The sequence below is a fragment of the Amphibalanus amphitrite genome, unplaced genomic scaffold, assembly GCF_019059575.1.
Source record: "Amphibalanus amphitrite isolate SeventyFive unplaced genomic scaffold, NRLGWU_Aamphi_draft 001803F_arrow, whole genome shotgun sequence".
NCBI classification, from domain to species: domain Eukaryota; kingdom Metazoa; phylum Arthropoda; class Thecostraca; order Balanomorpha; family Balanidae; genus Amphibalanus; species Amphibalanus amphitrite.
Genome location: NW_024883296.1, coordinates 1 through 72,089, shown reverse-complemented (window position 1 = coordinate 72,089; position 72,089 = coordinate 1). Strand labels below are relative to the sequence as shown.

The 72,089-nt window shown below is 49.1% G+C and overlaps 1 protein-coding gene across 1 annotated transcript; it reads right to left on the bottom strand.

Annotated features, from left to right (window-relative positions):
* Positions 1 to 20,391: 20,391 nt before the first annotated feature.
* On the bottom strand, positions 20,392 to 72,023 carry LOC122375249 (lachesin-like). Its single transcript, XM_043354526.1, has 5 exons — positions 71,735 to 72,023; positions 55,693 to 55,827; positions 47,932 to 48,169; positions 43,054 to 43,193; positions 20,392 to 21,576 (listed from the first exon to the last, which is right to left on the bottom strand). Exons 1-4 carry the CDS (start codon positions 71,783 to 71,785, stop codon positions 43,084 to 43,086), a joined length of 534 nt encoding a protein of 177 aa, XP_043210461.1. The 5' UTR covers positions 71,786 to 72,023; the 3' UTR covers positions 20,392 to 21,576; positions 43,054 to 43,083.
* Positions 72,024 to 72,089: the final 66 nt, after the last annotated feature.

Genomic DNA, 72,089 nt, shown 5'->3' with positions numbered 1-72,089 from the left:
TATATCGGGCAGGCGGAACCTGAGAGGGTTATCGCGCGGCAGTGTCAGACGCAATAGAACCGGCGAGTTAAGCTCACTGGCGAGACGGCAACGCGGGCAGCGTGTTCAACTGGTCACCATATAGCGGGCTCCTGGACTCATGAGCTTACAAGCGGTGTCCAAAAAAGCTATTCGGATAAAGGCCGCCGTCCACTGCGACGGAATTCCGTCCGGAGTCCGTCCGGAATGTCGCCGTACGCTGGCCGCATCCGGTCCGGATGCGGTCCGGATGCGGTCCGGATGCGGAGAGCTAATAAATGTTTCCTATCACTTATTACCAAATATAATATTGCAAGTAACCAGCAGCGAATACTCTTGCCATTCTAAGGAAATAATTTTTACTTACTTCATGATGATCGAGTTCCAATTCTTCGTACAATTCACAATATTTGACTCCGATACGGCCCCAAACCACGTCTGTTCCGGACGTTCCGGATGCGTTTTCCGCAGAAAAGTTCAACGCGTCGGACATCACTCTTCCGTCTCCGTAGCAACCGCATCCGAAACGCATGCGGAGAGCTGACGGAAAATCAACAGCTGATTGCCGTTCGGATGCGGTCCGGACGGAGCGCACACGATTTCCGTACGGACCGGATGCGCCCATAGGGTTCTGTGTTAAATTCCGTACGGACCGCACGCGTTCCGCACAGTGGACGGCGGCCTTAAGAGATTTTACATGAAGCGCATTTAAGTTGGTTGTTGTAGCTTTCACAGCTCAGTGTCCTACGACATGGTTGTGTGAAGCGAGCTCGCTGCTCTTCGAGTGCATCCTAGTCATCCCCCGTGGGAACTATACTACGATAAAGTACAGACGATGAGCTATATAACCAGGGATAAGCCGCATTTACGAGCTGTTGACTGGGATAAGCAATTTGTAAGCTGCATTGCTGCAAGGAAAATGTTTGAAATATCAAAATCATACTGATGCCACCGACTCAGCATTTCGGCTCAAAACATACCACATCTATTATCTGCAAGTGCAGCTCTGATACCAATAGAACAGTCTGTCTGAGTCTGATATTTTCCTAGCTATGCTTCCAACCACGGGGCTCCTGGCCAATGACTCCGCAATAGCTGCCGTGCATGCAGAATTCCGAACAACGACTCACTGCGACGGTCAGTGTAATACAATTTACTTCCGTGCTCGGCGATTGATGACTGCGATTCTTTAGAAATTGTCCAATCGAATGACGATGAGGTAGCATAGCGCGATACGGCCAAAAGTTGCCAGGATATCGCAGACCGATAGGGGGAGCGATGGAGAAATGAATAAATGAAATGAATACGGGAGGCATTCCGTCCGTAAAAATAATAGCGGGCATACATTCCTAGAGGATCGTTCTTATTGTATAATTTCTTGAATGTGCGTGACATTGTCAAAGATTAAGCTTCAGTATTTCGTTTTCTTCTCCAGATCTGTTATGCATAGCAGATTGATTATTAATTATGATACATAACGTGGCTATACTTATAACATTTGCATACCTTAGATTACATTAGCAGTTGGCCAAGCATCTCGTTGCTAAGCTCCCACGACTGTATTTTTGCTGCCGGCTGAATAATTTAGAACTCGTTTGTGGGACACATAGACTTTTCACTGACACAAAGTCATCACTGTCATCCTGAGACAAGCTTCCCGGTATTGTGGTCGGCAATAGTTTCCTTTGGACAGCTCACTATACATAAATACCAGCCTCACTGCCTGCTCGTGATCTGCCCGAAAAGATTTATATCCCTTCACATTTCATTTAATCCTCGCCTGTCCAGAGGATGACCCCTGTTGTCACGTTAAGCAATGTATGGAGCTTAAAGGGACTATCCCACCTTTAACATTGGGTTTGAGTTGAGATAGCCAAGTTTGTGGCGAGGTTCAGAAACCACTATCTATCTAGGTTGCAACCCCTGCGGCCTCTTGGTGTTGAAGAAATTCGTTCCCTTCATTCGAAAATGGGCCTTGTACAAGGCCCTATCTTCAACATGGAGCGACCGTTAGTGTGACGTCACCTCGTTTAGTCATTCTGATTTAAATGGGTTTGTTCGTTGAAAAATCGCTTAAAACTTGGTCTGAACTTTGTTGTTGTGCCTACATAGTAAAAAGAATCAGCTTTATGACAGTAATGTGGCCTGGGGAAGGAGGTAATTTTGGGCTGTGACGTCACATATTTGAAAGTTTGTGTTTGGAATATGGGAAGCCTAAGATGTTCAATGAAAAATAAATGCCAGAACCGTGTTCCTGGTCATCCAATCTATAAAGTCGGGCACAATTTAACTGGTTTTAACAACATTTTAGAAGGTGGGATAGTCCCTTTAACGGAATGTATCATAAAAACATGACTTGAATTTCTTATTTGTTGTCCGCTGCTGCGGTTTTGGGAAGTTATTTTCTGTCATTTATATTTTAGGTCACCGGATTTTACCAATGATACGTGACGTTTCAACCATGTTTGTTGAAAGATGAGTTTTGTGTAAATGCCTACTGTAAGCGATATGATTAAAAGTCATTAAAATTAATATCTCATTTGAGCGGTCACAAATGTCCGGTATGGCGAAAGATTCATTTCTCGTGTAGCATTCTAATTAAGCTTCGCTCTGGGTCATCGGAAGGATCTAAATCGTCTGGTAATTTCTCGGGTATTAAATACGCAGCCGTTACGATGAATTGGCCCACAGTGCGGATACCGAACTGCCAGTTGGGATGTCAGCGCAGCCGTCCCATACCGGCGGCAATTACCCAGCGTAACGCTGATTTAATAGCCGATAAGCCTGACGTAGGGGAGAGTGGGGCAAAGCGGCCACGCTAACGCTTCTCACGATGCCAACGTTTGATTTTTTTAACTTGGAAAGATTCTTTCTATACCAATGTGATCCCTATTAAGTTGCCTTTTATTTCAACTGCGTTTTATTTCCAAAGACGTTCACATCTGGAAGATATTGACCAAACTTTAAACCTATGCGTATTGGCCACTCTGCCCCATAGCCTGGGGCAAAGCGGCCACCGGCGTCTTCTCAAGTCCCGATATGAGAAACAAAATAGTTGCCTCCTGTTCGACTAGGGTATTTGATGGTGACAAGGTTTAAGCGAGGATGGATCTTTACTTTATTATCTTCCACCTGTAGGTAAACAAAGAAAGGATTTTCATGAAAAAAACATTTAATTGCATTAGTTGGTAGCTCATGCAACTGAAAAGTGGCCAAGATGAATGCATGACGACACATTTGAATATAAATAATGTTTTTTATCCAGATGGAAACAACTTATGGCCAATTGGGGGTGGCCACCTTGCCCCGGCCATTTTGCCCCGCGCATACCGTCCGAGACAAAAATATTCCAGCTTAGCTATTAGTGGGATAAAAAACATTAAAATTGGTAGAATACATGTAAGATAACCATGCAATGCAGGGACAAGAACGCTTATAAAAATTCCAAACGGTTATGGAATAACATAACATTTAAAAATTATAAACATAGTTGGTAACCTGGCAAGAAATGCTTTTCCGTGTTTCACAGAACAATAGTGATGGGCCTGAAACCCCGGTCTGGCTCATTCGAACGACCGTGAAAAGAAGTATAATTGGAAACCATAAATTGGAACTGACGCCAGCTATGAAGAGCTAAAACGATGGGTGGCCGCTTTGCCCCGGGTGGCCGCTTTGCCCCACTCTCCCCTATGTGAGCCGGATAGACACCCAGCGCACACCGCAACCGCGAAAAGACAGTGCCGCTCGTTACTGACTCACATCCAGCTGCGACATATCACGTGGGAAATTATTAAAGTGACCATCTCACCTGAACATTAGTTTTGAGTTGAGATAGCCAAATTGGTGTCCCTGGCGCACAATCACAGGTTTCGGCACTCGCAACATCGAGAAGTGCCTTGATTCGAAAATATTTAATTTCAAAGTTGCAGCACTTTGCATTCAGAGGGGCGATTTGAATGCTCCCTCTGAATGTGTGACGTCAACGCAGACCTAGCGTCGATTTACTAAAACTTTAGTAAAATACAATTATTGCCGTGCTTATATGTAGGTATACATCGAATTGCGCGCAACGTTTGCCGCACTTCTAAGATACCTAATTATTGCTATCAAATGACGTCATAGGAACAGGCGAGGCCCCGAAAAGTAAGCAGAAGTTTAAGTCTTATGTCTAAAAAACCGGCCAATATTTTACATGAAATTTGGTAGATATTCATTTTTGCTTTCTTTCTGAACCAAGATACATCACGAATATGCCAATTCGCTAACTTTTTTGAAGGTGCCAGGGTCCCTTTATATCAAAGAATTGAACTTGGACTGGGCAAGGTAATGCAGCCTTTGAACTCACCTAAGTGAATGTACAGCCCACCGCTAAAGTAATGTGTGGTTTTACCAATCTCAACGGATGGCTTTGACCGACGATTTTTAAATGCGGACTAATGAGAAGAAGACGTCAATAGATAAAGTTGTAGCTGCAAGGGTGAAGATACATGTACATAAGCTACATTTAAAGTCTCGTTGTAGTCTGGCTGATCGTTCCTAGGCTTCAGAAGCAGAACATACCCATGACTGAAACCACACATTACTTCTGCTGTGGACTGTACTTCAGTAATTACTTTGAGTCTTGACCTATGATGCTTCAGTGAGGCCCTGGCACCATACGATCATTCTTATCCGGCGAAACCGACGGGGCTTAGAGCTGTTTCTAGTGTCTACTTTTTACGCCCAATATAGGCGGCAGTGCACATATTTCAGTAATAGTGCAGGCAATTTCGGCAGTAGGTACGGCATATTTTGCCTATGGCGAGCTGTCGAAATCGGTTTCACTATTACTGAACTGTGTGACTGCGCACCTTGTCTACATTTGGTCGTAAAAAGATGTAGTACTGAGCGCCTGAGTCATACTGCGCCGCAGTACTCCAGAGCCTTGCCAATAGATGTCACTAGCGTCGAACGCCTGAACCATGCTGCGCCGCAGTACTCCAGAGCCTTGCCAATAGATGTCACCAGCGTCGAGCGCCTGAGCCATGCTGCGCCGCATAGCTGACGTATAGTTGACTTATCTTGCACATCGCATTCATATCAACCCTTTGGAATGTATTATTACAACAATAACAACCAATGACATTAATCTATCACAAGCGCACCAATAACCGCCGCTTATATTCTGCTAAATGGAGCGTATCCTGAGACGGTAATCACGAACGAGATGTTTTGCTGCTTAAATATAAGTGATTGAGTGCTTCATCATAGGAGAGCTATGATTGGCTGCAACTAGACGGTTAATGGCTGAAGGTCAAGGGCAGCTGATAAATATTTTCTTGAGCTGGGGTTCTTGGGCTTATTATAGGCAATCTCGTAATACATTTATCATAGCACAGTAAGTATACATTCAATGTCACGAGTTACGTTTTGTATTGGTGTTATATTAAGTGGTTTTATACATTGTACAAGCCATCAATACGCAGTGGACTCCCGACTCTCTAACAGGAATCTTGAATCTTGGAAGCTTAAAATACCTATGACAATATACCTATGACTTATGACCTACCTATGAACTTCATAAGTTTACCTATGACAATAGAAAAGGACCTTCATGTCATAAAGCAAACGACGAGGCAGCTCACTGAACAACAAACAATAAAAAAAAATCACGTTGCTGCAGACGTGAAGAAAGTATTACATGGACCATTACTAACATACCACGCATCATTATCCTAGTAAGTCAGCAAATGGCAAGCATAAAACACCAACAAAACCAACAGTGACCCGTATCGAACCGCATTGGACCGAGCCCCGAGATCGGCCACCCGCCGCCCGGCCCGGCTCCGCCAGGCTCCGCCAGCGCTTCTTGTCCCGTCTCCTGGCCCCATATCGGCGGCAGCGGCGTCTCTGCCAGCCGCCGCGCCCCGCGGGAGGCCGGCAGCCTGAATGGAGCACACTTCTCGGGGGCGTTGGCGTCCGATCGACTCATTTCCCGGCGATATCGGGCGGAACCGATGGTTTCCGACGGGAACCGCGACGGAACCGGCCGGCGCCCCTGACTGTCGACTCACACAGAACAGGAGATGGCCGTCACGGCCCGGTGTCGGGGACGGCGCCGGGAAATGGGACCCCGTCGGCCCCGAGACCGCGCCGCCGGGAGCCAATGGGTTTTTCGGGGCAGTGGGCTGTGATTGAATGCGCTTATGTGTTTCTAAATGCAATTTTATTCGCCTTAATAGCATGCACTTAGATGTTTGGTTCTGTTGTTCAAACAAGCTAAATCTCATTGCTGAATTCCGTGCTGTAGTAATATCCATCGCAATTCCTCTCCTCATTACGCTCTCAGTGGAAGCTTACTATAAACTCCGCTCTAGGTTCGTTTTCATATTTAACTGCTCGGCCCGATTTCTTCAATACGGCTGAACAGAAGCAAAGAATTGGCCTGGTCAGCCGCCATTGCAGCTGTCGTCTCCCGCCTTCGGCTCCAGTCAAGCTTGAAGCCACGTCGTTAAGGAGCGTCATCGCGGAGGTCGAAGACGTCCCGCTCCCGATTCTCTCTCGTTTCGACCAATCCAGCCGGTGGCAAATGGCCCGTTCGCTCGCATTGAACGCGATGGAGCCGAGTTTTCAATAACGAAATTCTGTCGCATCTAAATGGCATTCAAGAAGAGGTTAGACGCGTGACTTGACGCCAGATGCCCACTGGAGTCGGGTCGCTGACCATTTCAGTGGCTTGGTTGAGCTATACTGTCCTTCAGGTGGGCTGGAACGAATTTTGTATGATCCAACTTAAACGTGATATTGCAATATAAAGGTTACAACTGTTGTGAAAACTTGATGTTTGTACATACCTAGTTACCCTGCAGTAATTAGATAACTTGGGTCACAGCTATGAGTCGAACACAGCTGACAGCAAAATACACGCTGGGTGTGCTGCATTTAACGATCAGCAAATGCATTGAGATTAAATGACACATACATTATTCAAACAATTTAGAAATAAAAATAAAATGAATGTAGGTAAACATTAAACATTCAATAATAAATTAATCTGATTCCATTTTACTTATGTTCCAAGCAACAGCAACCACATGCATGACATGACATCAGAAACTTAAAGGATGAGTCTCCTTGTTTTAGGACAGGGCAGCAATGCTACCTTGTTTGTTAGGTATTCCAGACTGGTGCACCAAAAAGTGACGCATTTCAATCCATCGCCGCTGGAAACAGGCTAGCTGACGTCACAAAGGGCCGGCTCGGATCGTACGTCTTGGAAATTGACCGTGCCGAACCATATATTCCGAGAAAAACTGGTCAGCCAACTGGAAGGGAGGCGTGGTGCCGACACCGCAAATCTCCCGCCATATCGTCTTGGTAAACATGACGTGGACTTCAGTCACTCAAAATAAATGCCGGAGCAATCGCTCAGATGTTGTTTCCCCGGCTTCATAATGTTATGTGTATGTTTTGGGTGAGAGAACACGCCATTCTGCTATATGTGGATCTACGTTTGGCCTACACCTATTGATGACAATATTTTTATACGGTAGGCATATCCCTTAGCGAAAATATGTCCTATGAAGTCTATCTAAAAAGTTATCTTTACAAATACTTTAACCAGTTTCCTCCATCATTTCTAGGTGTTCGAGTCCCCGCGTCCAAATGTCCTATCAATCTCAGTGCGGTATCAGAGCAGGTCATCGACAGAGCCAATCGCCTCCCTCCCGGTCACCGCGGCCAGCCGCTCTGTCATCGGTGTCACAGGGGAGGGGCCACTCGGGTGTCATGCTTGACAGAGGAGAGGAGAGAGCAGGAGAGGATCGTCTCATATGACAGAGCAACGGAGGACGGCACGATCTCAGATTGTAGGTAGAGCGGGCAGTGTCGACTCTGGTGTCCAACCTCGGGACAGAGTCGCCCACCCGAGGATCAGAGCTCGGGCCCTCTCCCCACCCAAGGAGCGGGGCGGGGCTGCCCTGTCATGTGACAGGTCGTCTCGGGTGGGGGGGGGGGAGGGGGAGAGGGGGGGGGGTGCCGGAACTCCCCGAGAGAGGAGGAGCCGTCATCCATACAGCCGCCGGCGCCCGAGCAGTGACGTCGCCCGACCACTCGTGCTGCCAAAGGACGCCCACGGAGGACGGGGGAGGGCCCAGCTGGCACCGGCCGGCCGCTGCTGCGAATACTAACGAATGCTGAGCACCCTCAGAGAGCAGTTCTGCGTACGCCGAGATACGACCTAGGCAGAGCGGGAAAGGGAGGCAGAGGGAGAGGTGAGATCACTGGTCAGGACATCAGCGAGAGACAACGGCAATCGCGAATGTTGATAAGAATGATTTCATATTAAAATATTGTTCCAAACTTATGCTCTTGGTGGTCATAATTTTTGTATTAAATACGCTGTATTCATTTGGAAATCGTTTTGTTGTTATTTGTCATCTGGAAAATAATAACAAACCTTATTCATTCTGTAACCTGCTGGCCACAGCTTTTCTAAATACGAAATTCTAACCTCATGTGTCGCGCCTGCATCTGTTCCCTGACCCAGTTTACCCTCCCATTATTCTCGCTCCTCTCTCCCTCGGTATCAAGGTTGATAAAGATTTAGTGGCGTTGCCAGACGGAAGAAGCGGACCCGTAAAACGGAGCGCGACTCCGCCGACTGCAGTTGGCCCTGGTCTCGTCACCAGCCGTTCTGTCCTGACCTGTGCCCTGTCCTGTTCCAGACTCGCTGTCCTGTCCAGTGCCCTGTCCTGTTCCAGACGCATTGTCCTGTCCAGTGCCCTGTCTTGTTCAGGCCGATCCAGCATCAATAGCTCAGATGCATCCACTGCACTGGTCCGATCGAGCCTGGTTCAATCGATACAAAAACTTTGTTTAACATGCATTCTCTACATAACTTTTTGAAGTGAGTAGCCTTGTCCGCTGGGTCATTCGGTTTAAGTCGTAAAAGCTTCAATAGAAGCTTTGTTCGGTGAGGCGCAAATATGAAAACTGCCGGCTCGGCCGTCCGGGGAAGCTGTTTGTCGAAAACGGATTTCGGTCAGTGAAGATTGCTGAGGCAAACAGTGCTTAGGATGTGTTTATGCGGCCATTCGAGAGGCTGAGCGGTCAGTATCATAAATGGTCCGGAGACTGGATACTTATTCGGATAGACGGACCATGTTGCAGTTACCGTAAACGTTATGGGTGCCCCTGTCAATAGCAAACAAGCGCCCTTTCCTCGAATCCTATTTTGTTTTTGGGCCTTTTTCTCGTGGAAAAGGTTTTTTTTTTCAAAAACATAAATGAAGTTCGTGCCTCTTGATATTAAGAAATAATTTTGAAAATAATATTTCGCTTCAATTTTATTTCTAATGGCTAATTAGCTTGGTTTAACAGTGGCTAACAGATAGGCACAATTTATTAGGAATTTCGGCATTGTCGAGACAAATCGCTTTTTTTCTAAAAAAAAAGATGTTGGAAAAGAACACGAGCAAAAGTTAACTCAGCCTTATTCTAGCCTAGATTCATTTTAGCATTGATTGATGGCTGCAGCCCCGTCATCCGTGTCACTCGTTTCTCGTTCATCTCATGTGTTTCTGCTCAGTGCCCCTAACGTGCTGGTATAAAACCTTGCCGTCCTTTGTCCTGAGTAAGCTTTGATGAGACAGTGCACTGAAAGAGATTACAAACAATACACACAAAAACATGCGCCTTGGAATGCTCGCTTGGTGTCCGCACGGAGCTGGATTTCATGTAGCGCGTCAATCGATGCACCTCTGCAGAGTGAAGGTGAATGTAAGGCTAGCGCAGGCAGGGCACATCTCCCGAGCAATAGGATTAAATAAATGTGTTTACTCTCCCAAATATTTCATTGATCTCCTCGTGAGCAATAGCGCTACTATTTGCAGGAATCAGTTCTCCCTTTCAGGATCTCTGGGTAAAAACAATCATTTTTTTTCAGCGATGGCGCACAATATTTTCTACCTCTCAGCAGAGTTCGCCACGGGCCGGGCCAGCCCAACGGGCCATGGGCCGGGCTGGGCTACGGGCTGGGCCGGGCCCCCAAATATCATTAGTTAACGGGCTATGGACGGGCCGGGCCAAGAGCTTTGTGCACTATGGGTTTTGCGACTAATGTCAATTTAAGAAAATTTGGAAACTGATGCAAACAAAACCCACTGGGAAAATACAAAAACTAAACCAAATTTAAGCAATGTGAAAGAAAACCTACTTGATATTGAATTTTGGGAATCTTGAGAATTATCCAATATCACATCATGTCACACATAGGAGGGTTTTCGTACAAATTCCGCAACCAAAAAGATCAGAGAATCTCTAGCATCATTAGTTTGTTAATAAAAGTTAAAATGTAGTCATCAGAATAACTTACTTAGCACTAAAACTCCAAAAACTAAGAAGCCACTCAACAATGATGGGCTACAGGGCTACATTAAGTTTAACACTTATATATGGCGATAGTGAGACAATTCCAACACAGTCTTTTTTCCTTCACCGACGGCTTTTAACGAACAGAACCTTAAAAGGATACTCACAAAACACACTGTACGTAACGAGAAACTCTACAGAGTATTTCGCGATGAAAGCTTCTTTAAATGTCCATAAATTTGTCAAAATAAATCACAACAAACCAGCGCCTTCTCAACAAAACTTGCAATCATGGCGGCGGCGCTATGTTTATGTGGCGGCATCTAGGTAGTCTGGTAGTATACACAACAGTATATCAAATAAATACGTTTTTTAAGTAAGTATCAAGGTGAAAAACAAAATTAAACAAATAAAAATAAAACCTAAATCACGAGGTCTGAAAACTCGAACGAAAAACAAAACAAAAACTTGATCATATATGTTTTATTATACAGTTGGTCAGGATCGTAACCTGCCGCAGCTGCGACAATCAAGAAGTGTTCGTTCATTTTCGATTGATGATGATGATGCGTAAAAGTCGCAAAAGTACCCAATGACATTTCAAGCTTACCATGTTTTCTGCTTACGCTGCTAGCGATATCCATATCTTGAAAAGAGCCTAACATAAAATAGCAAGGAAAGTAGCAGATAGTTGTCCACAGAGATTCGGTTGACACGTGGGCATGAATTGAAAATAGATTAAATCAGTTTTGCTGATAAATGGATGGATTTTCTCTTTTTTTGGAAGACAGTGCTAAAGTGAGTGTCACCTATTTTGTATGCTTTCTCAGGCTTTTGATATTGCAGCATCTATGGAGTGAATTTAACAGCAAGGTCAATCCCAGACAGATTCATCAATTCCCATAAGTCAAGCTTTTTTCTGCTGGTAAGTGCTGGGAAGCATAGAGTATGTTGCAAATACTTCCTTCAAGTATGCATTAGAGTCACCAATTATGAATGATAATGTTCACACACATCAGCTTGCAAGATAACTTTACTCATAGAATGTAGTTAATATAATCATGTAAACTTTTTATAGGTGTGTAATCATGATCTAATTGACTGAGGTGCTTGCTGTTACTGTTAAAATTTGTGCCATAGGTGCTTGAAATGATTATATTCATTGAAAAGAAGGGAGTCATGATTGCCATGTTAATATTCATGCAGTTTGAATTGTTCTCAAAATAGTGTAATCAATCATGCTTATTATAGCAATAGACTAAGACAATAACTAGATTGCTATTTTTGACGGGCCGGGCCGGGCTGGGCTTGGAATATTTGCCAAGAGCGGGTTACGGGCTGGGCCGGGCTCTGAACCCATGGGCCCGGGCCGGGCTGGGCTGGGAATTTTGGGGCCCGTGGCGAACACTGCCTCTCAGTTTCATTTGGAGCGTCGCTGCAGAGCGAGGTGACACTCGGATGCCGCTATTGCAGGGCGGCTTTGTCAGCAACGAATGGCGGCCACCAAACACCCTCCTACAAATATCTCTACGCCATCCACAATAGTTTCCAGATGGTGCTCCTGCGCCACGTCGTTCAGTCAGACGGACACGAAGGTGAACATTGTGCGGCCTATAAACGGCGCACAGTGGGCCAGGCGTATCAAAAAAGCGGAATTAAGTCGAAAATCAACTTCGGTGAAATTCCTGTAATTATGGGATAGAGTATTGTAAAAATGTCCAAAGTTTCCGAATGAGCAAGTTTCCTTTCCCCCATGTCAAGGCAGATAATGCTATAACGTCGCAAAGTAGGACTTACCGACTGGAGATGGAAATGACTGATGTGTACCATATTCCGTTCCCCCGATTCAAAAGCTCTCAGCGTAAAATCATGAAAGTTATTCCGTACAAAATAGCTTTAAAAAACAGCCGGTATTTCTGCGCATGTTTCTCGTACTCAAGTTCCCGGGAACTATTTCATGCTTACTAGTAGCGGTGGGGTTTACAGTGCCTGTTCGGAACCGTGGTAGTGCAACGACGCAATGAATTTATATAAGGATATAAAGAAAACGTCACCGAACAACACGAAGATATTTGCTGCCTGACTTTCCTCAAGGTGTATAGCTTGCTGCCCAATGCAAATATTTTGCGCATTTTTGCGCGAAATGGACAAATAAGGGTTTAACACTCGCCGGCATAGGCCGTTTTGCATCCCTCGACGGCACAGGGGGATGCGACCCTCCTCGCGTTTGGCCCCTAATTGAGCTAGAGCCTCGCGGAAAAAACCATCGTGTAGGTCGTCACGAGACGAAGCCAATGGTACCCGGTTTTAAGGTCATAGGTCAAATGGTGACCTCTGAGGTCAGGTCAATGGCCGAAAGTCGGGACCTGTTAGAACGTCGTATAGTGTGGCTGCTAAGGGGGTTTTCGGGATGCTGATCACGAATATCATGTTAGTTTTGATCACAGATGATGTCTTCATGCATTTAGGCCAGGTCGGGTCAGCTCAGGTCAGGTCAACCAGTATGGGTCCTGCCGGGTATTCGAAGTAGGTATCAACCCGCCTCTGACAGCTTCGTAACATGTTACGAAGGCACCAAAACTACTTCGTAAATGTTCAAATGGTTCCTAAATTCGAATTCAGCTCCATTAGCACGTGCTCGGCGATCGGTGGTACGAGTAACCTTCATATACCAATTTTCTTTTGGCGCGACTCGGTCTCGACTCCTTTCACGCCCTCTGTCGATCAGCGTCCTGCATAGGGTCAGTACCGTGATTTCCCGCTGAAAGACGAGACGGACTGATGAAAGGAGGAGACAATGGGTTGGGAGGGAAGATAATGTAATAGTGGGGGAGTGGGGAGGAGGTGGGGAAAGATGTTCCCTCTGTGATGGTTTGTCAGCAAAGGGAAGGGTGCAGTTCGTGGGGCGCCGCCGCCTGTAGTCACTTCCACGTCAGTGCAATGTCTGGCCGACCGCTAGGTGTCACTGGGTGTTTCATATGAGTCATGGGTTCACACGATGCCGCCGCCGAGTACGTACGGGCGTTTGCGGCGTCGATGTGTGTATGGCTGTGGGCCTCGCCGTTCTAATGAATCTTACAGTCTCATCCGATCCAGTAAGGTGCCATTAGCACGTGCTCGGCGATCGGTGGTACGAGTAACCTTCATATACCAATTTTCTTTTGGCGCGACTCGGTCTCGACTCCTTTCACGCCCTCTGTCGATCAGCGTCCTGCATAGGGTCAGTACCGTGATTTCCCGCTGAAAGACGCCTGATGCGACGGCGGAGCTAGAGGAGCACTCGGAGCTGCCGGTGGTGTCTTGGCTTGCCCAGTCGGTGGTGTCCGGGCTGCTGCTGCAGCTTCGAGCGCGGCGCCCGCGAGACGGCTGTCGGGAACGCTGTGACGAGCCGAGTAGACCCAGCTCGGGGAACGGTATCGCGCATGGTGCAGATGGGACAGACACGGGCGAGGCAGGCTGTTGACACGCCACACGGCGGCGGCCGGTCGGGACATCATCGGTCATTCTGCGCGGGCCGGTGCGGGCGCCGCAGCGGCTCTGAAGGTTAGTCGGTAATCCTGTTTCGGCGTTGAGAGAAGGAATGGCGGCTGATTTCACCGCCGCTGCCGCAGCGGCACGGGGACCTGTAAGTCGCCCCTGACGTTAGTCGAATGAATAGGTGACTCATCGGTAGTCGGTGCTGGGGGGAGGCTGGCCCAGTTCTGCGGTCCACTTAGTCCAGCAGAGCCCCCGGCGGCAACCGGCTGGTGGGCTCGAGAAAGTGGACCGTTTGACGACCCGGTGAGTATGGGTTCCAGCAGTTAGTAAGGGAGACGTGACAGACAGCGGACAGGTATGGTATGGTCAGCGGACCGGTGACAGTGGGCGCTGCTCCACATCCAGCCAGCGGGCCGTGGAAGTGGGACGGTCAGCGGACCGTTGAGTGTCACTGCCAGCGGGCAGAGGAGGGCGCTTCCAGCCAGCGGGCCGTGGAAGTGGGACGGTCAGCGGACCGTTGAGTGTCACTGCCAGCGGGCAGAGGAGGGGGCTTCCAGCCAGCGGGCCGTGGAAGTGGGACGGTCAGCGGACCGTTGAGTGTCACTGCCAGCGGGCAGAGGAGGCCACTTCCGGCCAGCGGGCCGTGGAAGTGGGACGGTCAGCGGACCGTTGAGTGTCACTGCCAGCGGGCAGAGGAGGGCGCTTCCAGGCAGCGGGCCGTGGAAGTGGGACGGTCAGCGGACCGTTGAGTGTCACTGCCAGCGGGCAGAGGAGGGGGCTTCCAGCCAGCGGGCCGTGGAAGTGGGACGGTCAGCGGACCGTTGAGTGTCACTGCCAGCGGGCAGAGGAGGGCGCTTCCAGCCAGCGGGCCGTGGAAGTGGGACGGTCAGCGGACCGTTGAGTGTCACTGCCAGCGGGCAGAGGAGGGCACTTCCAGCCAGCGGGCCGTGGAAGTGGGACGGTCAGCGGACCGTTGAGTGTCACTGCCAGCGGGCAGAGGAGGGGGCTTCCAGCCAGCGGGCCGTGGAAGTGGGACGGTCAGCGGACCGTTGAGTGTCACTGCCAGCGGGCAGAGGAGGCCACTTCCAGCCAGCGGGCCGTGGAAGTGGGACGGTCAGCGGACCGTTGAGTGTCACTGCCAGCGGGCAGAGGAGGGCGCTTCCAGGCAGCGGGCCGTGGAAGTGGGACGGTCAGCGGACCGTTGAGTGTCACTGCCAGCGGGCAGAGGAGGGGGCTTCCAGCCAGCGGGCCGTGGAAGTGGGACGGTCAGCGGACCGTTGAGTGTCACTGCCAGCGGGCAAAAGAGGGGGCTTCCAGCCAGCGGGCCGTGGAAGTGGGACGGTCAGCGGACCGTTGAGTGTCACTGCCAGCGGGCAGAGGAGGGCGCTTCCAGCCAGCGGGCCGTGGAAGTGGGACGGTCAGCGGACCGTTGAGTGTCACTGCCAGCGGGCAGAGGAGGGCGCTTCCAGCCAGTGGGCCGTGGAAGTGGGACGGTCAGCGGACCGTTGAGTGTCACTGCCAGCGGGCAGAGGAGGGCACTTCCAGCCAGCGGGCCGTGGAAGTGGGACGGTCAGCGGACCGTTGAGTGTCACTGCCAGCGGGCAGAGGAGGGGGCGTCCAGCCAGCGGGCCGTGGAAGTGGGACGGTCAGCGGACCGTTGATTGTCACTGCCAGCGGGCAGAGGAGGCCACTTCCAGCCAGCGGGCCGTGGAAGTGGGACGGTCAGCGGACCGGTGAGTGTCACTGTCAGCGGGCAGAGGAGAGCGCTTCCAGCCAGCGGGCCGTGGAAGTAGGACGGTCAGCGGACCGTTGAGTGTCACCGTCAGCGGGCAGAGGTCGTATCCAGCCAGCGGGCCGGGGAAGTGGGACGGTCAGCGTACCGTTGAGTGTTACCGCCAGCGGGCAGAGGAGGGTGTTTCCAGCCAGGGGCCGGGGAAGTGGACGGTCAGCGGACCGTTGAGTGTCACTGCCAGCGGGCAGAGGAGGGCGCTTCCAGCCAGCGGGCCGTGGAAGGGCGACGGTCAGCGGACCGGTGAGTGTCACTGTGTATGGACTTGGGTGCCGGCTGGCGGCCTGCTGTGTGCACTGACATCTGTGCACACCCCTGCCGCGGCCCTGCGTGGACGCTGACCTCTGTGCACGCTCGGCACCTCGGGCACACGGTGGCCGATCGCGACCGGCCGGTGAGCCGCTCCTGTCAGTCGGTGCCGGGACCGAATACAGGCTGCGTCGATGGACAAGTCTCTCAGTACCATACACCACCTGACATTGCCGCACGGCCGCTGCCGGACATGAGGTGTGCATCCTTGGCCGAAGTCTCCAGAGCCAAGCAAATTCTCTCAGCGGTGCTGACTTCACGGGATCCAGTGCTGTCCTGAGTGAAGCGTCTTGTCCAAAAGGGGTGGCCGGCCACTCAGTACGGACTCGGAACCGTCTGCATTGCTGGTAAACGGCTGGAATTGTCCGTATGCTGCGGCGTGCTCATGTGGGGTCACCGAGTCGTTATTTCGAGCAGGGCACGTAAAGCGATCTTGGCCGAGCTCCACGTGGCGCAACCTGGATTACGTCGCATGAAGGCTCTAGCAAGAGGCTGCGTCTGGTGGCCGCTCAAGGACAAGGTCATCGAGCGTGTCGGGAGCCTGTGTCGGGCATGCCAGAAGAGCAGGCCAGCACCTGATCGCGCTGCCATCCGCATGTAGCCCTGGCCGGATCGTGCCTGGTCACGGATACACATCGACTTTGCCGAGCCCACGAAAGGAAAGTACGGGATGGTCGTGGTAGACGCTTATTCTAAGTGGATTGAGGCAGAGTGCTGCACCACTGTCAGCTCCAAGTCGACGATTACTAGGCTGGGAAATGTGTTCCCGATGGGGATTACCAGACACGGTTGTGACTGACAACGCCACATCATTCACCTCATCCGAGTTTCAATGTTTTATGCAGGGAAATGGCAGACATCACAGGACGAAAGAACCTCGCCACAGCCAAGGCAACAGACTGGCTGAGCATGCTGTGCGTGATGTCAAGCTTGCCTTGCAGAGGTCTGACGACGACTGGGAAGATGCTTTGTCTGTTTGGCTACGCTGTCAGAATATCACACCTCGCAGCACGACCTCAGTTTATCCCTCAGAGCTCATGGTGGGACGCAGCATCCGGAGCCGGCTGGATCTCTTCACCCGGACATGCGGAAGGGAGTGACTGAGCATCAGGTGAAACAGAAGGAATTCAGGACAGCAAGGTAAGATCTGAAAGAAGATTTGGTGTGTCATATCTCGAGTTTTTTTTTAGAAACTGCGGTGTTGGGTCGCCATGGGCTGCTGGAGTGGTCGTTGGTGTCGACGGGCCAGTATCGTACGCGATCGAGCTAGAGGACGGCAGGATATGGCGACGGCATACTGACGTACAGTTGAGACGTACGAGTAGACTAAACGGAAACACGGTTACAGAACCTCCTGCGATGACTGCTGTTTTAGCCGAGACCGTGGCCGAACCAGGAGTGCGGCTGCAGAGGAGCCGACGCCGCCGACCCAGCTGCACGCGCCTCTGCTCAGGATGTCGAGCTCCGCCTCCCAGCGACCGCCGACCTGCTTAACCGGACTCGATCCTGCCGCACGGCGGCTGCCGGTGGAAACTTCTGTGACTGGGCACGCAGGTGCCATTAGCGAAGGCGCCTGCGCCATCAGGCTATGAATGTGTCGAAGTGGCGGTGCCCCCCGATAGCGGCGGGCTGACGGCTGCGAAACAGTTAACGTCCGTACCGGCGGAGTCTGGTGCTAGCGAAGCTGGTGATCGCCGGTTGGGCCGATTGTGGAAACAAACTGATTTTGTTTTTACATAGTTGTGTGTTGGGGTGCGGCGCAATGGCTCATTTTCTTCGGGAAGGGCAGTGTAGGGACTTGGTGCCGGCTGGCGGCCTGTCTGTGTGCACTGACATCTGTGCACACCCTTGACGCGTCCCTGCGTGGACGCTGACCGCTGTGCACGTCCGGCGCCTCGGGCACACGGTGGACGATCGCAACCGGCCGGTGAGTCGCGCCGGTCAGTCGGTGCCAGGACTTAAAACAGGCTGTGTCGATGGACAAGTTTCTCAGTACCTTACTCACTGCCAGCGGATAGATGAGTTCAGTGGGAGTGCGACACTGCGACGGTCACCGGACCGGTGAGAGGCAGATAGGCGCGAGGTCCGGTGTAGGTGTGACGGTCAGTTGACATGCTCGTGGCGGCAATGCAGCATGCAGTCATTCTAGCACCCACAGAGTGGCATACGGCCAGCAGTGACCTGACTCCAGCCAGATGGCCCGCTGCAGACCCGGTGCAAGACGACCCCCGATCAGCTACGGACCTGCGGTCCGGGCGCCGGGCCAAAGGCCGCTACGCCACGGTCACGGTCAGCTGACGTCATGGCGGATGAGTCACCCGGGCCGCCTCACGGCGCAGTGACGGTTACGTGACACGCCCGCGCCTGCGCCGCTGGCGGCCACGTGGCTACCAGCAGTTGCTGTCGCTGCCGCCGCGGCGCCACCAGCGCTGGAGGTGTCCACACCTACCGCTGACGTCACGATCACGCGATCGCTGGGCAGAGGTCACACGATTGCTGGTCGCTCCCGCCAAGATGGCGTCAGGGTGGCTTGGCCTTGGGTGCACAGAGACATTAGGTCATGCACGTGGACAGGTCTATGAACACAACAAGATGCGAGGCTAGCAGTCTGGTGGCAGCATAAATCGTAACTCCCCGAAATGGGGCACGAGCATAACTGCGTATACGGTCGGTGATACTGTCGGCCGTTGGAGAGCTCTGGCCTGAACAATAATGGCCGACGTGCAGCCCTGTCCTAGGGCCAGTCGGTCGTGGCGGCCAGTAGGGCGGCAGCGGAAATGCAGGATACGACCCACCTTATTTGCGCCTAGTGGCAATCTGCAATCGTCGGCAGGCAGCACAAAGATGTTCCCTCTGTGATGGTTTGTCAGCAAAGGGAAGGGTGCAGTTCGTGGGGCGCCGCCGCCTGTAGTCACTTCCACGTCAGTGCAATGTCTGGCCGACCGCTAGGTGTCACTGGGTGTTTCATATGAGTCATGGGTTCACACGATGCCGCCGCCGAGTACGTACGGGCGTTTGCGGCGTCGATGTGTGTATGGCTGTGGGCCTCGCCGTTCTAATGAATCTTACAGTCTCATCCGATCCAGTAAGGTGCCAAAAACTAGCCCAGAAACATGTAAAACTCGAAAAAGTGAATCGAGGTCATCGAAGGTCAATGACCTGACCTGACCTTCAGGTGACCTTTACACCCACCCTAATGCATGGGACCAACATCATATCACATGTTTGAACGCTTGAAACCACGAAAAGACTGCAAACGCGCGGCCAATGCGGCATAGTGCCCGCCTGTCCCAGGCATATGTGCAGCGCAGAAATTGAATAATGACGTCATAGGTCAGTGACCTAGCGTAACCAATCAAAATTGAAAATGGATATCGGATTCGGCTTTAGCATGATATTTTACCCTGTAACGAATCGTTTTTGGCACCGCAGCTGTGCTCAATGATTTAATTCCGCTTTTTTGAAGCGCCTGGCCCACTGTGCGGCGGTGACTGTCACGGCGAAGTGACAGACGAGAGGCGAGAGTGCCTGCGATTTAGAGCGGTGAGGGAAGGGTGTGATCTGTTGGCTGATCATTGATGCTATGCTGGTCGATGGATGTTTACACACCGTATACCGTATCCGTCTATGCGACAGCAGGCAGGTATATCCCTTCACCGTCCTTTCTCCTCGCCTTTCTCTCAACGTCTCTCACATTCAAACCAAACTCACTAGCATACATACCCTCCCCGCGATCCGTTCGATCTTCCCCCGGTGACCCTGCGAACAGCCCGGCCCGGGGATCCGGCCTCCGCCTGCTGACAGGGCCCGAACCAGTCGCGTGGGCGGTGGGCACGGCTCCACGGGCCATCGGCTCGCCGGGATGAGGCGCCACGACGAGTGGAGAGGCCTGTTGGCGTTAGTTGTGGACCATCGCCGCCCACCGGGCTAGGCTGGTCGGCAAACTCTGCAGAGTTACAGCACGTAAGGATTCATCGATTGTGGCTTGGAGAGCAGCGGCTGAGAGCTCTGAATAGAGAGAAGACATCAATAGATGTGGTTCGGGTAGTGAGTGTTTGGTACAAGTGAGTGCCGGTGTATCTAACTATATTCAACTGAATATAGTTAGATCCTTTTCATCCTAAGGATGAAAGGGATCAAATGAAACATTTTTAATAAAAGTTAGGTGGTTTTGATGCTAATTGCTCAGCCTTTTCTCATGATAGTTGTGGTAGTAAATCTATCAGTTTTGAACCTAAGCAAACCAACTTAACTTCCCTCGAAAAGATTAGAACTAGGTAGGGTTTAATAAAAATCGTTGATGCTACTGACATTCTAGTATTCACCGGAATGAATGCGGGATGAAGACTCGAAAGGGAACCTGAATATACATATGTTGGCTGGCTATTTGAATGCATTTTTTGCTTTTGGACTTGAATAAAGTGAGACTCATTGTGCAGACACTCATGTCCATACCTATAAGTTGAAGGCATTTATTACATCCATGTAGATAATATGTCTATTTTTAGCATTACAAACAACAACCAGATATGAAACGGGCACAGTAGGGGGCTTTTATAAGCGAGAAGGAACAAATACCAGTTGGAATAAGCATTATTTGAGCAGCCCAAAAAGAGTTCACGGTTGAAATAATATCTTGTACCAGCACGAAGTTATCTCTTGAATCATATAGCGCATTATACCTTCAACATACATTCACAATGAATAGTATATCATTATACATAGGTACACTTCTTTGAATAAACACCGGCATATACAGCGGTTTGTTACCTCCTTTGCAATAATCGTCATTACGATAGATTCACTCATCAAAACTGTTTTGTAACAACATTATCAACAATCGCAGCCACATCATCAGCTTCCATTATGACATTCAAGATTGTTAACTCTGTTCTTTTTCCAACCCTATTATACCTCCACAAAATCAACACAATTACATTATAAACATTACATGCGTTACAATCATCAATCACACACTCAAATATACCTGCTTCAACACATGACATAGCTCAACCGTCACTGACTGTTCATAAGTTAACTGTTAAACACTAGCATTATCTGGAATTGGCCCTCACAACAGCTCGAGCTCAGCTTACACGTAACTCACGCTCACTCAATTGTGCCCACGCGTAACTCACGCTCACTCAATTGTGCTCACACGAGTAGAACGCTCTCAATCGTCTCTGAACAGCTCTCACCACTGTCCTTATGAGCTGAGACCAGAAACAGTAGCTGCGCTGACCCGTCTCAGTACAAAATGCCGCCCCATGAGCTGTCTTCACGGTTTTACGACGGGTCTAGCGCAGCTTATCACAGACGATACAAAAGTTCACGGCCCACTGCTGAAGTCACGGCCCTCTGGTGACGTCATGGACCACTGGTGACGTCACAGTCCACTGGTGACGTCAAACTTCCGCTATGAACTTGACACGTCTGATGTCACGAATGTAATTGTCACACCGATGGCTCCGCCCGACGCCATGCAATGAATTGCGCGGTGTGGTTACATAATACACAGCGAGTTCTACTGATGTGCGCTTTTGACGTCATTTGACGCATAACTTGACGTCACAACACGGGGTATGACGTCTGGTAGGCGAGCCAGTGAGTGAGAAAAATGAGCGTTGAATAACCTGAAACAAGGAAAAGATATTGCCAGTTAGCTGCCAGTTTTCGTAGTATGATATTGACAGTCGACGTTAATTTTAGCTTGCTTTGAACCCTGATGAAACAATATTATGTTCCATTCAAGTAGTTAGAGTAAGTGGCATGGTTCAGCTTCTCATTCTCTATTTTTAGACCACGGCTTGGTTGACGTCACACGGGCTGCTATGTTTCCACACGAAGGTGCCCCTGGATGTGGCTTTCCGATAGCACATATAACGTCATTCGCATATATTATGGAGGGGAACAGGTGCACTGTGTTACCCCCTCCCCTCCGACTCTTTACTTGTCCCTCCCCTGCTACCGCCCCGCCCCCCGTGCACACACCAGATATGTAGGTACAGGATACACGGTAATGGACGCCCGCCGCTCTGTCCAGTAAAACATGCTTTCCTTTAATGTTCCGAGCCATGATCAAAAGGAAATAGTGACTGGCTGTCACAGAACAGACAGTTTCACATAGCGGAGTTAATTAACGCTTCAATCAGAACAATGCGTTACGACATGTACGTCACATGCATGTGACGTGCATGTGATATGCGTGGCGATAACTGCAGTAGCCAGCTGTAATTGATAATCTCTTTGAGAGCACATTGCAGTAAACATGTTCATCATTATTTCGTAGCACTGATGGGAGAGTGGTGTCAATCAAAAGTGTCCTTTCTGTGCATTCCAGCAATGAGTATGTGAATATATGCAGTGTGGTTATATTGCAAATGATTCTTAAATTGAGTACAGCTTTTCTGACGAAACAGCATTTCATTTGGCTATATAAATTTTATAATTCAGACCAGAGGCGGATCCAGCTCAGAGTTTGGGGGGGGGGGGGCAAACCATAACAATTTATCGATTCTTTCCATGCCTCGTCCATAGGCGTAATGTTAAAATTATGCCGTTTGGGAGGGGCAAATGCCCATTTTGCCCCCCCCCCCCCTGGATCCGCCACTGATTCAGACCAGCTGCAGAAAAACTAAGGGAATATTATTTTCTTGAACAGTATGATGAAGTGAGCCGCGGCATCGCCGCTATTATACCGAGTGACTGGCCGGTCGATAGTAATACATTTACGGCGACAAACCTCCTCGCATTTCGTGCCCCAATTTATCGTTGCACATTCTCCGTCTAATGTCTGGAAACGACTCGTCGTCACACCAGCCTCAAGCAGCCCGACCATTCCACCGCACTAACCTACTTGAACTGCCACGGTGTGTCCCAAAGTCCAGCCTTTTCTCGCAACTTTTACGGCAGCGTAGGTGAGCTCAAGCAAGCGAGTGTCTGCTTTCTTTCCGGCTTAGCCGACGGGCGTTTCGGCGAGGAATATTGAGCGGGCGTAGTAAGCGTTGAGCTTAGTTTGCATTCTGGGCGCCTGGTGAAGAGACGGTGTTGATGACAGTGAGAGGAATGCTGACGACAGCCATAGGAACTTGGTGACGATACGGATATTGTGAGGGATTCCTGTTCCCATGGCTGTCCAGAGACGAACGATGTCACAATGTGAGATGGAAACTCGACAACCACTCCCCCCACCCGTCTCCACTGTCGCCGCCGCCCGACGTCCTTAGTACTTTCTTCCGAGTTCCACTAACCTCCATTAGCAGTGCCCTAATGATTATTTATCACACATAAACCGCTGAAACCATATGCAGCAAGAATGTCATAGTCATCATAGGTGATGAATGGATCGACGTAAGGTGATCAACGAATGAATCAACCCAATCCTGAGACCCTACACTTCCTTTGTCAAACAGATGTAAGAGCCCAAAAGATATCCGATATCCACACCAAATCATCCCTTTGATTCCAATACGTTCCAAGGCTCTACTAATGGGTCCATTATAACCTCCTGCTAATGGTTTTTCGGCAGTTGCGAGATAATAAATCACCATAAATTTCTTCTGATTGTTCCAGCTGGTAAAGGTCGCAGGACCGTGGTGGGGGTATGTACGCGCTGTCTGCGGGCTGTGTACCGCAGTTGCCAGGCAGGGGCTGCGCTAGTAATGTGCAGCCCTCACGAATTGCAATCGGGCAATGATTGCGAACTGTAGACCTGGTCACGCAACACGAAAAACTCTGACGATGATGACAGAGGACTAGCTGCTGGGAAACGGCTCCCGATTAACCCGCGCCCTGCTGGGGGGGGGGGGGTGTTTGAACACCCCCCCTTGTGGTTTTTCGCGAATATCTCAAAAACGGCGGCGCGGAGCGCCGCCGTTTTTGGTACACCTTATCATACATCAATTCTACACATGTTGTGAAAATTTCAGACCAAGGTCATTCAAGGTCAGGTCACCAGGTCACTTGAAGTGACCTCACCTCATAAAAAGTTTCAATGTCTGTCATAGCTACACCGAGTGACCGATCGCTTTGAAACTTTCAGCGATTGCTAAGAGCAATAGTATGTACAAAATGTATATCTCAGAATTTTGATATCGATGACCTAACGTCAGGTCAATTTTGCGACCTCCCCATTATAAGTCAATGGGAGAAAAATGAAATGCGTCTCTTTTGGACGAAAGACATTATAAACACTCCCAAACACCGAATTACAAGTGGTTTAGACACACTGAACATGAAAATGGTGTCCGTGACCCTTGTTTATGCCCTGAGGTCAGGTCACGAATGGTATCTAACAGTTTTTCGCAAATAACTTTTGATAGAGGCATGCTAGAGCGATGAAAATGCCTTATATGTGTTCAGCTCGACGAAACGGATCGACTGATATGCAACATGACCCTTTCCGGTCAGGTCATGACCTTGACCTGAGGTCAAATTTTCAAGTTGACCTTTCCAGGTCAAGTTATAGTTCATTCGATGCGTCTTGACGAGAGGAACACGATGCCGGTAAAAGTAAGCTCGTACACGGCTTGGGTCAAAAGTTATTGCAGAAAAACTGTTTCCGAAAAAATCGGCTATTTTTGCAGTTTTTGCCCCCTGTAGGCAAAACCGTTGACGTTAGGTCAAATCTGAGAGAATTACTCAGAAAGGGCGTTAATAGGGCTATCGAATGCACTTTTCCGCGGCGCTGTAGCTCTATTGGTTCCCGAGTTATGCGTTGGCTTCTTGGAAATTTTCGACATTCGACCTGGAAATCGGCGAAATTTTGCCTTCAATGACCTCTGGTGACCTGACCTTTGACCTGACCAAAAAATTGACCGAAGTGATTTCGTCATTATTTTTACGCTCTTTCGAACGCCGCCTTCCGCGTATCGCTACGTGGCCCAGGAGCCGAGTTAGAAGGGGGGGTGTTCAAACACCCCCCCAGCAGGGCGTGGAAATCTAGGACCCCCAGCAGGGCGCGGGTTAAGCCGCTTTGATATGCCTCAAACACTATTTTATTTTAGGATGCGTCACTGAAAAAGGTCTCATGGCTGAGCTCAACATAGACTAAACGGAAAGGGAAGAACGCGTCGCCATCTTCCCTTATCTGAGCGGTCTTGATCCAAGTGAAATACGCGTGGTGAAATTTAATCGACAGTGCCTGTGCCAACTCGCGGTGTTCTGAATAATGAACGTGCCATTATTCCACGATGGCACAAGCGCGGCGACGAAATGACATGGAGCTTAATCAGCTTTGAATTTTGCTTAGAACCCTGAACGCTTTGTGAAAATAGCTTCGAACATGCTACATGCATTAAAGCTGAGTCTTGACGATGCTATGGCACCGGCGTAGCACAACAATCGGCGTATAAATGGAAGCATGAAATTGCCCACTAATATTTTATGCAATCATTAATCATGAGCAACCGGTTGACGTCATTTACTGGCAACGCATTGCGCAAGTATGAGGAAGGTTTTCAGCAACAAATAATGCTTTCTTCTACTGGTAACATGTCTGATATTTAGGCTGTGTAACCTTGTTCACACAATGCACCAGCTTTCGAACAATAAGGACAATTCACACCGCTAAAAGAAACGTCCTATTTAATGGCATACATTTAGAGGCAAATACTTAGGTGAAATGTACAAGTTATTGTGCTTAAACTCAACAATACAAATGATCGAGCGCTGAAAGCCATAATCTGCTTAAAAACTAGATTGTCATGAGTCTGTCCTTGCATACCTTATCCCTTTAAATCATTGTCATGCTTCACGAAGAGATGCCAGCGGGGTGCTGGCCAATTACTGACACGTGCAGCGTGCTGTGAACTGTGCCACTGATGTGTGGCTATGTTATAAATGTGGCTCTTACAAAATAACCGAGAACCTAGTCTGTGGCTGACTCCCAAATACACGCAGAAAAGCCGTCATATCCCGTAAAAGGCCCTATATTTTAACTGGAGTGAGTTTATGATCCCATAAAAACAACGCGTAAGCGTAGTTCAAATGGTTTTTCGCAACAACAGGAAGCTCAAGTGACCTCAACTTTAGCTTCCGAGACGCGACGTGCGGTTTTCAGCTGAAGTGTTTGGATGAAAGTGATGGCATTAGACATTTGAAGTACGGGACAACAGGTTCTCAGTACAACGCGATGCGTAAACATTATGCTGAGATAAGCGTTAGAAAAGATGCACAAAAAAGCGATATGATTTTCATCATCCCACAGCCTTCACATACGGTACCTATATGTTTGACGACAAAAAAAAAAATATGCCTAGCAAATTTCTGATGCTAAATGAAGCTTGTTTGCTGTGTTGATCATAGCAATTATTATGTTTAAATATTTCAAATAAAGAAGATATATTGGTATCATGCTAGGCATGGTGCATAATCACGATTTACATGGCGAAAATTTTAGCTTTCCATTAACGATATGATATTGTAAGTTACAGCAGCAGCACACCGTAAAAATATGTGAGACAGCAACAGCGAACTTGCCTGGCCTTTCTCGGCGTAGAGTACGTAATAAGTCCGTCGCATGCATTCGCGTGCTGGCAAAAGCATAGCCCTTCAAAGCTCTCATGCGGCCCTTTGGAGGCGACATAAAGCTCCTAAATAACTTCAAGAAAGACACATGCTTCGTGCCCGTCTTGCTGATGACGCTAAATTCAACAGCATACCAAAGCAATATGTCCCTAGTTACGGCCAAAATGGCATGCATGACATGGCGAAGGTTAAATTCTCTGAGCCAACCGACTCCAAAACACGGTAACATCGAGGTAGCTCGGGTTTATAAGAAGCGTTCGTAGGCGCACAAAAATAAGGGAAGTTCATGCTGACGAAGTAGACTGGCTTATCTAAAATGAATGCACATTGCATGATATGGAAAAAAGGATAGTGTGAAGACCGGTTAACCACTGTTTGTCATTCCTTTTAACGCTGGCCGCTGGGATTGATGGCTTTCTAGGCAGCAATAGCATATAGTAAGTCAGCAGGAGCCGGAACTTTGTACGGTTGAAAAGGCCTTACACACACACGTACTTACCTATCGGCTGTTATTTCATCATTATCTTATTCAACCTCTACAACGTATGTAATATTGCTATATAATTCACATTGGATCTTACGACTCCGACCAGCTGGCAATAACGCTGATCCGATATCAACCTCGTCTCGTCACGGGGCGTTTCTGACGCGCGCCGCAGCTGATAAAGTGTCCGGCTTTTGTCGAAGTCGACGCGTCTCGACTGAGCCGTGACTGGCCGGTGGCGGGCTCCGACAGCTCCCGCCGCCTGTCGACAGCTCCGGTCGCCTGTCGACAGGCCGCCAGACATGTCGGCGGACTTATCGAGTCGATCGGCCTCCGCGGCCGCTCCCCCGGCGACCGGCGGCCATTTATCGCCGAATGTCTGCAGAGCGGGGCCGGGCCGACCCCGGCCACTGACCAATACCATAGCCATGCAGAACAAGCTGACCAGTGACCACAGCCGGGCAGACCAGACCCTGACCAGAGCCAAGTAAACCAGACCAGTGACCACAGCCGGGCAGAACAGACACCTGACCAGAGCCGGGCAGAAATGACTGAGTGACCACAGCTGCGCAGGACAGACAGACCAGTGACCACAGCTGGCCAGGACAGACTGACCAGTGGCCACAAACGGCACGACCGGACACCCTAAGCAGAAACGGCCCGTGCCTGCAAACAATATCCGCAGCCCCAGATCCAGCGGCTGGAGTTGCAGACTAGCGACCTCCAGACAACAGCCATGGAAGTGCAGGTTATTGTTATTGCGGTGCCCTCCCTTTAGGAGGTGTAGCCAGTCGACTCCAATGGGCGAGGAAGCCGACGGTCAAGGTCGCCAGCCATGCCGTCTCTGCAGAACAATCTGTGTGGGAAGCGCAGGTAGTAAGCTCAGCTGGACAGCGCAGGGCCAGACTACAGCCGTACAGCTCAGACCCCAGACAGCTGAGCTCGACCGGGCGGTGGTGCCAGACAGATGCAGAAGATGAGCGAGATAATCGTGGTAAAATGACCCAGCCGTTCATCTTGACGGTCTAGCAGGCCTAAGCGGCTCAGTAAGTTTGTTCAGCGATCTATGACGTGAAATGAGGTTTTGGTGTGCAGCGATACGTTTTAAAACTGATGTTTAAAACAAGTCACATTTAAGTACGAAATAAGGAGATGAAGCAAAACTGACTTCAATTTTAAACATCAAACGGGTAGTGACGTTGAAACAAACATACTACGTCCTGCTTTAATGTTTCGCCTTGTTTGTGTGAAATGGGCGGTTCCACTTCCACAAAGAGCCCAATTATTTTTGCGACAGACTAAGCCCCGTGACACCCTTGCTAGACATTGGTAAATGTCCAAACAACACGCCTGCACTGCCAACAAAGCCGGAACACCTCCGGGGAATGGGCCTCCCAATTTCATCTCGCTAAATCCGCCGCCACAGGTGACCGGGACACCCCTGGCGGGACATTTACGGCTCTGTTTTCTGCGGCCGGGGCGGCACGAATTCAGCGGGTAAACAGCCCGTTCGGTCCGCATAGACTGGAGCGGAGGCGACAACTGCCCCCACCGCGGCCAATCGGCGCGGCCCGAACAACCGCAGCGGCGGCCGAATCACGGGACCGGAAAAGATGAATTGGACACCTTCGGGCCGGGTCGGGGGCCGTGGACAGGCCGGCGGCGGCGGCGGGTCGCCTGTGGTATCGACCGCTGCCCGGTGGCGGGCCGGTCGGTCGGCCATCCCGCCCCGGCCGTCCCGACCGGTGAATGGGGAGCTGCCGACCGTCGGCACCGACCGGCATGCATCAGCGCTGTGAAAAATGCCCCGCCCCTCGGGCAGATTCTCGGCTGGATGGCGGGCGATCGCTCAATGTCGCGCCATGCCAGCGCCGTGGGATAGGGTAGCAATTGACAGAGCCTACGGCCAGCTGCGTCCGATCGAAAGCTGCGGCCAATTGACACCAGCCCCGAGTGCAGAGCATGATCAGACGTCCAGGCGAAGGTGATATAGGTGAGTATGCGATAAGACGTAAGTGCAATATGCCTGCCTTATCAACAAGTGACTTAATGCCTCTTGACAGAACCTCGAAGCCAATGATGCAGTCAAAACAAATATGCTACGACTGATGAAATATTTAGTTAAGCCTTAAATGCATTTTGGCATGCAATAACAAAGCGAAAAATGACATAGCTCACTTGATTTCAAAAGGAGCTCTTGTATAACCGTATATGAGTATGCATTGTAAATATATTTCCCAGTACACATATCGGCAAATTTTGTTTATTCCCCAAGGGCTTCATAACATGCACACAGCCTCAACTTGGCAGGTGACACGACAAAACATCACAAGTTCGAATCGAACCCAGTCAGATGCTCTATCTTTCTCGGTCTGTTCGCTGTCCCTGGGCCCATTTTCGGTCAGTTATCATCCTGGCCTTGGCCGTGTGGTCTGGTCCGGTGGCCAGCGGCTCTCGGTCTACCATTTATCTCACGTTACGATAAATCCCGGACATCATTAGTTCGGGTTACCTGCTGCGGAGAAGGAGAGGGGAGACGCAAGGGAGGGAGGGGAGAGACGCAAGGAGGGAGGGAGAAATCACTGTGTTACCTGCTGGCGGAGAGAGAGAGAGAGAGAGAGAGAGAGAGAGAGAGAGAGAGAGAGAGAGAGAGAGAGAGAGAGAGAGAGAGAGAGAGAGAGAGAGAGAGAGAGAGAAAGAGAGAGAGAGAGAGAAAGAGAGAGAGAGAGAGAGAGAGAGAGAAAGAGAGAGAGAGGAGACCAAAGCGATGGGAGAGGGAGAAGAGAAATCACCGTTTACCTGCTGGGGAGAGGGAGAAAGGCGGCAGCAAAGAAAGGAGGGAGGGGGAAAATCCGCGCCAGTTACCTACTGGAAAGAGAGAGAGAGAGAGAGAGAGAGAGAGAGAGAGAGAGAGAGAGAGAGAGAGAGAGAGAGAGAGAGAGAGAGAGAGAGAGAGAGAGAGAGAGAGAGAGAGAGAGAGAGATTCGACCACGAGAGTCGACCACGAGAGTGGAAGAGGGAGAACCGACAAGGTAGTTACCATACATACATGGTTGGAGGGGAACTCTCATCGCTTATTTGCTACCGAAGAGAGTAAGGACTGTGCCGAGGGGTTGGAGGAGAAGACCTAGTCTACAATAGCTTTCGTGTCACACCACCGTTCTTTCAGTTTATTGCCTCGGAGTAATTCAATCAAAGAAAGCTTGCTTAAATTGTAGCCCTTGAAATCACGCGAACAATCCTTCTGCTAATGTCCCATTAGTCTTTTTCCAGCGGAGCCCTACCGTTTGCAATCTATTAGGGGGAGCAAACCTTCCAATCATCATGATCACTATCATTAGAGATTCCATTTATCATGCACGTACTGCACACGGGCAGTGCACTCCAGCAACACAAATCTAACGAGGGTGTTACGGCAAGGGTGCGATAGGGTCAATATTAGCCAGGACTCGGCGTGGGGAAGGGTGCCGGGGGCAATAGCCTGCTCCGCCGAGATAGGTGACGATGCATGCTTCGGAGAAATAGAGTCATCAGGATGAATCATAGGGCTATGAGAGTTTTTGTCCCTGCTGCTCATCATGGGAAAAATAGCAAGCGATACTAGAAAGCAAGATAAATTATGGATGGATATTGGATACCGTAGGATTTCTACGAAAGCTGCTTGTCTATCTGCTTTACTTTGAGAAGTCGACCAGAAAACGATTTCATGGTCGGAATAGAAAAGTGAAAGATGTCAAAACGGTTTTCCATGTCAACTTTTTACGTTAGGGCAGCAGAACGTCTTAGTAACTGGCCATTGATGCATTCCGCCCCCAGTATTTCTCAGCCCTGTTCGACGATGTCATCCCCCGTCAGAGTCCGTTCCTCCCATCCCACTCTCCTGGTGGATCGTCCCTCACCAGGTCAGCCCTAATTGAGGAGGGGAGGAGCCGCGGCCAGCCTCCTTCGTGTCTCCTCCGGACCGGGCGGCGGGCGATGTCCAACAGCGACCACCCTGGCCGCGAACACACCACGTGCAGCGCTGCGTTTGACCTCTGACCTTTGACCCGCTCCGTCAGCTGCAGGATAGGGAATGGGGAGGAGTGGAACTTGTTTTTACAGGTGAAGTTTCAGTGTGATGTGATGGTGGAGTTGAGGTTTGGAAAGTTCTTGGCGATGAGAGAAACCGAAAAAAAGAGAGGGAAAACGGTCACGGTAAATGGTGCCTTTGGAACATGAGTTCGCTTCATTAGCTTTCCTCGTCTCCTCAACGGCAGGATAATGAATACTTTAATGGCATACTGACATGGCAGCACTGTGAAATAACAGGTGAAAAATGACCGAAGGCGCATGTGTAACAAGAAGCAATGAAGTAACACCATACTTTCTTTCCAGTGCAGTGTAGAGACTGAAATAAAGCAGGGCTGATAAGCGTCACTGGAAGGCATCCTACAAATGAAAATATGCGTAGATCGTCGTCCTAATATTTCAAAGGATGTTGAGTTTCCATCCATATTCATTTTGGAAACGAGCAAACGGAAGCGAAAACGGATCACTAGTAACGTTTCATTATTTATATGCTCCTACACTTCCTTCCAGATTTGAGACACCGCCATTCCGGTCAGTCCCCAAGTTGTACGCAGCAGGTCTCCCTGTAGAGCACTGGTCGCGTCAAAGTTCCGCTGCCGGCCAGCTCCGCTGCCTTTCCGCTCACCTTGAAACACGGGCCAGCGTTTGGCTCGCTGAACTTAAAGATGTCATTCTTCAACCGAATGGCCTGGAACTCGAGCATCCTTAACACGCGTTTGATAGCATTTAACCCTCGCCCGCACATGGGGGGGGGGGGGGTGGTTGCCACCCCCCCAGGCAGTCTTTCTGCTCTGCACTCCACATTTTTAAAGCTAGAAGACTGATTTTTCGTATAGCTGCTCGTCTATCCTTTCTTGATGTCCACTGAAAATTTCAAGTTTCTGTGATTTTTGGTTTCGGAGATATGACCTTGTTTTTCAGGTCATGTCATGACCCAAATGGCCAATTCTCAACATCTTGCGTTTGCCATGGGCCTTGTGAGCTTTTGACACCCTGATTTCGGCCTTTTTTGCCAGTCTTACCTCCCACCTATCATGGAACATGTTGTTCGACGATGTACAGGGGTCAAGGTCAGGGTCAAGGTCAACCTAGGTCATCTAAGATAATTGCGTTTTAGGCAAGCTGAATTTACTTTTTGTGAAGTTTTTTGACTGCATTTTTGGTAAAAGCTTCTCAGATCATGATTTCATGTGATATGGACCCAAAAACAATCGGTGCACACATCAGTATACACACAGACACACACAGACATACAAACACATATAATTGACCTTGACCTAACTTGACCTGAAATGACCTCAGCAGCAAAATTCTGGTCGGATAGTGTGACAAAGAGGTTCTAGCTGGCTTGGCACCAGAAAACAGCATCGTCATCGGTATTTGATAAGCAGCGCACTTGATATCCAACGGTGACCCAAAACAGCAACATTTTTTAGTTTGACCTGACCTGGAAGGTCAATGACTGACCTGAGAAGGTAAAACTGGGTATCATTGGATTCGTCTCTTCCCAAAGAATCTTTTTGGTCTTTACTGCTAAGCTCTATCTCCAACAGGAACGAAATGGCGCGGGGGGGGGGGTGGCAACCACCCCCCCATGTGCGTTCTAGGATGGGAAAATGGCATGTGCGGGCGAGGGTTAATGAGGGTTTAAAAGTGCAGTGGCGAGTTTATATATCTTATTTGCCCGTATGCGTTTTTTAGGCGCTGATAATTCTGATTAGAAATTATATTTCTCATTTTACTTTGAGATATCAAAAATTCATGTCTGTTCTGTTTGAGACGCTGAAGACGGCACGGCGGAACAAATTAAGTAGGTACCCCTCAACCTCCCCGGACCCACGAACAGATCTCGCCACCTCCCCATGGGATGTCGAACGTAATCAGCTCAACCCGAGGTGGACCCGTCGCCTGATGACGGACCCGAGCGAAATGTGTCGCCGAGCTGAACCAATCACAGCAAACAACTCCGCTTCTGCAGCAGAAACACCGGTGTCCAGATAACTTGGCATGTAGGCGGACGGAAAATGACAGATCATCGGTGGAGTCCGTTTATGATTCATGATTTCGGTGGAACGCCGTGTTGCATTCAGCAGTTATACCGGGTGGCCCAGAAAAAACGTTCCCAACTTTGGAGGCCTATACAGGGTGTCTCAAAAGTTCGCTTACACATTTCCCATGTCAATAAAGCATATAAGAACCGGCCAAAAATTTAAGGTTTTGGTGTCCGTGTGTACACTAGACAAATATGCATGCTTTGACAACTGATTCGGAAGGTTGGAAACCAAACCCTTTGCTGTATCTCCAAAAATATTTGCCCATACCGATTTTCGTCACTCCGTCAGCTGCCGGAGGCTGATAAAAAGTTACCAGCTTTCAAGCTCTTGTAGGGGAGTCCCCCGGAGTTTCTGCGTCGGATTTAGGTTTGACGAGCTCCCCGGCAACATCCGCTTCTCCCTGAAAGCCGATAGCTTGCATCGACACCATCCGTGAGTATTTTGTTTGTCCTCTCTGGCGCTAACTCCTTCATGAATGACTGGCGCCGACCTCCCAAGCACCATTTTCCTTTTCAAAACAACCCCATTCCTGAACAAATGGGAAGTGCCAGGGGCAAATTTTTCGCAGCATATCGTAGCAGAATGTGTCGGCCATCTGTTTCTTAGACACATTTTGCAAAATTTGCAAATCCCGAACGCTCGTCATTCCCAATGCCAAGACCTTCGCTGGGTTCCGGAGTGTTTTCCTCAGGAGAGGTTCTGCTTCGTAAACGGCCAAAACCTGTCCATCGTGCGGTTTTGTCCGGATTTTGTGTGTAAAAGAAAGCTATTTGCTCCAGATCTGCCTCTTGAAACTTCGTTAGATAAAACTTTACATTAATTGACACTTTTGCAGGGTCACTTGTCCTCGGCATTGACGATTTTCGCAATATTTTCCCTCAAAATTTAGCGCTATAGATATTATAAACAATTTTAAATGATATTTTGTCTTTATTTTATGATGACTTGCAATTTTTGAAACTGGGTAACCTCTGTCTGTGAGCTTCTAGTCAGTTTTCAATAGTTAGGACTGCATTTTCAGCTGCTTTCCGGAGCACGAGTCTGCTGCGGTACAAGGGTCGTTCAAAGCGCTGTTAGTCTCGCATGGTTTTGTCCTTCAAAAATTTTAGCCACCGTTTTTATTAGATGACCATCATGTTGTACTCATCCTCGCCGACACTTTGCCATGTGTCATTTCCGACCTAACCATTCCCATTACTCGTGAAGCAGAGAGTTTCTCAGCCGACCCGAGTATGCGACCTCCATTTTCATGCCTGATCCATGGTCAGAGGTGAACCCTTTTTGTGTGCTCATGAAGGGTCGAATGCGCTTGAAAACAATGAAGCTGCTTGAGGAAGGTTGTTACCAATTCCCATGCAAAATTTCGACTGTTAATTTCATGTTGATTCAGAATTATTGACAAAAAAGCATGGCTGGTACCTGTAAGCGAACTTTTGAGACACCCTGTATATCAAATACGAGTACAAATAACGAGCCAAAATTTTCATCAAGTTTGCGTCATTTCTTTGCGCATTGGTATGCCAAATGATAACACTATACCATCATTTTCAAGCTGGCAATCTTGAGTTGAATTAAGCAAGACGTTTTTGCTTTTTTTGCCGATGTCAAACGATATTGATGATTGGGTTAGACGTCCCATGTTATAAAAAAGAATAAATAAAAAAATAGAGCACGTGAATGAAACAAACACGTATGTTTTTGTTTTAAATATTTTTGTCTCACTTATGTGCCAAATATTCAAATACTGAGCCAAAATGGTGCTCATGGATGCATCATTCGTTTCAACACCAAATCATGTTTCGAGCAGGAGTGGCACGGTGCATGGATTACTGCTGATTACCCTCCTTTCAGTAGATCAAACAGTAAATCGACCGGATAAGGAAAACAAACTAAAGCAGACTGGTTCTTGTGCCAGAAGACCACAGAATAGCTTATGAAAAACAACATTGCCAGCAGATGACAAAAAAAAAAAAACTGGGTGAAAAGCTACCTTTTCCCAGGAATGTCAGCCAGGAAAGCATTTGAGCCACAAGATGGTTAGAAAACTGGAAACTTCTTCCGATGCCGCTGGCACAGAGCCATCGTGGTTGCCTGAGGGAATGTGTCATCCTGAGACCCGAACCATCAATGAGACTAGCTGCCAGTAGAAGTCATGGCTCTAAGCCGCAATGCCGCGGGGTGAAAGTGACCCGTTCACTCACATTTTTTAGTAAACATCTGAGCAAAAAAGTAATTTTTACATGGCATGCTTGAAACACGAACCGTTTAAAAAGTTATTTACCGAACACCATGAAAATCACACCATTTACTGAAAATGTGTGCTGCATTGACTATTCGAAGTTTCAATGTTGTATCTTTATCACTTTCTGAGAAATATTGATTTAAAGTTGGGAACGTTTTTTCTGGGCCACCCGGTAGAGCCACAAAGAAGTACCTAGTGCATTCTGTGAATCAGATTTAACTGAGTGATTCAGTGTCGTTTTTCATTGTCATTTGAAATTAAATGTCACTCGTGTTGACACTTGACATTCGTATTCCTGGTTTCAGTGATACTTCACAGAGGCGGATCCAGCTCAGAGTTTTTTTTTTTTTTTTTGGAGAAGGGGGGGGCAAACCATAACAATTTATCGATTCTTTCCATGCCTCGTCCATAGGCGTAATGTTAAAATTATGCCGTTTGGGAGGGGCAAATGCCCATTTTGCCTCCCCTGGGTCCACCACTGATACTTCATATATACCTTTATCCATTGTATTTCGTACTCGTCTTATATCAATCGATCCGTCCTCTTTTTGTCCCAATCCACCCGCGTTCGTCCTACTAGCCGATGCCATTCAATTTACTACGGCATTTCCATCTCCCAAAAGGCTTATAATTAGCCCGCGCGATGCTGATTGATCATGTAATATCGCACGGTCATCTGCCATGGGGTCAACACGTAGCTGACTGGAGGCCAGACTGACGACAGCTGCCCAAAACCGACTGCAAACGGAAAAAGCAATTCAAAATGTTCGCTGGCAAGATTGATTGGGAAAGGAATACTGGGAGATCTGCCAGCACTACTCCTCATAAAAGGATTGTGACAGGCTCAATATAAAATGGCATGAGCCCTTTCTATTGTATTCCTCTGAATTCAATAACCTTCTTAGAGCTATAAAGTGAACCCTTTGACCTGAAGTAGTCACATTTTCACTTTAAAATCCAGCGAAGTTGAAAGAACTCGGCTCAGCCCTTATTCCACTCGCTAATTACGCGTCCCAATAAGCCAAGCGCCACATCGTTACATCTTCACCCAGACTGTTGGGCATATAAAGGCTGAACAATGACGGCCCATAAAACGCGGGCGGTCAAGCGTTCATAAACTATGCATCTTTCAGACGGTTCAGCGGACATTGCCACCAGGCGTGGTCGGCTCCGGTCGAAACTCGGCCCCATCTGAGCAGCGTCCGTACCCAGCCGGCTCCATGTGCGTGAAGTTGGCGTCGGATTCGGATTCGTATTCAGCGTCGAGTACCGAATCACTTGAAAACGTCATATCTGGTCAATTCGGGGACGGGTAGCACGAATATGACATTAATTTTGCCCTAGCAGGTATCCCTTATCCCTTAATCGTCCCTTAAACGACGGGGCGCGCCAAAAGTGCCTCAGGGGCTCTTCCGATCACGAAAATAATGGTCCCAGGCGATTCCCCGGGTCGATATCTAGCCGCACCACCACTAACTTCACACGTGCCTCATATCCCTTATCCCTTAATCGTCCCTTAAATGACGGGGCGCGCCAAAAGTGCCTCAGGGGTTCTTCCGATCGCGAAAATAATGGTCCCAGGCAATTCCCCGGGTCGATATCTAGCCGCACCACCACTAACTTCACACGTGCCTCACATCCCTCATCCCTTAATCGTCCCTTAAACGACGGGGCGCGCCAAAAGTGCCTCAGGGGTTCTTCCGATCGCGAAAATAATGGTCCCAGGCGATTCCCCGGGTCGATATCTAGCCGCACCACCACTAACTTCACACGTGCCTCATATCCCTTATCCCTTAATCGTCCCTTAAATGACGGGGCGCGCCAAAAGTGCCTCAGGGGTTCTTCTGATCGCGAAAATAATGGTCCCAGGCGATTCCCCGGGTCGATATCTAGCCGCACCACCACTAACTTCACACGTGCCTCATATCCCTTATCCCTTAATCGTCCCTTAAATGACGGGGCGCGCCAAAAGTGCCTCAGGGGTTCTTCTGATCGCGAAAATAATGGTCCCAGGCGATTCCCCGGGTCGATATCTAGCCGCACCACCACTAACTTCACACGTGCCTCATATCCCTTATCCCTTAATCGTCCCTTAAATGACGGGGCGCGCCAAAAGTGCCTCAGGGGTTCTTCTGATCGCGAAAATAATGGTCCCAGGCGATTCCCCGGGTCGATATCTAGCCGCACCACCACTAACTTCACACGTGCCTCATATCCCTTATCCCTTAATCGTCCCTTAAATGACGGGGCGCGCCAAAAGTAAATGACGGGGCGCGCCAAAAGTGCCTCAGGGGTTCTTCTGATCGCGAAAATAATGGTCCCAGGCGATTCCCCGGGTCGATATCTAGCCGCACCACCACTAACTTCACACGTGCCTCATATCCCTCATCCCTTAATCGTCCCTTAAACGACGGGGCGCGCCAAAAGTGCCTCAGGGGTTCTTCCGATCGCGAAAAGAATGGTCCCAGGCGATTCCCCGGGTCGATATCTAGCCGCACCACCACTAACTTCACACGTGCCTCATATCCCTTATCCCTTAATCGTCCCTTAAATGACGGGGCGCGCCAAAAGTAAATGACGGGGCGCGCCAAAAGTGCCTCAGGGGTTCTTCTGATCGCGAAAATAATGGTCCCAGGCGATTCCCCGGGTCGATATCTAGCCGCACCACCACTAACTTCACACGTGCCTCATATCCCTCATCCCTTAATCGTCCCTTAAACGACGGGGCGCGCCAAAAGTGCCTCAGGGGTTCTTCCGATCGCGAAAAGAATGGTCCCAGGCGATTCCCCGGGTCGATATCTAGCCGCACCACCACTAACTTCACACGTGCCTCATATCCCTTATCCCTTAATCGTCCCTTAAATGACGGGGCGCGCCAAAAGTGCCTCAGGGGTTCTTCTGATCGCGAAAATAATGGTCCCAGGCGATTCCCCGGGTCGATATCTAGCCGCACCACCACTAACTTCACACGTGCCTCATATCCCTTATCCCTTAATCGTCCCTTAAATGACGGGGCGCGCCAAAAGTGCCTCAGGGGTTCTTCCGATCGCGAAAAGAATGGTCCCAGGCGATTCCCCGGGTCGATATCTAGCCGCACCACCACTAACTTCACACGTGCCTCATATCCCTTATCCCTTAATCGTCCCTTAAATGACGGGGCGCGCCAAAAGTAAATGACGGGGCGCGCCAAAAGTGCCTCAGGGGTTCTTCCGATCGCGAAAATAATGGTCCCAGGCGATTCCCCGGGTCGATATCTAGCCGCACCACCACTAACTTCACACGTGCCTCACATCCCTCATCCCTTAATCGTCCCTTAAACGACGGGGCGCGCCAAAAGTGCCTCAGGGGTTCTTCTGATCGCGAAAATAATGGTCCCAGGCGATTCCCCGGGTCGATATCTAGCCGCACCACCACTAACTTCACACGTGCCTCATATCCCTCATCCCTTAATCGTCCCTTAAACGACGGGGCGCGCCAAAAGTGCCTCAGGGGTTCTTCCGATCGCGAAAAGAATGGTCCCAGGCGATTCCCCGGGTCGATATCTAGCCGCACCACCACTAACTTCACACGTGCCTCATATCCCTTATCCCTTAATCGTCCCTTAAATGACGGGGCGCGCCAAAAGTGCCTCAGGGGTTCTTCTGATCGCGAAAATAATGGTCCCAGGCGATTCCCCGGGTCGATATCTAGCCGCACCACCACTAACTTCACACGTGCCTCATATCCCTTATCCCTTAATCGTCCCTTAAATGACGGGGCGCGCCAAAAGTGCCTCAGGGGTTCTTCCGATCGCGAAAAGAATGGTCCCAGGCGATTCCCCGGGTCGATATCTAGCCGCACCACCACTAACTTCACACGTGCCTCATATCCCTTATCCCTTAATCGTCCCTTAAATGACGGGGCGCGCCAAAAGTGCCTCAAGGGTTCTTCCGATCGCGAAAAGAATGGTCCCAGGCGATTCCCCGGGTCGATATCTAGCCGCACCACCACTAACTTCACACGTGCCTCATATCCCTTATCCCTTAATCGTCCCTTAAATGACGGGGCGCGCCAAAAGTGCCTCAGGGGTTCTTCCGATCGCGAAAAGAATGGTCCCAGGCGATTCCCCGGGTCGATATCTAGCCGCACCACCACTAACTTCACACGTGCCTCATATCCCTTATCCCTTAATCGTCCCTTAAATGACGGGGCGCGCCAAAAGTGCCTCAGGGGTTCTTCCGATCGCGAAAAGAATGGTCCCAGGCGATTCCCCGGGTCGATATCTAGCCGCACCACCACTAACTTCACACGTGCCTCATATCCCTTATCCCTTAATCGTCCCTTAAATGACGGGGCGCGCCAAAAGTGCCTCAGGGGCTCTTCCGATCGCGAAAATAATGGTCCCAGGCGATTCCCCGGGTCGATATCTAGCCGCACCACCACTAACTTCACACGTGCCTCATATCCCTTATCCCTTAATCGTCCCTTAAATGACGGGGCGCGCCAAAAGTGCCTCAGGGGCTCTTCCGATCGCGAAAATAATGGTCCCAGGCGATTCCCCGGGTCGATATCTTGCCGCACCACCACTAACTTCACACGTGCCTCATATCCCTTATCCCTTAATCGTCCTTATCCCTTAATCACGTGTGAAGTTAGTGGTGGTGCGGCTAGATATCGACCCGGGGAATCGCCTGGGACCATTATTTTCGCGATCAGAAGAACCCCTGAGGCACTTTTGGCGCGCCCCGTCATTTAAGGGACGATTAAGGGATAAGGGATATGAGGCACGTGTGAAGTTAGTGGTGGTGCGGCAAGATATCGACCCGGGGAATCGCCTGGGACCATTATTTTCGCGATCGGAAGAGCCCCTGAGGCACTTTTGGCGCGCCCCGTCATTTAAGGGACGATTAAGGGATAAGGGATATGAGGCACGTGTGAAGTTAGTGGTGGTGCGGCTAGATATCGACCCGGGGAATCGCCTGGGACCATTCTTTTCGCGATCGGAAGAACCCCTGAGGCACTTTTGGCGCGCCCCGTCATTTAAGGGACGATTAAGGGATAAGGGATATGAGGCACGTGTGAAGTTAGTGGTGGTGCGGCTAGATATCGACCCGGGGAATCGCCTGGGACCATTATTTTCGCGATCAGAAGAACCCCTGAGGCACTTTTGGCGCGCCCCGTCATTTAAGGGACGATTAAGGGATAAGGGATATGAGGCACGTGTGAAGTTAGTGGTGGTGCGGCTAGATATCGACCCGGGGAATCGCCTGGGACCATTCTTTTCGCGATCAGAAGAACCCCTGAGGCACTTTTGGCGCGCCCCGTCATTTAAGGGACGATTAAGGGATAAGGGATATGAGGCACGTGTGAAGTTAGTGGTGGTGCGGCTAGATATCGACCCGGGGAATCGCCTGGGACCATTCTTTTCGCGATCGGAAGAACCCCTGAGGCACTTTTGGCGCGCCCCGTCATTTAAGGGACGATTAAGGGATAAGGGATATGAGGCACGTGTGAAGTTAGTGGTGGTGCGGCTAGATATCGACCCGGGGAATCGCCTGGGACCATTCTTTTCGCGATCGGAAGAACCCCTGAGGCACTTTTGGCGCGCCCCGTCATTTAAGGGACGATTAAGGGATAAGGGATATGAGGCACGTGTGAAGTTAGTGGTGGTGCGGCTAGATATCGACCCGGGGAATCGCCTGGGACCATTCTTTTCGCGATCGGAAGAACCCCTGAGGCACTTTTGGCGCGCCCCGTCATTTAAGGGACGATTAAGGGATAAGGGATATGAGGCACGTGTGAAGTTAGTGGTGGTGCGGCTAGATATCGACCCGGGGAATCGCCTGGGACCATTATTTTCGCGATCAGAAGAACCCCTGAGGCACTTTTGGCGCGCCCCGTCATTTAAGGGACGATTAAGGGATAAGGGATATGAGGCACGTGTGAAGTTAGTGGTGGTGCGGCTAGATATCGACCCGGGGAATCGCCTGGGACCATTATTTTCGCGATCGGAAGAACCCCTGAGGCACTTTTGGCGCGCCCCGTCGTTTAAGGGACGATTAAGGGATGAGGGATATGAGGCACGTGTGAAGTTAGTGGTGGTGCGGCTAGATATCGACCCGGGGAATCGCCTGGGACCATTATTTTCGCGATCAGAAGAACCCCTGAGGCACTTTTGGCGCGCCCCGTCGTTTAAGGGACGATTAAGGGATGAGGGATGTGAGGCACGTGTGAAGTTAGTGGTGGTGCGGCTAGATATCGACCCGGGGAATCGCCTGGGACCATTCTTTTCGCGATCGGAAGAACCCCTGAGGCACTTTTGGCGCGCCCCGTCATTTACTTTTGGCGCGCCCCGTCATTTAAGGGACGATTAAGGGATAAGGGATATGAGGCACGTGTGAAGTTAGTGGTGGTGCGGCTAGATATCGACCCGGGGAATCGCCTGGGACCATTATTTTCGCGATCAGAAGAACCCCTGAGGCACTTTTGGCGCGCCCCGTCATTTAAGGGACGATTAAGGGATAAGGGATATGAGGCACGTGTGAAGTTAGTGGTGGTGCGGCTAGATATCGACCCGGGGAATCGCCTGGGACCATTCTTTTCGCGATCGGAAGAACCCCTGAGGCACTTTTGGCGCGCCCCGTCGTTTAAGGGACGATTAAGGGATGAGGGATATGAGGCACGTGTGAAGTTAGTGGTGGTGCGGCTAGATATCGACCCGGGGAATCGCCTGGGACCATTATTTTCGCGATCAGAAGAACCCCTGAGGCACTTTTGGCGCGCCCCGTCGTTTAAGGGACGATTAAGGGATGAGGGATGTGAGGCACGTGTGAAGTTAGTGGTGGTGCGGCTAGATATCGACCCGGGGAATTGCCTGGGACCATTATTTTCGCGATCGGAAGAACCCCTGAGGCACTTTTGGCGCGCCCCGTCATTTAAGGGACGATTAAGGGATAAGGGATATGAGGCACGTGTGAAGTTAGTGGTGGTGCGGCTAGATATCGACCCGGGGAATCGCCTGGGACCATTATTTTCGTGATCGGAAGAGCCCCTGAGGCACTTTTGGCGCGCCCCGTCGTTTAAGGGACGATTAAGGGATAAGGGATACCTGCTAGGGCAAAATTAATGTCATATTCGTGCTCCCCGTCCCCGAATTGACCAGATATGACGTTTTCAAGTGATTCGGTACTCGACGCTGAATACGAATCCGAATCCGACGCCAACTTCACGCACATGCCGGCTCCGGGGAGACGCCTCAATCAGAGGCAGCCCCGCCGGGAGACCGACTGTCGGCGCAGACCGCCTGCCAATGGGGTCATTTTCGGCATGCCCGGGTCTCGAGTGCGGCCCGCAGATAGCGCGGCAGGACGATGTATGACGCGGCGAGAGGAGAGCAGATGGAAACGACGGAGGGAATGGCGGCGTCGGGACGGCCGCGCACAGCACTGGGAGATAGACGTCAGATCGGGGAGCGCGGCGAGATGAAACGGCAACGGTCGGTGATCGTTCTGCTCGGTCAACGGCGGCCCATTTTCCCTGAACATACGCACAGTTTGTCGTGCTTATATAAGTTTTGCGAAGTTAGTAAAATGTGTAAACTGTAAATGTATATAGTACGCACCAGTTTAAAATCACCCATTCGTGGAATTCGTATTGTTTGCTGTGCACTTCAAAAGACAATTACGCTCGCTTATAAAGCAAAAAAAAAAAAATCGATCAACAATCACCAGCAGGCCTCCTCTTCTAGCCAACTCACCAGTGACGTAATGTGTGTATGACGTCATCACTACCTGGCCAGCAGACAGGCTGTGACCGGCAGGAGCCAGGTGGCCGGCCCCCGGCCGCTGAGCGCGCTTCCGGTGCTGTTTCGCCGACTGATGGCGGCCGTCTTGTCGGCTGGAATGAGATAGACACAGGGAAAGGGTGTTAGGCGTCCGCTGATGGGTGTGAGATGAGGAGGCTAGACGGAAGATGTCCATCGTCCATCGTCAATCATTAGTTGTCAGTCGTCACTCGTCAGTCGTGTGCATTCATAATTTGTAAGTCACCCGTCTTCAATCCTCTCCACATGTGTCGCGCAACAGGCATCAGTCATCACCTCATCATACATCAGACGACATCATATCACGTCAGTCTCTAATGGTTACACATCAACTGCCAGACTCGCCATCGACTGTTAGTTCTGAGACATATCGCCGCCTTTCAGAGGTTACGCACGCACAGGAAAGGCTGTGGAGTGGAGCAAGACGGTGCTGAGTCACGCGACCCACGAGCGTCGAAGGGAAAGGGTCATTGTACCGAGAAAGGCGACAAAGAAAGCTCGTAACGCCAGATTAGCTGTGGCTGTTGCGGAAAATCGTGCTAAGGTATGTGAACGAAAATTCCAGAACAGTTAAGTTTTTTTTTTAGTTTAAGCACTTAACCATGAAATGGTTGAGCTCGGCGCTGATGGCTGCATAAACAAGGTACTCAACCCTTATTGAATTCGACTGGATTTGCCGAACGTAGTTAAATAACTAAAATCCCAAACACTAAGTGTCAACATCGTCTTATTTGCGATGTTCGATTGCCGTTAACTTCAGACGAGTTTCCGCCGGTCTGGGCCGTAAATCTTTGACGTGGTAGTCGCTGGTCGCGGGCCCCCGACAGCCAACGGCTGGCGTGGCGGTCTCAAAAAGACAGACGGCACGTGCACAGCCAAGTGGCGATGGTCGATTGGTCCGGTCCATGCGGCCGGACCGGACTGGACCGACGAAATCGAGAGCCGGAAACAGATCGGCAAATGGATGGGGCACAGAGGAGAGCCGGAACAGGAAGGCGGAAACGAGAAATCGGGCGACGATTTCGTGGACGGCCATGATGGTCGACTTTTCCGAGAAACTGGGGAGGAGATAGTGGAGACCGCGAAGTGCTTAGGATGGTAGGTTACTTTTTGAATAGATCAAAGCTTTTTTAAAACGTGTAAGAGTTGAACATTCTCTAGCGCTATGTGTGGTCTAATCTATTTTATAGACCACGTTTCCATGGGCATCACTGATCCGGATCAGTAAAAATGGATTAGCTAATCCAGTATAGTTAGACAATATATGAAAATGAAAATAAGGGATTAACTGGTTATATAAGCCTAATCCACTTTGAATTATACCATGTAACGAAGAGTTCGAGAAATATTATACGATTTAAATTTGCTGATCCGGATCAGTGATGCCCATGGAAACGGGGTCATAGTTTGATTATATCACTATATTGCGAGGTGCAATTTAAAAATTGAGGTCGGGCTTAGTTTCATTTTTCATTTGTTGTCATTTTTCATAAATTTAGTCCGAACCTTTTGATTTGAAGGATTCACAAGGACAGAGCCACCGCTAAGCGAAGCTTGTTGCGGTGACCCTGCCCTCTACCCTCCAATCGCGCAATTCCGATTCTATGGCAGAATTTAGAGTCCAAAGTTTAACGTGCGCACAGAGCCGCGCAGCCGGCCGGTCCCCTCACTGACTTCACCTGGCTACGGCCTGCCACCAACCGCAAACATGCCTGTCAGGAGGCCCATAAATGTCAAGCGCCCGTCGCGCTTCGAACCATGACTGTTATAACCGGGAACGCGTGCCCTCACCACACGGAGTCCAGCGCTCTACCGACTGAGCTACGGGACCGGCTCAAAGTCATCCTGCTCAATAACCGGTTCGATGTAATTTTGTTGTCTGTCTATTGAAACACAGCACGTCTTACTGTAATGGTAAGTGCAAGATGAACATTGATATTTAATTATTCATTTCATAAGCAGTTGCATGATGAGCTTATAACAATGGAAATAAGAATATCAGTCATATAACCGAAAACTGTTAACAGTACCTACACATGCATTGCATCGAAAATGCAGAACATTTGCCGACCAGCACGACCTAAAGTGAAGAATGGCATTACCGTAAGGTCTGTTTTTACAACGCTCTTATACCTATTATTGTCGAGAACAATCTATCATAGACCGGTGATGTATGAGAGGTCATACATACACATGAGTGTCCTATATTTTGTGTCACTTGCATCACTTTATCACTAAGACGGCAAGAACCTCCGAAGAGGACACTTTGCATCATATTGGGATAACAAGTAACACTCGCATGGAAATGTCATCTGATAAAACTCACAAGACCAAAGAAAATATGCATTATGCATCTTTTGGCATCATTGCTGTTTACCCATACCCGACCCTGGCAGCGGCTACCCGTTAGAATAGCCTCCCGACTGCCTCCATGCCCGGCTGCTGCTCGCCGCTTCCGTACAATGGAGCCAACCGCCTCAGAAACTGGCCGCAGACGTTCCCAGTCGACTGTGAACGACCCACCGTGGCTCGAAGGACGCCAATGACGCGCCTCCTCGCCCGGGGCGATTTCAATAGAGGCCAACCGGCTGGCGGTGGCAGCGGCCCGCCCACCTCGGTCGGGGCTCGAGGGAACCTCCTCCGTGACCGACTTAACTGAACTCGGTCTCACCCGACCGAGCCATCGATATTCGACAGTCCGCGCGCTCTCTGACTGAGCCGCTCTCACCCAGCTGAGTACGCTCTCACTCGACCTCTCCGCCTCTCCCCTAGTTGAGTCCGCTCTGTCACCATTCTGGCCGCTCGCCTCTCATCCAGCAGAGACCCCCTCTCTCTCCCCCCCTCTCTCTCTCTCTCTCTCTCTTTCTGTCTCTATCTCTTTCTCTGTCTCTCTCTCTCTCTCTCCTCCCTCTCTCTCTCTCTCTCTCTCGCTCTCTCTCTCTCTCTCTCTATCTCCGTCCCCTTCCCCTCTCACTTAGCTGAGACGTGGTTAACTGGCGATAAATCTGCACCAGCCCACAATCGACCGGCCTGTAGGTGACCATATCTAGTATCATTTGGGTCAGCATTCTGCAATTGAAATTCCGCCGGCGTCCGGCTGGCCCCATTTCTGGTGCCCGCCGTGTGGGAGCTCGCAGATCGAGTGCCACCGCTCCGATATAGTTGCTTTTTATGCAGCTTCGCAGCCAGTTTCGTCCACTAATCGGTTAGCGCCGCTCTCTGGCAGACTTTAAATGGCCCTGGTCATCCCCGTAATTTCCGGTCAGAGAGTTATAAAAGGAAGACGGCTATAAAGATTTAATAGTTATCTTAGTATAGCTCGAACGCACCTACACTATGATCACCTGGAGAAGGTCATGACAAAATACGTAAATCGGAGGTAAGGAAACTTCAGGTTTTATTCATACTATTCAATGTATTCAATGAATCATGTACTTACCTATGTCATAATTTAAATGTCATAAAATGCATAGAAACATGCGACTCCATAAGTATGGCAAGACACGACTGAAAATGTGACTGCAAGTCTTTTGAATAGCCTCCAGACTGGTCCCAGTTTATTCCCGTGTCCATAGATCTGGACCAGCAAAATGAATGCTTGGATGAAAAGGAGCGAGTTGTGAGGAAGGGTAAGAAAACACTTCGAGAACTTCCAATGTGATTCTATTCGAAAAATAAGGGGAAACATGTGAGCAGTTCCTAAGCCACTAAAACATTTCGACAAGTGAGTTATGAAGTGGTAAGTACTTTACCTCAGCGATGTTTTTCTTCAAATTATCAGCACAAAGTTCTGAAGTTTTCGCGACATCTACTGGTCGGAAACCAGCATTGCAGTTAATCTGGGTACGTGTTAAGTGGAAAACTCTGAGAGCGCCATCGCCCGGCGGTCGGCAGACGAAGGTACATCTGAGCCGTCACTCTCTGCCGAATGTCATCTGTGGCTCTTCACCGCACGACAACGGCGGCGTTATTCCGTCGTAGATTCGCAGAAATTGCCCACAGCCGGTATCTGGACCGCCCCAGCGTTAGTTACGAGTCCTCTTCTTACATTTCCTAAACAATTTGGGCGATTCATTGCCGAGAGTCTTGCAGACAGCTCTTGGGATGCATAGCAACACCATTCTATGCCTACTTCTGTTTGGTAATTCACGGCCGTAAGCAAAAACAGAATTGCAGCAAGATTTCTCGTTAGCGTAAGCTTAAAATTATATTGGATGAGCCTTCATTTCGGGCGCCGGATGAGTGATCATATCATCACGCTGACCATCTAAGGAAAAACGCACAAACGCAGGCGTTTTGGTGCCGTTAACTCGATATCGACTGACCATTTGTCAATAACGGAACAAACAGACCGCTGCCAGCCTATCACCAGGCAGAGGTCATCCCCGCGTTATTTATTGCTTATGGCCCGCGGACAGAAGTTCCTGCATCACTCAACATTTTCCAAACATAAATTATCCCACATTGTTGTCATCAGAAAAGAACTTCATCTGACGTTGGCGACAAAACCGCTGTCTCTGCTATTAAACTAACTGAAAGGATGATTTAGCTAGACAGGAGCTTAGCCTGGCTCAGTCTTGCTGATAAAGTCTGAATATAGAATACTTTGATTAATAGCATGGTACATAAATAAACAACATTCTAATGTAATATGATGTCACTATTTTAAAACACAATGAGCCGTGCAAAAGGCTTGACAGCATACCAAAGAATACACATACACACAAACCTCATCACTCACTCTCTATCCATTTCCTTCTTTATCCCCCAAACCCACCGTCTCCAGTCTCCCCTCCACCATCCCCCACCCACCGTTATCGACGAACAATTTGACGCTGTCAGGCGCTGCTCCGCGGGCGCGGCACGTGTAGACGCCCGAGTCGTCGGCTCCGACGGCGGCCAGTGTCAGCAGTGACGTGGTGTTGACGTCCCCGCGGTGCGTCTCCACTGTCAGCCGCGGCCCGTCGGCATCGGGCGTCAGCGGAGGTGGCGGCGGCGTCAGCGGCACGTCGTCCTTCAGCCAGGAAACCACCCGCACCGGGTACCGCGTCTGTCGACAGGGAAGGGGCGGGAAGGGTCAGATGGGGTCACATCGGCAAGGATCGAATTAGGTCAGGTGGGTCAGCCCGGGTCAGATAGGGTCAAATTAGATATGGTAAGCTTGGTGAGGTTGGGTCATATCGGGTCAGATAAGGTCAAATCAGCTAGGGTGAGGCTACGTGAGGTAGATTTAGGTGAGGTCGGGTCAGGTCAGGCCAGATAGGGATGGGTCAGGCTATGTCAGGTTGTATCGGACCGGGCTGTGTGAAAACAGATTGGGCAGGTTCAGGTCGGGTTGGCGTTAGTGGGTACTGGGTATGTATCTGCGGAGAAGGTGAGACCGGAGACGAGAGAAGCCAGGAAGTAAGAATTGGCAGAAAAAGTAGGTCAGGGTTGAGGGCGGGACTGCATAGAAATGAAAAAAAAGAGCATCAAAATAAATCTGATCTAAGGTTACTGTTTTAAGGTGAATGTCACAATGTTTTCATGATATCACCCATTTCATTCGTATATTTAGTAACAGATTAACGATGATAACTATTTGTGTCGTTAATTAAATTATTAATTAATAATGCGAAAGACGCGATTAATTCAGCTGTATCAAACAGTTTCTTACTTTGAAACTCATATGGGCTATAAACAGGGCTATTAATTCCTGAAATTAGGACAGTTACTGCTCATCACGGCTACTTTCATGGCAGGGTAACCCTTCGCTTTGAATTATGCATCAAAGCCCTATACATATTTCTGTATTCTAGCTGGACAGGTGGAAATAGCCACATATAATTAATTCTATCCATTAAAGCTGGGACGACACTTGAGAAGACAGTGAGGGAGTCTCCCGGTGTGTTTGTTAGTACGTACTTGTTGAGTGACGGGCTGAAAAGCGCTCAGTTTTACTACCTTTTCATTAACCTGTGTGCCTCTGTTCACAGCTGCGCTCAATGCCATAAATGTGACCATATAATCGGATGCCGTCATAAAATTGTATTCGAAGTGTCAGTAAGACGAGCCACCGTCCAAATTGCCCATACGCCAAACTTGATGTTGCGGTGCAGTGCTGACAGCGAAATTATAAAATATATTTATAGATAACCCTGTTTTCTACCAGGAAAAACGTGCATATCTAAATACACAAAAGCACATAAAATGATCGCCATACCATTCAAAACATTGCAAAAGCTGCCCGTGTTATTGCTTGACATTCCTTGAATCGTTTTGGTCGACCAATACGTAAGCTTCGGACTGCAGTGTCCGACCATGCTTTGCATACCGAGGTAAGCCAAAGTTCCTCATTAAACCGTGCTCTCCAGTCCCATGAAGTTATCTGAGCTCCTGTCCCGTGCCAGTCCCAGAGACGAGCTGCAAGGTCGGGCGAATGTCATGACACCGCGTCAGAGTCCGTCGTCCCATTGAGACCTGTTGAAAGGTCACCAGACCAGTTCTGCATTCCTGACTGTCGGCCGGTCAAACTGACTAACAAATCACGCGCCTGGACCGACGGGACGACCGGACGGGCCCAGAGACTCGCCGTTCATTTCCATGTTCGGTCATCGGTTTCCGTTCGCTCGCGCTCATAACCTTTCCGCTAAGTTTGTGTCCGTTTCAGTCGGACCAAGTGTCTCATTAAGCCTAGTTGCGAGGCCCTTCCAACTTCTCAAAACTCATCTGGGCACATCTGATTAATTACATGGTGGAGAAGGCTGGGGTGGTCGCTCAGCTCTGGTGATGTTATATCCAAACTGACCTTTAGATGAAAGGGCGAGTACTTATAGCTAAACATAGATGCTGTTGGTTATTTGGAGCAAACTATTATCAACTTCACAAACAAAGGTTTTCTCAAAATGTATTTATGCCAAGAACTAACCCAGGTTTCGTGGCTTTGTTCACAGACTCTGGGCCAGGCGAACTCACGCGAGTTAGGTTGCGCCGCCATACGTCGGTGTACGGCGGGTCAGTCTACCTATTCAGTTAAAACTGTCTCCGCGAGGCTCGCGACTCGTATCACTGCGCTGTCGGGTCCTTTTTTCGCTGCAACAAAAATGTTCTTTCAATATCTTTGACTCGAGCTTTCAATAGACAGTAAATAAAATAAATAAGGGTCAGGTTATATGTGCACTCTAATAAATCGTGCCTCTCCAGGTTGAGATAGATACGGAGTGAGTTAGCGTCAGCCCGTGGAGCGACAGGACAGGCTCGTTTGTTTCAAGCGCCATTTACCTCGTGGCTGCCATGTATCATCCGTGATTGTGGGGCATATCATGTCCAGCCCGAGCGGCGGTGGGCGGCCCACTTTACTCCATCGCTGATATAGCGCCCCGGTCCACGTAACGTAGCCGAGCGCGGGGGTGCGACGCTCCTGCCCCCGCGCGTGCTTCCCTGAACCATGATTAAATAACTGGTGCGGCGTCAGTTCGGAGCGGGGGCGGCCCCGTCCTGGGCAGTAGAAGCCGTGTCGTTACACTGCCACTGTCCGTTGTTACAGTCGCGCCGTTCGCTCGCTATGGCGGCGTGGACAACACGGCGGGGGCGTAACGGCGACCCGCAGCGCCGTGGGTGGCGCTGTTCGCAGAACTGGCACGGACCTGAGTCACTAGAACCTCAGAGACAATAAAGCTCAGTTCTTGGATAGCATAACGGTCCAAATAACCTTTAAGACAGCGAGGGGAGTACCCTTGACCGGTAAATGTGCATGCGTGAACCCCTACTCGAGTGCGTATAATGGCATCGCTGAATAAAACTAGTTATTGCAGGTGTAGTTGACACATTATCTGAATGAGGTGGTGAAGAATTGCGATATCCTGGCATAGGCGCGGGAGCCGGGGGGCAGTGGGGGCAGCTTGCCCCCCCTCCCAACTCTGGGGCCGTGGGGGCGGTGCCCCCACAGCTTTGAGACGGAATACCACACTTTTTTTGCAAATGTTTTCTTTTTTTGTTGAAAAAGCCGAGGGGTGGAAAATAAGTGGCCTAAAACCGGTGAGAAAACTAGATTTGGGGGTACCCTAGGTTGATCTCTATTATGGTGTGCCCCCCCCCCCCCCCCAGTCGGAAAGTAGTTCCCGCGCCCCTGTATCCTGGGTCTCACATGTATGCGGCTAAGTTTTTTTCCTTGGTAAAAATGCTCCTGATGCATATTGCGCCTAAGCTTAAGCGGTTGAACTCTATTTGTATTTCACGTTGTTTTCGTTGTTTAAAATTCAACTTGTGACACATCACGTCACTGACGTCATGCTGCCCATTACGTTATTGACGTGACGGACGTCACCGACGTCAGGCTGGCAGCGAGAGGTCCGGTCCCTTCCCAGTGACCTCTGGACCCCCAGTCAGCAGCTCGGTCCGACGCTGGCCACGGCCGGTCCACGCGCCGATACAAGGCCCCTGATTGGCTGTTAATGGGCGGCGATTTCGGCGCTGAATGAGGCAGCTTTGCAGCTACTGCGTCAGCGCCTATCAGCAGCCCACACCCGGATAAAAGGAACAGCACCACCACCATCACCGACACCATCACCATTCACCAGTAACAGCACCAGCAGCACACAGCGGATAAAAAACAGCAGCGCCACCATCACCAATATCATCACCAATCTCGGCAACAACACCAGCACCAACACCAGCGGCCCACAGCCAAAAGCTGTGCAGGTGGGGGCGGAAAGGCCTGGAATCTGGATGACATGACGGGAGTAGCAGCCGCTGACACGCGGGACGTTTATGATATTTCCCAGAGGAAATCGTTTGATCTCGTATATTAACGTTCAGGAAAGGGCTTCCCGCGCACACCTGTAAAACGAATTTCAATCATACTTGTACCCTACGAGTGATATCTTTGAAGAAATCGCTGCCTTGTAAGCGTCGCTGTTCCTTTTGAAAGTCCGTGCTGAATCGTCGCGTCAAAGTCATGAATTCCTTCGAAATCGTTCACCTTTGAAATGGAGTGACTAAAACTCAAATAAACCGGCATCAAAGAGGCGAATTAAGTAAATGTACCTCAATAGGGCGGCCGGCGGTGGCTCGTATAGTGGTCCGTTGACCTGAATGCCGTATATAATATAGTGTCGATGGCGGCGGCGGCGGCGGGCTCAAAGGCCGATATCCGATCCGGGCCGGGCCGGGCCGGGCGGCGGTCCGTGACCGATAGCCGAGCTCCTCGAGAGTCGCAGCCGGGACCAGGCCCGATTGATCAGCGAGGGAAGCCCGGCAGTACACACGGCACAAAGGACTGAAGTCACATCTGTGCACACGGCACAAAAGAGGAAGTCGTAGCTGTGCACACGGTACGAGAGATTAAGGCTGTATCCGAGCACACGCCACAATAAGCCACTGCAGTGCACTTGGCAACTGACAGCAACTTTAGACAGGGGTGGACAAATGTGCTGAGTTGGGGTAGCACGGGCGCAGCAAATCCGCCGCCGCCCTAGCGGTGACCTTGACCTCCGCCGTCTGTTGCGGCTCTAAAGCCAAGCCGGCGTGGAATTGGGAAAGCTCGTGCTACCCCAACTCGGCACAATTATCCACCCCTGACTATAGAAGTACACGCAGTAAAAGACCGTGTCTAATCTTGGGTGGCTAGAAGTTAACATTTTCCGTGGAAGGTTATTGCATAGCTAATTAAATTTGTTTGCTGTAGAGTGCAGCTAGCAACTGAGGAAAACTACCACACATATCAGGGCCAGACAAAAGTAGATAGAATCAAAGAAGCTCATACACCAGCAACAAGACATAATTCATCCCATCTAACTATGTTTAAGAGTTTTCAAACAATCGTATGCCATAGATTTCACCACAGTTATGTTTGACGTCGGTTTCATTTCGTCACCCCTTGCATCGTCTTCACTTCATTACTTAATCCACTACCCATGTCACAGTCTGCTGCCCTCATATGTCCCATGGAGTCCTCATAGACCACCACGCCCATGTCGTGAGGACCTTTAGTAGACGTTTTGAACGTGTAGGTCGTGGCGGCGGAGGCATACCAAATACCTTGGCGCCCTCGGAGGACCCGAGCGAATGACGAGCGACGGGCCGGAGGCACCAACTCACCGAGTGACGTCAGGCACGGTGTGACGTCAGACCTCAGGTGACGTCAGCGGGGCGTGTGAAATGGTCAGGGATAACTGTCTGAACTGAACAACAGAGACAAGAAAAATATACATATGAGGAAGAAGTAGAAAAAATTCTGCCTTTGAGAATAAAACTACAGCGATGTGCCGTTAGCGTTGACACCATCTCCGGGAGAATTGAGGGGTAGTTAAAATGATTCGACACGACTGTCAAAATATTTCAGTTCAGCATAGTACAAACACAAATCAAAAGCAAACTATTCTGTTAATAATTAACAACATTTACCACCCACTGAAGTGTTGCGATGCGGGCTTGCGAGCAGTAAACGGTCGTTTGACACTGTTACATGAGTTTTACCGGGCCATTTGCGGTTTTATACGCGCGACTTCGACCGTAAGTGGGCCGTTTCTCCGGCAATCACGCCAGACAAACACATTAATAAATTAAACCAGCGGCGCCTCAGCTCGGTGGAGAAAGGACGGCGCCGCCATCTCACAAACGGCGCCGCCTTCGATTGGCTCTCTGAGGAAAGCGTCTCCTCTGAAGACTGCTCCTGTCATGAGCCCATTCCGTGGTTAACAGACAATTACCTTTCAATTATCGTTCAGTGGTGCCACTAATGGATTGTCTCCATGGATGAAAGCGCAACTGACAGGCCTTATCTTCGCTAAAACGACTGCCGAAACGGGCATAATTGAATGGGTTTTATTAAGAATTTAAATATATTACAAAATTGTTGTGATAAGGAATGGCATGAGACCAATTCGAGCTTCCTTATCATTGGAACACAAAACAGGTACTGTATCTCTTAGTAACTGCTGTTATTAGATAATTAGTTAGGACTGGCACAGCAATCGGTTTTGTCTTTAGAACCATGCTCTGACAGAATACCTGCTACTGCCTGCATGTTGTTTGTAGGACGACAGACTACATGGTAAGTACATACATATATGTGTGAATAGGTACTGTGCTGGACTGACAGTTCCCTGTCTGTAGGGCAACCATTTCAGTATCCCTTGCGACTGAAACCCCTGCAGAGGCTGACCGCTGACCGCCGCGTTATACTCGAGTCAACTGTGAGGGTCGCTGTGGTCAACTGTTAGGCTCTTTGTTGGGGACCACGCTGACGATACGGACGCCGGCACCGCGGCCGGCTGATCTCTATCGGTCGGTGTTCACAGTTAACTGTGAAAGTCACTGCGGGAGACACTGTGGGAGTCACTGTAAGAGTCACTACGAGGGAGTTGTGGTTAACTGAGAGTCACTGTGAGAGCCACTGTGAGGGTCACTAAGAGTCACCGATAGGGTCACTGTAAGAGTCACTGTGAGGGTCACTGTAGAGTCACTGATAGGGTCACTGTATGTAAGAGTCACTGTGAGGGTCCATGTGAAGGTCAATGTGGCGGTACGGGCGCCAGGACCGGCCGGCCGGCTGACCTCCATCGGTCGGCGTTCACGGTCGATCCTATCGGCCATCGCAGCTGACCGAGGACCCAGACGGTGCGGCGGCCGCGGACCCGGGACTCGGGGTCAGCTGGAAGCGGTGGACCAGCTGTAACCAGCTCACCAGCTGCCAGTGCTACCTGCTCGGTACCGGAGCCATTAACATGCATTGTATGCAGACCGGAGGCGGGCGAAATTCATGGCTCAACGTAACCTGCATTGCCGCCATGCATGGCAGCGCGACCCACACCGCATTCGTCTAGACGGTATCCAAAAGTGTCACATACCACATTAGTATATCGCCTCGCGGCACGGTGTTTATGCTATGTGTGTACCCGCCCTCCGTGTGATGTTTTGTCGTACCCTGTTCTGTCATCCTGCATAGTATCGTCACAGTTTTTGTTTCCATCTGGTGTCGCCAGCTCATATACCGCCTGGCCGCCGGCAGTAACGACCCCCTTGGCGCCCGACCAGACGGTATTCCGTTTCCCTCCAGAGCAGCTGACCCCCTCTACCTGTCTGCCACTCCCTCAGCTGCTGGGCTAGCCATGCTAGGTCACAGTGTCTGACACTGGAACAAACTCCCACGGCTACGGAGTCAGCCGAGTAGCACCTGCGCGTCACTTTGTATGGAAATGGCGACATGCCCGGTGGGTGGGGAACACAAGAAGTGGTGGTGTGGAGGTGATGGAGGTGAACGATGCTCGGCATATGAGAGATTACGGAGAGGTTGTGTGAATTTTCGTCGGGCGCAGAGGAGTGTAGGCAAGTATTTGAGCAGGCACTTAAAGACCAAAATGAAAGAAACTTTAAACTCATGCTTTGATAAGAGCTCTCCCGAAGTGTGACGTTTCACAGTGACAACAATATTGAATATTGAGTTAAAGAATTAGGATGATATATCACCACGTAGCTTGCTACTAGCCATGTGAATGAGAGGAACTCTGTGCATCTCGCCCAAGGTGTCGATTGTAAGAATTTCTTTCGAGTGTCCCTCGGTCACTGACGCGGGCCGCTCGCAGTTCCTCTCACCTCTATGACGGTGCAGTTGATGCTGAGGCTGCTACCGGGCACCATGTGGTACTGGCGGGTGCCGCTGATCAGAGCCCGCGGTCTCTTCACTCGCAGGTGGATGAAGGTGGAGAGCACCTGCTCACCGTCAGTCACCTGCGAGATAGTCACAAAGGTCAGCGAAGTCTCACAGGTCACGGGGGTCACAAAGGTCAGCGAAGTCTCACAGGTCACGGGGGTCACAAAGGTCAGCGAAGTCACACAGGTCAGCGAGGAGAGGTCACACAGGTCAGCAAGGTCAGTCCTTGACGGCTTGAGTCATTTAACTTCCAGCTTGCATAACTTATTAGTATCATATGAGACATTTCTTCTTTCTAGTAAGTCTAGGCCTTGCAGAGTTGATGGATCAATATCACTCTAGAACAGCATATGGTGCATCGTGGGATTAGTTTTGGGACACAAAAGCCTTTTCATGCGAGACAAGAGCTCAACAAAACATTTTCCTTTCTTTCATGTTAGAACTTCCCGTAAGAAGCAATATCAATTCCAGAAATAGCGCCATATTTGCAGCTACACAAGCTCACACTCATAGTTTTCTTCTCAGTTGCACTGTTGAAATGTTTCATTCTCTTTGTACCAGGCAGCACTTTTCATAACACTTTTCTCCAGATTTTGTCCAGAGTGACTGCGAGAATGAACGGCCAATAAAAGACACTCCTTGCTTTTGGCAGTGGACGGGGAAGGCTGAGCCTCGTCTTGACTGGTCCTCAATCAGGCCGGGTGGTGGTTGCTCGTGACTCCAGCTGAAGTGAAAACCGCTGTCCTTTCAGAACGCCTCGTGCTCCACATAAATCCACGTGACAGTTCGACAGAGAGGGATCTCTGAGCCCCCGTAATCCCTTTCAACACTTATGTATGACCAACACGGTTGAATCCTCTTTATAATAAAAAGCAAACATTTGAACGGGGATAATGCATTTAACATCAACGATACGAACGCGAATTGCCTCACACCTTAGTCTAGTTATTTTTTTCCAAATCTCATGAAACTGCATGAGCGCTGATCCTACTTTATAGCGACAGACTGGCAGCATTTCTCCCGCTGAAGACACAGGCTTTGCATCCAACCCTCCCCGGTCGCTGTTCTATCGCCGCCGTGTAGCCGCGCCGCCAGCACCGGTCGACCATGCTGAATTATCGAAATCGCCCTTTGGCTCCCGAGCTGCCAGCGACGATCGACGCCGGCGGAGTTCACTCCCTGGAAACTGTCCAGCGGTGTCGGCGGTGTCGGCGGAGAAGAAGGCGGAGCTGGCACAGAACCCTGGGAAAGGTGCGGCCGCCGCGGCTCCCGCGCCGCCGCCCCACGGTCATTTGTAACCGCTCGGCATCCGTCTTGTCGCCTGAGGCGAAATAACCCGAGTCGGAAGGTCGACGGCGGCGACGGCGGGAAGAGAGCGTGGAAATACGACACCGGAGAGAGGAGGAAAGGGGAGGGAGTGAAAGGTGCGGGGAAGACTGGGGATTCTTCGAATTTTGTTCAGGATGCAGAATGCTCAAATATTCGTCTGAGAACTTCGTAGAAACCGAATAGGTACATAAAGATTAATACACTGCTTCAGTGGAATCAAATGTAAAATATTAGACGTCATAATTACATGCGCCGTTCATTTTATGCTTCTCCTGCGAACATAGTCTAGCTAAAGCCTTGGCTTATTTATAACTCTCTCAAGCCCCACACGATACAATTTGATCAATATCATCGAAACCGCAGCTTGCTGAAGTCCACAGCATCGCATCCAATCTGGAGAAAATCGGCGGGTCTGGCGTGACCGTCTGGTTTCGTCTACCGCCTCTGATGTTGTCATCAGGGTTAATCCCACCATCCGCGGCCAGTCTGGCGGCTGGTCTGGGGGCAGACTCGGCAGACGGCTGCAATCAGTCGATCCCGACGCCCGTGGAGAGTGTCTCAGGGAGGTCTCAGAGAGGCCTATGGCCTCAGAGAGGTCGGCGGATGCCTCAGGAAGTGACTGACCAGCATGACAGATCAATGCCACGTCCAACAGCCATTACCGGTCACTACCGAACTGGAGAGACTGTGACCGAGAGATGGCGATGTAAAATAGTTAATGAGAGTGCGCAAGTCAAGGAGAGTTTGCGGTAACTAAGGATCACTAAAATGCATTAGCAAAGCTTGAGAAATAAGGTCTTCATTGTCATGGTCCAATGTGACTCCGACAGCAAACATGTCTGAGCTCAGGCATTGACCACTCCGATGACCTCTGGCAGCCCGATGGATTCATCTTCTGCATCGTTGCATCTGCCTCTGAGCATCTCCGCTGAGTGCCGGGCATCAAACTTGGCGCGCTGTCAGAGCCCATATCAGGGCCTGCGTGCGGCCACGGCCGGCCCGCAAGGGACACAAAGTCGGGACCGGGGCATGCGTCATTCGCTGCCACCCAGGCGTCCGTATATCAGGGAAAGGTGGAACTTTGTGGCCAAAGTGTCAGCCTTGTAGTGACGCATGAGGCGGCATGATTTTCCCGCTATCTTAATGGGTTGGGCGATCTGTCGGCGATAGGAAGCGCTACAAAAAGTGGCTGAACTATACGAAACAATAGCAGTTTTCAAGACGGCTATCTGGTACACATTTGCTGCACATTAGATGCGAATTTGGTCAAATTGGGTGCAGATGCGGTCAAATTAGGTGCAAATTTGGCCAAATTAGGTTCATTGTGTTCCTTAGAAGTAATTAGTTTGACAGTTGCTTATGTGCTTGATTTTTCAAATTATCAGGGGCTGCTCAGTTCCATGGTCAGTTCCATGGGCTGCTCTCACTCGCTTTCTCTGTACCTGTTCAAATATACCACCGGTGGGAACCGGAATGATTATTTTCTACACACTGAAATAAATTCATGATGTGACGGTATACGTATGTTGTAAAAGAGATTTGGTGCCCATTTGGTCAAAGGAGGTACTTACATTCGATAGAGTACCCGTCGTGAAAAATGCTGATACGAAATAGAGGTGTTTGGTATTGCAACAATACTTGTGTGGTATGTTTGAAATTGTTTTAACGGACTTTCACTGGGTAGTGGGTAAAAGTTATTATTGGTCCCGGTACTCCGACTTGTATTGAAAAGTCTTCGATGGGGCACACGTCTTCGATACCACACATCGTCTTCGACGATGTGTGGTATGCTCATGACTGTATAGAGTCTGCATGAACCTTTTTAGATAATTTCAGGCCCTTACCCACAAAGGAACACGGACACCATATAAAGAACCACCGCAGACATGCATCATGGCAGTTTATGAAAAGCCTCGTCTCGGCCGGGCTGTGGCCGTATGGGACCCAGACACGCAGAGCACAGGCCACACGGACTACCACGACTCTCGGAGTCCCCCCTCCCACTCCAGCCCCCCCCCCCCCTAGTAGCGCGTGATGAGACACTCGGTCCGTGACCACCATACGATATGGGGAAGACCGACGGTAGTCCCCTAGTACGCAAGCATCTACGCTTGGAATGACGGATTCCTTTTCTTGTGTGCAGCAGTGATGGTGTGATGTGATTGCTCAATGGTTGTAAGTGCAATAATGCATGGGTGCTAAATGAGGTCATTTTATTCGGTGCGAGCGTGGGCTTCAGCGCTGTATGCAATTCAGGCATCAGTGAGCTGTATCCTCTAATCAGGAGCATACAAATGCTACATGAGCTTTATGTTAGCACCAGCTTTCATGATCGAACCCGAGTAAATTTGTTGATTCCAAGTTCGAACACAACGATTTTGTGTCTCACTTTCTGCGTCTTGTTTTCCAATTATAAGTAGGGTGGCAATGCTATCGCATCGCCGCACCGAGGCCAGGGTTTGAAAGAAAAGAAAAGAAAGTAAACACTATAATGAAAAAAGAAAGAAAGAAAAACAGCACCGCACGCATTACAAATATATAATGAAAGTATGATCATCTAAATTCTAAGTCATCTTTAAGGATGGGAAATTTCAATGGTTGATTCATGCCACATTACCGTAAGCTGGACTGTTGCTGTTGTATTATTCAGAGGTGGACCGTCACGGCGCCGAGGTAAGGGATCTGTTGGTCTTCTCGGAATGATAGATACACCCTGAATGCTGTGCCATCACTTTCCAGAAGATAGTGCTCCCAATATAGCCGGCCCACCAGAAAACCGAATGAATTTCCGAAACTGGGCTTGTGAATTGCTGTCATCTCAGCAGACAATTGAAATAGCTGAACAGCAATTGCCATACGTTGGTATCTATGCATTGCCAGTGATCACCTAGACATATGATATCATACCTTATTGCCGTATGTACGCGTTCGATATAAACGAAGACGATAATTTACAAGCCCAGGATGTCCGCTTGTCCGTTCTTATTCCCTCGGCCGCTCGGCCGTTCTTATTCCCTGTGCGAACACAACCGGTCGAGCAGCCGCTGGCTGCTGAGCCGTAAGGAGGCGGTTAGGTGGTCATTTCATTAGTGAAAGACGTCCGATATGTCAGATTTGGTGGTCTCTGGTACCCATTTGACTGATTGAAAGGCGTTACTGGCGGACATCGGCAGGGCCGTTCCGTCTCGGACCGCTCACAACAAGGTATCTATTGCTTCCCGACAGCTCTTACCCTATCCGCTCTGCAGAAATCGACTGTCAAATCGCCACCGGCCTGAGTTCAGAGAGTCTCCGAACCGTCAGTCTCTTACATAACCTAACTTCAGGCTCCGACAGGGCTCTCTAACGACTAACGTCAGTCTCTGACAGAACCAAATGCACTCGTCTTTGGTCCCGGACGAGAGTGAGCTTCCGGTGGCCTGTGCTATAAAGGAACGTTGGGAGTGATCTGATGGACAGCACCTGTTCTGCGTTCTAGACTTCACAGCTTCATCATCTGTAAAAGACGACGCTGATGATGTATGGACCTGTAGGCTTCGCTTAGACCCTGGCTTGATGATGTCAGAACGTTTATGGCGTGTTTTGCCACGTGGCGTTATGGCGTGTTCCATGTCTGACGAAAGGCTTAAAAATTAACGACGCTATCTACAAAATACTAGCTTTAGGAATTATCAGATCACTACTATTATAGCAATCATGCTGCCGATTCCAAGTGATGCAATGCAACAGCTTTCGATCATTACTCACGAATGTGCTACAGAAAATGTCTCTGAAATAGTGACATCTAGCACAGTGTGTCTCAATGTAATCCGAGTTAGGCAACACCATCATTCCAAAACGCTACTTGCGGCGTACGCTCGGGAATGTCATTCCTGATCGACAGTTGGTGTCACGATGAATTTTTCAGTACTCTCCGGTCCGAACCTCTGTTGGCAGCTGTGTGAGCGTTACTAATGTACAGCGTTTGTTCTCAGAAGATGGAACAGCGAACGTTCGCGGAAAAAGCAGGCCCGGGTGCCTGCCAAATCCGGAAGAACAATGGTGTTTCATACGCGGTAAAAAAGGCACAATGGTAGTGTAGCGTCGACGTCGTTTCCAGGTGCATTGGATCTGCGGGGTTCTGTCCCTGGGCGTTACTGCAGTTGTGATAAAACGACAATTTGGTGACCTGACATAATGACTAAAAGATTGGCATGTGCTGAGCTGAGCAGTGACAATAAGTATGGTGAGTTGAGAAAGTAGTTGGTGGAATTTTACGTATGTATGTAGGCATTCATGTTTCCAGCTACTTTGACTGCACGTAACTGCAGGCTGTTTGAAATAGTCAAACACAATTCTAACAATTGTCTATTTCCAACATAAAAGCTTGCTGGAGTAAGTTGAAAAGAATCTCACATACGCCTTAAAAGGTGCAACCTTTGAGTTTTGATGAATATGAAAAACATCTTTGAGACTTCAAATGACATTTAGATTTGCTCTCCAAAGCCGTAGCCTGACAGCTAGCCTGGCTCCGGGAGTGGAGGCCGGAGGGGCGGGCTGACAGGCCGGATCACTCCCGGAGACCGAGGGGGTCGTCCGGAGCGCCCCCGTCCAGAGACTGACACCGCCCGCCCCGTGAGGAGTTCCTCGACCCGGGCGACCTCGGACCTCGACCCACACCGGGACGGCAACTACAGTACAATTGAGTCGTCGCTCGAAGCGGCTGCGACAGCGGAGAGGCGCAGGAAATTGGACGCCGACGCTCACTCGCGCTCCGGGCGATTCATGAGCAGCGCTCCGCGATTCAATTTGGACCGGTTCGGCCGGACCGAGAGGACTGCGAGCCAACAGAGGTGTCACTTCACGTGCGAACAGCGCGGCCAGTCGGTAAACGCTGGCAGGATCGGAGAGACACTCGGTCAACGCCAGTCACTTGACGATTTCGTAAAACTTACTGTTGAACGGAGATAAAATCGTAGCCAAGACCGTCACGCCTTGTCTTTTTAGAAGTACTAAACTCGGCCCAGAAGTCGAACTTACGACCATCTAGATTTCTACCATATAATGAAATGCATAGTTGGACGCGATGACATCGCGCCCCTGCGCCATTGGCGGCGATAGAAACTCTGTTAATGGGGCGGCGCGTCGCCTCTGGGGATCTAGAATCATTGGCGCGCCGGGCTAATGGTCGGTCACTGACACTAATATAGCATGTTTATGTAGCGCCCCGGCCGCCGGGAGGCGGGAACTATCCTCTCCCGATGTAATTGACCCCCGCGAGACGTTAGTGCGTTCCTATACGCGCCTGAATCAGTTAAAACTGCACCATGCGGAAGCATAGAGGGAAGAGTGCAATTCTTAACCCGCGCCCCGCTGGGCTATTCAGCCATACGCGCCCTGCTGGGGGGGGGGGGGGGCAGATTCTGCCCCCCCCCCTGTCTAACTTCCGAACCGATGGTCGTAGAAAGACGGGGAAAACGGCAATCGAAAGCTCTCAACAAGGCGGATCTTAAGGGCCCAAATTTTTTTGCTTAAGTAGGTCAGAGGTCAGGTCAAGGTCAGGTCAAGGGTACAAAATGCAAGTTTCTACAGTATCGGCCTTGCACCGTAGTTGCCGAAGAATGGACTGAGACTGATTGCCCCAAACGTGTTCTTAGACTACCAAGACAATATTCGTTGCATACAATGTCATTCACAGGTCAAGGTCAAGGTCAGGTCAGGTCAGGTCAGGTCACCAAAAACAAAATATAGAAAAGGGCATGTGCGACACATGTTTTATGGGTCATTTTACTCATAGAATTCAATAGGCACACTCAATATGTGATATGGACCACCTCTGGATGAATTTCAGGTCGAGGTCAGGTCAAGGTCAGGTCAAGTGAGGTCAAATTTTGAAGTTGGTTGTTAAGGCCTGAAAAGGTGTCTATCTGATGCAGTTTTCACGGCGAATCGAATGGTGCTATTTTTGTTTCCGTACGAGGTCTAGAACATCCAAAAAAATCATTTTTCAAAATTTTTGTGTGTCGTGACGTCATAAAATTTTAAATAACTCCCACATTTTTGAACCGATTCTTCTAAAAATTGGTATGTAGGTGCACATAGACCACTTCTTTGACATATATTCCGTATTTTTGGATTCACTCAAAATTTTGAATTTTATAAATATTTTCCCAAAAAAGTCAGTTTTTTGAAAAACAATTTGGTCCAAAATTCAAAATTTTCAAAAATCCGAGATAGCCATTTGATAGACAAAGTAGAATCACGTATAACCTTTTTTGTTACGTCTTGATTGCTTTAAAAATGAAGATGTTAGCGGCGTTTGAAATTTTGCCGTTTTTGAGGCGAAATGGCGAACATGACGTCACTAAAACGTCAATTTCTCAAAAATTTTCCGACGGATTTCGCTCAAATTTTCAGGGAACGTGTCAAATTGATGTATGATAAGCTACTGCAAGTTTGACGTCGCTGGCGTAACGCGTTTAGAAGTTATTGGCGAAAAACGGGAGGAGGGCAGATTCTGCCCCCCCAGCGGGGCGCGGGTTAAAGTGCAAAGCGAATCCCATTTCGTGTAAAATCTGTTGTATTCAGTGTTGAGTGTTAAAGCAGTGATCAGGAGGCTCAGGATGTTACTTATGCACTTCGTAAAACACCAGCACTAAACATAATTCAGATGAGTATAAATGCTAAAACGTTAGGCGGCACGGGCGGACATCGATAGCAGCGCCTCTATCGGTCACTAGGGAAAGCTGGGCTGTAGGCGACGAAATACCGGCTGAGTTGTCACAAGTTAAATAGGTTTATAGACATCCGTCTTGTGAAAAAGTTGAACTTTTGCCTTCAATATTTCTACAGGCAATTTTAGAAGAGCCTCCACATAGATTACAAAACCGTTTAAATTATTTTATTCACTTCAAGCCTTCCCTATTGTTCTTGATGATGCGGGAACTATTTCTAATTAGTGTTTCTAGCTTAGTAAAAGAACATATTGTGCAAACGATGAAAAAAGCATAAATGGAAGATTTTAAATGCAATTTTCTGTAACAAATAATGGTAAATTCTTTACACATCAAGGAAAAAATGCATGCTAACTGATAATTTAAAGTTCTTGGGGCCAGTTGGTTTCTTCTTTTCTTATGTCGCCCCAATGGCCGCGAATACACTTGTGATAACGCCTATCGATAGCAATTAACCCGGCAGGCGGTGGGCCTACCAGCCACCTTCCGCGCGGTGGGGGGGGCACTTTTTTGCCCCCCCCCCGTATCTCCGAAACTACTGGACGGATCCAGAAAATTCAAACGGCGTTCGATAGCCCTGTCAAATTTGTCGAAGGAAACCAAATTTCATTGACCTCGGGGTCACCGATGACGTCACAGGTCAGGTCAAAGATAAAATGTTTCACCGTTCACGGGGCTTCTAGGGAAAGCGCTATAACACCGAGTAAAACGCATTTTGTCGAAAATCAGCGATAAGGCGTCAGTTGTCTAGTACATATGTTGCTATTAGAGGTCACTGGTCATACCAGGTCAGGTCACAGGTCAGGTCACCAAAGGTCACCAAAGGTCACCACATGAGCCCAACATTACTAAGGTTATGCGATGCATGTTTTATGGCCAGTTTTTCATTTCCAACTCAATGGTGTTGGTTATCAGACCATCAGGTACGGTTTAGGTCACTTTCTGGTGGAGGTCAGGTCAAGGTCAGGTCAAAAAAGGTCAAATTTCAAAGTTGATATTTTTGCATAAAATTGGTATCTATTCGATGCAGCTCGTCACGGGGAGTCTAATGGTGGTCTTTGTTTTGCGCTACGAGGTCTAGAATTGCTAAAAATTGAGTTTGAAAATTTGACGTCATCAATTTTGAACAGTTTTTTCGCTATAACTTGGCCAAAAAAGAGGTATCGATCTCAAATTTGGTATGTAGATAGAAGGCGGTAGGGGCTATCACATATATTCCATTTTTTCGAAATTCAAAAACACTTTTTGGATTTTTTGGCTATCATATTCAAAAAATCTGTTTTTTGATTTTATGGGGTCAAAATAAAAAAATCGAAAAACCGAAATAGCAGATTTGTAGTCCTTTTAATTCCACACCTTTTATGTTTGAAACATTTTTCTGTATCTCTCAAGCTGTAGGCCTGACAGCTCTTCCCGCGAAACCTTTTTTTTTGGTCGAAAATGGCAAAAATGACGTCACTCTGACGTCATTAGCGGCCAACCTATCACAGCCTTTGGAAAATTTTTGGTCACCATGTGCGCTAGCTGCTCCCGGTAAGGTACTGAAAGTTTGATGACGATCGGCACAGCGGTTCTCGAGATATATCGAAAAAACTAAAGGGGGGGGCAAAAAATGCCCCCCCCCCACCGCCTGGAAGGTTAAGATGCAATTCCCATTCATCTGTTACAGCAGTTTCACCTGGCTGCTCATTTTATCAGCCATGAATGCAGCTTTTCACGCATATTATGATAACCTGACGATGCATTGCACTAGAGGCTGCCACCATAAACACTAAACAAGTCCGTAATAGACCAGATTGGGCCGTGGCCATCCATTTTCCTGTCAGACCAGCGCATATGTATGCCGGCCGCGAGGGCAGGTACCTCGCCCCTTGCATATAAAGTGTGATGAGCTGGCATAGGGAGACAATGCTTACGGCGACGACGCGTCATCACATATGGATGGCACAATATGCGCCAAGAAACACGCAATATTGTATACAATGATCAATGGAGAGTTGCGCCGCTGAATATCGACAAGGTACGCACATTTTATTCACAGATAAATAAATTTCGAAACAGCGTATCTAATAAAGCTGTCATAAAAATTGCTGGAATATTTTTGCGAAGATTTTTTTTTTATAAATTTAGTCCGAATGGTTGAATGGGTGGATTTGAGGAATCAGAGCCCGCACTAAGCATAGCTTGTTGTGCTGACCCTGACCCCACCACCCGATCGCGCAATTCCGGTTGTATGGCAGAATTTTGTCCGAACGTTTAACGTGCCCTCACGACTGGACACGGCCCCCTCCGCTCACTCACGTTACCTGGCTTCTGTGCGGCCCCTGCCACAGACACGCACGCCATTACACGTAGGAGCTAAATGTGGCCGCCCGCACCGGGGCTTGAACCGGGCTCTCACTACCGGTTAAGCGTCGCATTCCGGCGCTTTAATCCACTCGGCCACGGAGGGAAGATGATTTAATTTTCAAATTATACAGGTATATTATACGTGTCGTCCGCCGTCGCCGCTTGATAGTTTTCCGACTTGTTTTGTGTTGCAGTGGTCGCCGGCTCACGGGAGAGCATCTCCTTCACTTTTCATCTCTCAGTATCGTCCGATCCCGGCAAAATCGAGCGACTGCCCCCGCCACTACGGACGACAGCAACTGAACTACCCCTCGGCTTCAACCCGGCATCCCTGGTCGCTGGTAAACGTACACTCATCCTCAACATCCTAATCCCCGTACAAAATTGTAAATCAACCTGCAAACCACTGAAAACACATCATCCTCATTCAAGTTCGTACCTTGTCATCAGCATTTCACACAAGCAATGGTCACGTCTAAACGCAAAGCAAAACATAAAAACTTTGCTGCTTATCGGTGGCATAGAACCAAATCCTGGTCCCCTTAAAGAAAAACAAGTAAATATATCCCACATCAACATAAATAGTATAACCGCCGCAGGTAGAAAGGATGAGTTGTCCCAGTTTCTTAGCTTAAATGACATAACCGTTTGCGCTTTAACAGAGACCAAACTTGACGATAACATTCCTAGTTCTATGTACAACTTAAATGGATATCACTCTCCCTTCACGCGACACAGGACTAGGAAGGGTGGAGGAGTCGCTCTGTACTGCCATGCTTCCTTGCCAATTAAGCGATTAAACGAGCTCGAACTTGGAGAAGAGGAGTGGATATGGGCAAAAGTAAAAATATCTAATATGACACTGGTAATTTGCTGCCTTTACTTACCCCCAAATCAAACAACGGACAGACTAAATAGCTTTCTAGATCACTTGACGGAGAGTGTTTGTCTCGCACAGTGTTACTCACCGACAGCTATTTTAATTTTAGGTGACTTCAATGCAGGGAACATTTACCTAAACCGAGACAGACAGTACAAGCATAGCGGTTTATCTCCTTTTGACCATCAACTTTACCGTACTGCCGAAACTCTTGACCTCGAACAGATCATCCACCAACCTACCAGAATCACCGAAAACACACAGAATATTCGAGATTTGATTTTTACTAGTGACTCACAAATAATAGCTAGTAGTGGAACCATGTCACCATTTTCAAACCTTGACCATTTCCCCGTAATCGCATCCATCAAAATATCGTGCCCATCAAACACAAGCAATGGCACACACAGGCAAATATGGGACTATTCGAACCTCGACTCAGAACTTTTAACACGATTATTGCTTGACGTTGATTGGGAAGACATTTTAGATCACGACGTAAATGAGGCCACTGAAAGATTCATTAATGTTTTACTAGATGCCGGTGAGAAAGCTATTCCTCGAAAGACCATTTACATCAAACCATGTAAAAAACCTTGGCTGTCAACTGAACTTAACAAAAGCATAAGAAAACGCGACAGACTTTTCAAACTAGCAAAACGATCAAACACTAATTACGACTGGAATCGCTGGAAATACCAAAGGAACGTAGTGACGTCATTAAATAGGGAATTAAAGAGACAACATATAGAGAAACAGGTCCGTAAGCTTTTAACTCATAGACGAGACCCTTACAAATATCACCAGACGTTACGCGAAATAACAGGACGCAAAAAGACTGATACCATCCCACCATTTGAAGGAAAAGACGGAGAAATACTTACTGACAATTACACAAAGGCTACCCTTCTAAACGAATTTTTCGCCGGACAAACCAAAACTGACAAAAGTGGGACACTCTTACAGACAGCTATTCGAAGAACAGACACTTCGCCGGTACCCACTCTGGACAAAATTATCACATCTGAAAGAGAAGTTCTGCAAATTCTAAATTCCCTAGACGCCAACAAATCTACCGGCCCAGACAACATCCCTGTGAAACTTTTAAAATTAACTGCCATCTTAATTGCATCCCCTTTGTCGAAACTATTCAACAAATCACTAGCGCTAGGCATTTACCCTTCCAAATTCAAAGAGGCCAACATCAAACCAATATTTAAAAACAAAGGCTCCCCATCTGAGCCCACAAACTACCGCCCCATAAGTCTTCTTTCTTCGTTGTCCAAAGTTTTTGAAAAAATAGTCCACAAACACATATATGCACATCTTTCCCACCATAACCTCTTGACAGATAAACAGAGTGGGTATCGACGAGGCCATAGCGCAGAACAACAATTATTATACTTGACACATAATTTATACAAAGCATTGGACTCAGAAAGCGATTTTACTGCTATTTACCTGGACATTTCAAAATACTTTGACAAAATTTGGCACGAGGGACTTTTGTACAAATGTAGACATGAATTTGGCATCACTGACTCACTTTACGACTGGCTAAAATCTTACTTGTCTGATAGACGACAGCGAGTTCAGATCGGCGATACCTTTTCAAAAACAGAAATTATCAACGCCGGATGCCCACAGGGTTCGGTTTTGGGTCCTCTTTTAGCCCTCATTTACCTCGATAACCTCTCTACTAGAACACAAAACGACATTTTATTTTTCGCAGACGACGTATCGCTTTATGCATCCCATACAAAACAAAATTTGAACACAACACAGACGTCATTACAAAATGATCTCAATGAAATACAAAAATACGGTAAAGAATGGGCGATTACTTTCAACGTAAGCAAAACAATACAACAGACATTTTCGCGCAGCCCACAAAACACACCACCTGCTCTTACATTTGGGGACGACATAATACCCATTCACGAAAACCACGCTCATCTGGGAATGACATTTTCAAAGGACTTGCGGTTTCATCAGCACATTAACGAAATTTGCAAAAAGGTAAACAGAGCCATGAGCCCATTGTACTCCATTGCTCCATACATCCCCCGAGAAATTTTAGATCAAATTTACAAAACATACACGAGACCACATTTTGACTTTTACGACACAGTTTATGACGGACATATTACGCTCCAGGACACACAGAGACTTGAAGTTTTACAAAACAGAGCGGCTCGGCTTGTGACTGGCACTTTATTTAGAACACCAACTGACAAATTGTTAAAAGACCTAGGATGGAACAAGTTAAAAACAAGAAGAGAGATGCACAAAATAACACTATATCATACACTCAATAGCCACATGCAAAAAACTCCCAACTACATCAAATCAATCATACCGGACACCCGCTCACAAAGAACAGGAAGGACCCTGCGAAATCACAGGAACCATACACTCCAACCACATCGCACCACATCCTATCAGTCATCGTTTTTCCTATCAACTGCCAAACTATGGAACCACCTCCCAGAATCATTAAGATCCTTGCCCCATACATCCTTCAAAAAAGAAATTAACCAGCGACTAGGGATGCCCAAACCCCCAGACTACTACAAAATTGGCTCAAAAACTGGAAATATTCTTCATACCCGACTAAGAACTGAAATGTCTTGTCTAAATTCTCATCGTTTTCAAATCAACAAAGCAGATTCGCCTGAATGTTCTTGCGGCCACTTCAAGGAAGATGTCCGCCACTACGTAATATTCTGTCGAAATTATGATGCCCAAAGGAAAACACTATTTGATAACGCTTCTCGTATACTGGGAGAAAATTTTGCAAATTACTCACCCGACCAAAAATTGAACATTCTTATCCACGGAGATCGCTTGAGTGGCGAGGGCAGTCGAGAAATGGCTTACGCCTTTCAAAAGTTTTTGACAAAAACAAATCGATTTTCGTAGTAACAAATAAATTCATTCAAAGTTTTTAAAATTTGCAATCCCGAGAGCTGAGCGGCTGATGGAACACCAAAATTTACCGCTCATGAGCGACTGGTCAGCGGCGGCGGCGGTTGTTTCACATGTTTTATTTTTGTTCCAGAGTGGTGCCTCGAGTTAAGCGATTGCGCTTTTGCACCACTCTGCTATCACTTTTATGTTGCTACATTGTGCCATATGTTTCATTGATCATGCTTTATTTCTCGTGTATCTTTTGTTCCTTAATAAACGTTTTGTGTGTGTGTGTGTGTGTGTGTATAAGTTGAATTGAAATTACTTTAACCTAATATTTCAAGCATTACCTCTTTTCTGTTGCAATGGCTGACAGCTTTTCAAGTATCCAAGATGCGTTCAGACATTCCTTTGTGCGACAATGACTTCAGATTGGCTCTAGGACATCTAAGGATTTCATTTCTTCTATTGCTTGCGCGCTTCGTTTGAGTAAAAGACGAGCATTTCCTTTATTTTAATAGTGCTTTCAAGAATGAATTCCTCTGTTTCATCTCCAATCAAATTAGAAGAATTAGCTTAGCCTAAATTAATGAAATTTGCAAGCTTAACTTTGAAATGAAAAACACGATCCCTGAAAATGGCAACACTGAGGGCTGAGCACAGCCTTACGACGGAAGAAATAGGGTGCAAGGCTACATTCTCGCTTAAGGACTGCTAGAGCACTTTGTCATTGAACAGTTTTAATTCCATGTTTCCATATCACACTTTTGTACGATATGTGACAAGAATGTTGTTTATATTCTCATATTAACCATGATGTTTGCTCCAACATTTTTGATCTGTTTTAAGGCAGCGAAGCGTCAGCCTCGCCCGGGGTGCGTATCGCTTTCCTCGCCCCGCTAGTTTATCGCGTGACGGGACAATTTCGTGTCTCGGCATTCCTGAAAATCTGACGACAGCGTCGCACGTCGCTGAAACTTTGCGCAGGGTAAAAATTTCACGGCGAGCGTCTCACAGGCCGTCCTTATCACGTCACGGGCTCATAAAGCTGACAGCGATTGCCTTCCACGCTATGAAGTTCCCTTCAGGCCGCGTTACCTCTGGCCCGTGGACGTCAGAACGGCGGACGGCGCGCGGCGGCAGCGCGGCACCGTGGACAGATTTCGGTCCGACCCGCCATTCACCCGCTGACAAAGCGCCAGTGAGAGCGCTGCAGGTATGCTGGCAGCCAGCCGCGACCGAGACGCCTGATAAAGCGTCTCGCGGCATGTGCCGCCATTTTGCAGGTCATTGCCTGCTCGATAACTTCATAAATCGGCCTCGGGAGCACCGCCGGGGCCTGTTCGATAGGGCACGCCTTGCGCGGACGGCCTGTTCAGACCGCTGCTAATGTAACGTTCCGTTTTGTACGGGTGGTGGCTCTCATTGGAGCTGGCGAGCCGGTATATGGCCGGACAGATTATGCGCCGCGGGCCGAAGCCGCCGGCTAATGCCCATTCCCGTAATCCAGGTGTTCTGTGACGGAGACTGAATAAGCCGCTCCGGTGCTGGCATTGTCACCGAGTCAGCGACCCGCGGCCAGCCATTCCCACTGGCAACGACCCGACCTGACCTCGAGCGGCCGGCTTTAGGGCCGCTCCGGGACCCTGCTGTCGGTCGGAGCCCGTGGCGGCTCTCCCTCCCTGCGCTCTTTTCTTCCATACCTGAATGTTCCCATGTTTTAGGTGTAGCCTATCGTTTAACCCCACACAGATCTTCCAAACTTTGACCATTCGGACTCTGAGGGACGCCCTGAACACTGACCTGACACTCGTAGCTGCCGGCGTCCGAGTACTGAACCGGTTTGATGTGCATGTTCCACTCGTCCGAGCCGCCTGGGTGGGTTACCTGGAACCTCTCGTCCTGGATGTAGAGCTGCAGGTTGGACGACAAAATGTGCCAGTCGCGCCGGCGCAGCCAGGTGATCTGAAATGACAGTAAATGTGTGCGATGTTCAGCGTTTGTTCGCGGTTAAGACGCTTATGAGTAATGATTTGAGACAGTTTTGATTTACCTAAAATGCTGTTTAGCTTTATTTTCGAACCGAAGAGTCTAAATTGCTACATGTAAAGAACAGTCTTGCCTCTTGCTAGAACGACAAGAGCACCTTCATCCCGAT

What these genes read in the sequence shown, in the direction of transcription:
- LOC122375249 (XM_043354526.1), bottom strand. Translation starts at nt 71,785, where the DNA reads ATGCACATCAAACCGGTTCAGTACTCGGACGCCGGCAGCTACGAGTGT. An exon ending in CCGGCAGCTACGAGTGTCAG is followed by an intron (nt 55,828 to 71,734) that starts GTCAGTGTTCAG and finishes ACTATCTCGCAG; the next exon opens with GTGACTGACGGTGAGCAGGT. An exon ending in CAAATTGTTCGTCGATAACG is followed by an intron (nt 43,194 to 47,931) that starts GTGGGTGGGGGA and finishes ATCTCATTCCAG; the next exon opens with CCGACAAGACGGCCGCCATC.